We start from the raw sequence: 72,089 nt of genomic DNA, 5'->3' as shown, positions 1-72,089 counted from the left end.
GATTTTGGGATCCTCCCTAGCCTAGGGAGAGAACCAAGCAGATGCCTTGAAAACAAAAAGCACATCTTCTTGAACGATTCGGTGGTGGTCCCATCCTCTTAGGACCACCCCAAGCACAGTTATTGGCAAAAATACAATCCCAACCAAAAGCCCTGCAAAGCATTATGGGATGAGATTAGCAGTGGGCAGTGAATATTATAGTATCCAATATCAAAATAATTCTACAAAGAGCTGCAGTTCAACTAGTCGTTACTAGATGTCCCTCATGAGTCAAATGCAAAAGCATTGAAATTATTATTACATCAAGCTGCAGTTCCACTAGTCGTTACTAGATGTCCCTCACGAGTCAAATGCAAAAGCTTCATGAAAGGGTTTCAATGCTTTTGCATTTGACTCGCGAGGGACATCCAGTAACGACTAGTGGAACTGCAGCTTGATGTAATAATAATTTCAATGCTTTTGCATTTGACTCGTGAGGGACATCTAGTAACAACTAGTTGAACTGCAGCTCTCTGTAGAATTATTTTGATATTGGACAATATAATATTCACTGCCCACTGCTAATCTCGTCCCATAATGCTTTGCAGGGCCTTTGGTTAGGATTGTATTTTTGCCCATAACTGTGCTTGGGGTGGTCCTAGGAGGAAGGGACCACCACTGAATCATTCACCAGCATGATATGCTCTTTGTGTTCAAGGCATCTGCTTGGTCCTCCTCCTAGGTTAGGGGGACCCCAAAATCATCACCTCTCTCTTTGCCTAATATTTTATTCTCAAAGTTCACTTTTGTGAATTGGTTGTATGCTTTGTAGCATGTAAAATTGCTTTATCAAAGCATTTGTGGTTGTTGTTCATTTTGCTGATACGCTACCTCCTGTTTTAGCACAGTTTTTGCACTGTGCTACGTGCGTAGTAGCGCAAACTACGCATGCTCCGTGAGCGTAGCGGTTATGTATAACCTCACCTTAATAGTTCCAGACATCGACACTCTCTTCACTGACATAGCTAGACCTATTGCCATCTGGGAGGTCCACACTCTCTTCACTGACATAGCTAGACCTATTGCCACCCGGGCGGTCCCTGGGTTTGCCGCACGGTGCATGTAAGCGTGTGGTGACAGCGGTCGACAGACATCTTGTTTTCAAGTGGGTGGTAGCCAACAGATGACTTGCTCACCTCCGATGCCCCAAAAAGAGTGCCGCCCGAATCAGACCACCCCTCCCGCCTCAGCTATGCCACTGACTCTCTAACACTCTTTTTGCATTGATCAAGTCGTTTTCACCAAACCTGTTACCTTTGTTCTGATTTCAAACCATACATTTGCCTTTAATTAAACTGTTATCACATCATTTTCACGATCCTGAAAGCAAGCAGGGAAACCCCAGCATTAAGGGTGGGCGTAGTGGGCGTAGTGGGGCTATGTGAAGCAGCGCGTAGTGTGCCCAAATCTACGCACACTACGCGCTCCGCGTAGCCCCACTACGCGCCGCCCGCCTCCCGCCCACCATCCTTTTGAAAAATACCCTGCATGTTAAATAATTAAAAGTAAAGAGACTTACCTGAAGCGCGGCTTCTCCGGGGCTCCCTCTTCCTCGTTTCCAACTTCTTGTGACAAATGGGCATGTGCGGACGCCAGCGCATGCGCATTTCTCGCAAGAAATGCGAATACGCGGGCGTCCGCGCATGCGTATTTGTCACCAGAAGTTGAAAACGAGGAAGAGGGAGCCCCGGAGACGCCGCGCTTCAGGTAAGTCTCTTTACTTTTAATTATTTAACATGCAAGATATGATTTAAAAGGAGGGCGGGCGGGAGGCGGGTGGCGGGCGGCAGGCAACTACGCTTCGCCCTGGCGTGTGCGTAGCGCTTGCCTGCTTCGCCTACTTCAAAAACTGCGAAGCAGGCAGCGCTACGTACACTACGTGGGCGAAGCGTAGTGTAACGCCCAGGGTTACTCAGCATTCCACTGGTGGTTCTCCAATGCTTCCTTTCAGCCCTGGCTGCTGTGTTCTGCGAATCAAGCAGTAAGCTATGGCCCCCAATTGGCTCCTTGAGAGCCGTAGTGGTTGTGCAAACAAGCCTTCTACTCTAGAAGAGGCAGTCTGAGAGATGGTGCTAAACACAATGTTACCCAAATGTTGTCACCCAAATAGACATGATTTTCTAGTGAAAATATTGTCTATTTTAATACACTGCAACCTGTTGTAAGGTTAAAATGAGGTCGCTAGAAGATTTTCAACCATAACCATTCCAGAGTTATGACCCTAAACAGATTGGTACCATGACCATAGGAAACAATGGGTCCAATGTTATCCTATGACAGTCATTTTATAGTTGAATGATCTATGGTATACTGTGGCACTTCAATACTTTACGTGGACAACCGTGCCCATGTTTTTCTGCAGTGTAACCTCTCCTCCCCCTCCAATGTTGCTTTGTGAGAAAGGGTTTCTGAATTTGGCTAAGAAGTCCATCAGGGACTTTCTATATGTAGAACAAGACATCCATCCTTGAATGGGTCTGACCCAGTGCTGTTCTTTGGGATAAAACAAGCCTGCTCCATGAGGGGTCGAGCCCATGTATGACACATTCAGTCTCCATCTAACACACAAGTATATATACATCACACACACAAGCACACACACTCAAAGTGTGAACTAACTATTTTAATACCACAAGCACTAAACAATCAAACATACTACAGGGGCCAGGTTTACAAGCGGCATGGTTCTCACACCAGTTGGGTTTGTCAAGCTTAATCAGAGTTTACCAGTATTATGAGTGTTGATAAACACCCTCTCATGGGCTGTACATGTTCACAAAGACACATGAAGACACAACTGTGTGCACACACCTGCCTATTCACATGAAGCCACCATATGTCACAAGATCGACTCTCTTCACACGGTCACATGGTAAACAGCAAATATCACTTGGTGAACTGATAAAACCCCTACTGAGAGTGGGTTTACAGCTTGTATGTGGAGGTTCAGCTCTCATGAAATCCATTACGGGTTTCACCCCACTCCCTAAAAATACATGGGATGTGGCAAAGACACACACACACATAATTGCCACTCATCAGGTGACCTCCATACAAGACAAAGCTTCTAGGTGCACTTTGACAAGAAAGTGGTCATATGGGCACCCCCAGCCTGCAGAGGCCTTGGGATTCTGCGGCGCACATCATAAAACGTGAATAAATCAAGGAGGAAAGTGAAAGAATAACATGGGTACTGTAAACCAATCAGAGGTAGGACTTTTAGTCTTCTTCTGGTCAATTCACAAAAAGGTCTCCATCGTTCAACTCAGAACTACATAACGCATGCCTCAAGATGCCTATTTGAGTCTCTCACTTCAGAGCCTCCCATTGGGCAGTATTAAAAACAGCATTGAATTGCGTGGATCACCTCACCAGGCACATCGTAGTCCTATGGACAACGACTTTCCCACCAAGGGCCTGATTACGATGCAGGCTGAAATGGCTCCCACCGTCGGTCAAAGCCCATCAGTCCGCATCGTAATCGGCTGGTCAGATTCCTTTCCGACCGACCCATTTTGATTGAATTGGATTTCCGATTGTCCTCCAATGGGCTAGGAGAGCCCGTCCGCCATTCGGATAGCCTTCAGTAATCCCTCGGCCAGCTCTTTCAGGCCAAGGGATTACAATGGCAGATTCCCACAGCCTTTCTGTGCCGGTCTTTCTGACACAGAAAGGCGTTGGGAATATGTGTATAGGGGCCCCCAGCAGGTCCCCCATAGGTGCAAGGCCGCCAAATGGTGGCCTAGGCGGCACCTATGGTGCCCTCCTATTAATCCCTCCACTCGGTGTCTGGCACCTTGAGGTGCCTGCCACGGGGTGCAGCAGCGGCATAGCTAGGGGGGGGGCGGTGGGGGCGGTCCACCCCAGGCGGCACTATTCTGGGGGCGGCGGCCGCATGGCACTGTTGGCCCGTAGCGGCGGCCTTTATAATTTATTTGGGACACTCACTGACACTACTGTCAGTCATTACAGTAATGTCGGTGTCCCCACATAAATTAGAACGGCCGTCGCAAAGGGCCACCTCCTTGCAACTACTGCTTCCTGAATCCTGCGCGCACGCACCCAGAACCACGTAGCGTAGTGGTGGTGCGCGTGGTGCGCGACCTGAATGGCGGATAGATGGAAGGACTCCAATGAGCTCTGTCAGCTCAGGGTTGGATCCAGCCGTGGACGAGCCCTCCCCTTCGTAGGGTGCACCGACGGGGGATAAAAATGTTTTCTCTGGCCCATGCCAGAGTGCAGGTAGAATTATCTAGCTCATTTCTGCCAGAGTGTGACTGCCTGGGGGAGGGGGGGCGTTGAAGTGGATGAGGCTGCCTGCCTGCTTGTCTGACATACATTGCACTGCTACGCAGGACTGCCGCTCACTACTGGTAGGAGGCTGGTGATAAGAGACTACTGCCCCTGTTGTCCATTGTTGTTTCGTGTGTCATTGCCAAAGGAGTGTGAGAAGCAGTTCATGATGTGGTGTGCATCTTCATGTTGGTGTACGGAATGAAACTGAATGTATAATGTTTAGGTATTCCCTCATGTAATGCCGTAGAAGAGAATGATGAAGTATTTTTCTAATTATTTGTAATCTGCATTACTATAGTTCTTCCTTCTCATTCCATGGTTGCATTCATCTCGCCATGCAGGCAGTCGAACAGAGGCACCCCACGTAAAGGGTCTGTATTGGTAAAGCACCAGCAGGCTTTGAATTTATTACCTTTGCTTACATACATTGCAGGCCCTGCACTTATAAAATCCCAGCTTCATGACATCCACTTGGGCTTCTCCTTGGGCATGTCACTCCTAACCAGATAGGCTCGCACTGACTTAGCTTTACGGAAAGTGATGATTGGGTTCTTAGGTGCATCCTGTCTTATTACTGGGTCATTGTTAATGAGGTGCCAATATTTTCTCATTCTGTTACCAACACATAGATATTCATTATTGTATGTTGTTACTAACCTAGGTGTCTGACCTTTCTAACTGATTTCGACCCTTTTTCTTCCCAATAGAATGCACTCCCTCCTTCTGTTATCAGCTCTGTGAACTGCCCTATTGATCGTGCTCTTGCTATATCCTCTCGCTTTCAATCTGCCAATCATGTCTCTACTGACCTCCCGCTACAATTATTTTTGGCTCGTAAACGTTTCCCGTTACTCTGTGATTATAATTGCTGCCCAATGTACTGCGTTTATTGTAGTTGCTTGTGGGTCCGTTCCAGGGCCGTCAATCTTGTTGCGCGCCAGCGCTACCAATGACGGCCCTGGGCATCATTTTGGCCAGCCCTCGCGCTAAGAACATAGCAATGACGTGTCACGCGCTTCACTACTACACGCTCTCATGAGGAGTGGAGTCTGGGACAGTGGCAGTGCTGGGCGATTTGCTGCTGCAGCAGAAGGGAACCAACCCCTGCCATAGAGACCCTGGCTCTGGCTGCCACCACTGTGGAGTGTTGCTGGAGGCTGAGTGAGGTAAGAGCTAAACGGTTTTCAGAGGGAAGGAACATAGCTGCCAAGGTTTCAGATTGCTATGTGTGACATTTTCATAATTCTTTTTATTTATGAGAGATACTTCAACAACTATGAGTGACACTTTCACACAAAGAAAATGAACATGAGGTAAACATATAAATATCAGAATTTACCCTCATTTGAGCAATGAAAAACTGTAAGAGGATTTTGAAAGTGCTGTAAAGCATGAGAAACGGAAGTGCCTTAGTAACCTAATTGTATCGTAAAACAAATATCTAACCATGATTATGATATTAAAACTTAAACTCCGACCTTAGCAGGAACATTTATAATGTCAGTACTCAGCAGCCTTCATTTTGTACACTTACCAAGTCTGTGAGTCATAGTGCGGCAGCTAGGGTTATAAAGACAGAGACTGCTGGCCTTGGGTCCCTGTAGTCTCTTGGAGTGTCACCCTCCTTGGCTGTAGACAGCTGCTGGCAATTGGGATACATCACGTGGAGACTGACGATTTGGAGACAAGCTGTAAAGTGGCACCGCTGTCTTGAGAGCCGTGCCCTGTGTCTTTTAAATACACTCAGCACCTGCTCTCAGACTCACACCGACCGGAAAGAACCCGCCATGATAGAGCCTCAGCATGCAGCACGTGTCAAGGGTCTGGAGGCGACAGGCTGAACACGGGCCTCCTCCCTTAATTATTTAACTCCGCGCAGGAGGTGTAATTAACTCAAGGGCCTGACGAGCAGGAAATTAAAATTTAAAACATAAGTGTGTCATAGGAGCTAAATACCTTGACACTAATGTACAGGACAGAGCGAGCTGGAGCACCACCACTGTAAAGGCCAGAGCTGAGCCACATGGCTGCTCCCTGGTAAGGATTCGCGCCGCATTCTCAAGAGTTATAGCTGCAGGCACTCTCTCACGCGCGGCCGTTGTGCTGCGCGCCTGTCAGGCACTATAAGAAATTCTCACTTCCGTTAGCCTGAACTTCCTAGCTCTCAATCATGGTGATGGGGCACAAGGGCTGGGGGGCAGGAACTTTAAATATTAGGACACTAGCGATACCCTTTCCTAACCCCAATCCCTAACTATGCCACTACTTGCCCACCTTCAGTAGTAACTATCCACATTGCTCCAAACTAAATCGGCCAAGTACTTTCACTCTTCACTGTTGAGGAGTTGATTTTACCCTGTTCCCCCGGAGTGGCGGCATTAACAAGGAATTTGTACATATGACTGCCACATCGGAGCACAACAGAATGATGAAACGGTGCGAGCACTAGAGCGCCAACCCGGCCCGCCTTTCACTGTCCTCTCTAAGCGGCACAGCCATTAGGCAAATGATTCAGTCACTCTCCTGACGTGCCTCACATGATTCAGAATGCTGCGCACTGCGGCTGAATGTATGACACACCTAACAGCCAGCGTGGACCGGCGCAGACAGCTTTCCTCATGCAGTGCAAATTATTATACGGCGGTCCTCCAGCCTTGACAGCTGAGGACAGGGAGGGCTATTATGCGTGATAATTAATTTTAATGCGGTGATGCGGGGCCTTGCCTTCAAATGCGTTAGGGTTACGCCTGATGCGTGGCACTTGGCAGGACTAGAGGAAAGGATCTTTAGTGAGAGGCAGACAGTTCACAAGTCCTTTAAAAATAAGTGGGGTGACTAACCAAGTTAGGCAGTAAGTAAATTACATCATGACACATGCAATTCATAGCTGCCAAGGTTTCAGATTGCTATGTGTGACATGTTCATAATTTCAGTGTGGTTATGAGTGACATTTCATCCACTATGAGTGACACTTTCTTGCGAACAAAAATCAAGCAATGAAGATGAGGAAACATAAATATAAATTGAGCAACGAGAAACTCTCAGAAGATCTAACACTGCTGCAACGAGAAACTCTCAGAAGATCTAACACTGCTGCAAATGCCTGCTGCAGCTGACTATAATTAAAATTACAGCTATGGACATCTAGAAAGTAGGTCGCATGGCTCCGCTAAGAATTAACACCAAAAAGAACAAGGACCTGCAGTTAGGCTCTAGAACCACTGGAGCGAAGCTGTGCAATAAGAGCCACTGACAATACAAGACAACAGTTTAATAGACAACACAGATTTTTACTGGACCCCACCAATGTAGAAGGGGTATTGCTGGGTGCACGTGAGGCATTCAGATTTGTATTGCCATGAGCATAACCAGAGCCTGCCCTGATGTCCTGGCATAAATATCTCTAGTGTCACACAGCGAGTGACAAATTACACACCTAGTAGTGCTACTCATGCCTATGTAGGACGTCGTATCGTATTATAGGACGATGTGTTTCTTGTGTGAGTAAGAACGCGCACAATACCAGGCTGTTCTGGACCCGCAGATTTAGGTAGTGCGAGTATCACTGTGAAAGACCTATTTATTAATCTCCTGACATCTTCTTGAGTTGTTGCTTTTCAATAGCAGGCTCTTGTGGCCTCTTGTATGCTTGTTTGGTAATTTAATGCCTGCCAGTCAGCTATTATGATCTCACACATTTGTTTTTTATTAGGTATATCATGAGTGCATTTAAGCCCATTATGAGATTTAACAAATTAGATTTTGCTTTGGGTTGTGCTAAAAAAGTGGCGCAATCCTGATGCAAAATCTGGGCCTCGACTAATTTTACCTTTTTTTTTTTGAAACCCCGCCACAAAGAGATTGGCAACAAGGAGAAGCATGTTAGATCTTTTATGCTTAATTGGTTACAAAGTCTGCATTTTCAAATATTTTTATAGGGTTAAGACATCTGCTGCAGAGGTGCCCAGTAACTATCAGGGAATAATAATTGGTGAGATAACCCTGGAGGGGTTGGAGAAATTTCTGTTTTGTGTAGTCCCAGATCTGACTCAGTCGTATAGAAGGTTAATGTGCCTGCAAAGCACATCATGTAATATGCAGATGACAGATTTTTTTTACTGTAGCTAGGTAAGGTTACTACTTTGAATACAGATCCTTTTGTTACTTGCAGTTCATAAATAGTAAGCCTTTTAATATAGCACAGTGAGCTATGTAGGATATGTCACTGCCACATCTTTTAAACCTAACTGACACATGCAACACATCTTGTACACTGATTTACACGCTTGCATGATTTATTTTCAATCTGTATGTTATGTAAACCGCTCTGACACCCTGCATTGGGATGTGTAGCGTTATAAAAGATAGTAAAATAGTGCTATTTAAATTGTGTGTAAATACTGGGACAGACCATCTGAGATACTTACAGTTCATGCACTTACATAAAGGGACCTAACAAATTCAAAAGCATGCCTCTCTTACGTACCTGTGAAGAGATAACAAGCTGTGTGCTTTTGTTTCCCTTCGTTGTATTTACATTTAAGTGTGAGGTTCCAGGCCACTTGATCAAAAGGGGGTCTAATGGCCCCTTAACTTGGCCTTTATCTTTGGTCCAGCTGGAGATGAATATCAAAAATCTCCCCTCGCTGCCTGCACTTTGCTGCTGGGAATGAAAAGCAGACAATGTGCAGGTGCTTCTGAACGTGTCTAGGAGTCTGAAAATGACACCTGGACAAGTTCAGCATATTTCTGTGGGGCCCAACTTCTTGGCAGGGTGGACGGCGTTCACCCTGTGAAAATAGTGGGTGGATGCTGTGCACCCCGGAATTGTGCCCTGGTTGGTGTCTTTCACTGGCTGCCTGGTTGTTTCAGTCAGAGTCCTGGCGATTCACAAATAGAAACTTACCTTGACTTTTACTGGCACATCTACTAATGTAAGAGACAGGCTAAAACCCTGAGTAGGAACCGAATGGCTATCTGTACATCATCCTTAGTAGTAGTTAATGCAAAATTAATTCACACAACCTTTTGGACTTTGGAGTGTATTTTTATCCATGGCGAGGGGTTAGTCGACCGTTGGCTCTGATCATTTCTTTTGGTCAAAGAAGTCAAGGTGTATGAAAGAATGATGAGGTCTCAGATTTTTACTGCGACTCTTTCATGTAGAGATTTCCATTGAGTGCAATCCTGGAAATGGATGTATGCCACCTCTCGGCTATAGTCAATCAATCAATCAATCAGTACATTTGTAGAGCGCGCTACTCACCCGTGGGGGTCTCAAGGCGCTGAAGGGAGGGGGTGATCTGCTACTGCTCGAATAGCCAGGTCTTGAGGTGTTTCCTGAAGATGAGATGGTCCTGGGTCAGTCGTAGGTGTGCGGGAAGGGAGTTCCATGTCTTGGCGGCTAGGTAGGTGGTTCTGCGAATCCGTGGGACGGTGGCGAGGGCGAGGCTGGCGAGGGCGAGGCTGGCGGGTCGGAGTGTAGAACAAGAGGCGGCTCTTGAGGTATTCGGGGCCCATTTCGTGGAGTGCTTTGTGTGCGTGGGTGAGGAGTCTGAACGTGATCCTCTTGCTGACGGGGAGCCAGTGCAGGTTTCTTAGGTGGGGGGATATGTGGCTGTGGTGAGGGATGTCAAGGATGAGTCGTGCGGAGGCGTTCTGTATGCGCTGAAGTCGTTTCTGGAGTTTGGCTGTAGTTCCTGCGTATAGGGCGTTCCCGTAGTCCAGTCGGCTGGTGACGAGGGCCTGGGTGACCGTCTTTCTGGTTTCGGTCGGGATCCACCGGAAGATTTTCCGGAGCATGCGCAGGGTGTTGAAGCATGAGGATGAGATGGCGTTGACTTGTTTGGTCATTGTGAGGGAGGAGTCCAGAATGAATCCCAGGTTGCGTGCGTGGTCCATGGGAGTCGGTGCGGCGCCCAGTGCTGTGGGCCACCAGGTGTCGTCCCAGGCGGATGGGGATTGACCGAGGATGAGGACTTCCGTTTTGTCTGAGTTCAGTTTCAGATGACTGAGCTTCATCCATTCCGCGACGTCTTTCATTCCTTCCTGGAGGTTGATTTTGGTGGTTGCTGGGTCTTTGGTGAGGGAGAGTATCAGCTGGGTGTCGTCGGCGTAGGAGATGATGTTGAGGTTGTGTCTGCATGCGATGGCGGCGAGGGGGCTCATGTAGATATTGAAGAGGGTTGGGCTGAGCGAGGAGCCTTGGGGTACGCCGCAGATGATCTCGGTGGCCGCGGAGCGGAAGGGAGGGAGGCGAACTCTCTGGGTTCTGTCGGAGAGGAATGAGGTGATCCAGTCCAGGGCTTCTCCTTGGATCTCAGTGTTGTGGAGGCGGGTTATTAGGGTGCGGTGGCAAACGGTATCAAAGGCGGCTGAGAGGTCTAGGAGGATGAGAGCGGTTGTTTCCCCGTTGTCCAGCAGGGTCCTGATGTCGTCGGTGGCTGCGATTAGGGCAGTCTCGGTGCTGTGGTTGGCTCGAAATCCGGACTGGGATGGGTCGAGGGAGTTGTTTGCCTCGAGGAATGCAGTCAGCTGTTTATTGACGATCTTCCCGATGACTTTTGCCGGAAAGGGAAGAAGAGAGATGGGGCGGAAGTTCTTGAGGTCTTTTGGGTCCGCTGTGGGTTTCTTCAGAAGGGCGGTGATCTCTGCGTGCTTCCAGCTCTCTGGGAAGGTGGCTGACGTGAGGGAGTTGTTTATGACGTTCCGGAGGTGGGGTGCGATGATGGTGTCAGCTTTGTTGAAGATGTGGTGAGGGCATGGGTCAGAGGGGGAGCCAGAGTGGATGGTGTTCATGATGTGGGTGGTGTCTTCAGTGCTGACGGAGGTCCAGACGCTGAGGGTGGTGGATGGGGGCGCTGGTTTGGTGACTGGAGGCGGAGTCTGGGCACCGAAGCTGTCGTGTATATCGCCGATCTTGCGGTAGAAGAACGTGGCAAGGGAGTTGCAGAGGTCTTGCGACGGTGTAATGTCGTTGCTGCTGGCGCTGGGGTTGGAGAGCTCTTTTACGATGCTGAAGAGTTCCTTGCTGTTGTGGGTGTTGTTGTCCAGCCTCTCTTTGAACGATGTCCTTTTGGTGATGCGGATCAGCTGGTGGTGTTCGCGAGTGGCGTTCTTGAGAGCTGTCATGTTCTCTGTTGTCCGTTCGTGGCGCCAGGTTTTCTCGAGAGTTCGGCAGGATTTCTTTGATTCTTTGAGGGTGTCAGTGAACCATGTGGTTTTCCTGTTGCCGGCCTTGCCTGGGGGGTTCTTCAGTGGAGCAAGGGCATCGGCGCAGTTGGTGATCCACTGTGCGAGATTGTGGGCTGCGTTGTTGGTGTCAGAGGTGTCGTTGGTGGGTTCTGGCTCAGTGATGTAGTTAGCTGGTCTGTGGTGACTTTGCTCCAGCATCTGCGGGGGATCTGTTGCGGGCGGTGGTGGGATGTAGTTTTCTTGAAGGTGAAATGGATGCAGCTGTGGTCGGTCCAGTGTAGTCCGGTGGAGTGGCTGAAGGAGACGTGGTTGCTGGTGGAGAAGATGGGGTCGAGCGTGTGGCCGGCGTAGTGGGTGGGGGTGTTCACCAGTTGCTTGAGTCCGAGGTTGGCGAGGTTGTCTAGCAGGGTGGTGGTGTTGTTGTCGTTATTGTTCTCCAGGTGGAAGTTCAGGTCCCCTAGGAGGATGTATTCTGATGAGGCGAGGGCATGCGGGCTGATGAAGTCGGCTATGGTTTCACTGAATTGTGTGCGCGGGCCCGGGGGTCTGTAGATGAGAGTTCCTCTGAGGGTGGTCTTGGGGTCGGTGTAGAACTGGAAGTGTAGGTGTTTGGCGGTGGTGAAGGTGTCTTCGGTGTTGGTTGTGACGTTGATGGCGTTCCTGTAGATGATGGCGATTCCTCCACCGGTTTGGTTGACGCGGTCCTTGCGGGTGATCTTGTAGCCGTCCGGGATGGCTACGGCGATGTCGGGGGCTGAGGAGGTGTTCATCCAAGTTTCCGTGCGGAAGGCGACGTCCGGTGCTGTTGTATCGAGGAGGTCCCAGAGTTTGACGGCGTGCTTGTGGATGGAGCGGGTGTTGAGTAGGATGCACTTGAGGTGGTTGTTGTTGTTGCTTGGTCCGGGGGGTGGGGTGCAGGTTCGGAGGCAGGTGAATTTGCAGGCTTGGCAGGTGAAGGGTCCGTGGGTGCGCTTCGGGGTAGCTCGGTAGCAGGCAGGTGCTCGTCCGGTGTTGAGTGCATTGAGGGTGGCGGTGTCGTATCTCAGTCGGTTTTCCTGGATTTGGCGGGGGCCAGGGGTCCTGGTGCTGGGCGTGGTCCAGGCGCGGACGGGAGCAGACGGGCTTGCCCTTGGCGCGCCAGCAGCACGCCAGTGGCGCGCCCGCTGCGCGGCCTCCATATGAGGGGCTGTGGGAGGAAGGAGCAGCTGGGGGCAGGAGTGGGGCGGCGAATGGGAAATCAGGGGGGCGGGGCCGCAGGGATGCAGCGGCGGGAAGAAGTGGTGATACAGAAGGCAAACGGGGGCAGGGGGGTCACAAAAGGGCACAAGGGCACAAAAGTACACAGAAGTAATGGCAATGTGGGAAAATAAGAGTAAGGTCAGGACAAAGGCAAACAGGTTAGGAAAAACGACGGAGTCAGGCAGGCACAGAAAACAATCAAGAACAGTCAGACAAGCGCAACGGCAGCAGGACAGCGGCACAGGGAGGACCGTGTGGCGGTTGAGGGGGGCGACCTACCCGGAGACAGGGTCAAGGGTCGCTCCCTTCACCACCGCGCGGCCTCCATATGAGGGGCTGTGGGAGGGAGGAGCAGCTGGGAGGCGGGAGTGGGGTGGCGAATGGGAAATCAGGGGGGCGGGGCCGCAGGGACGCAGCGGCGGGAAGAAGCGGTGATACAGAAGGCAAACGGGGGCAGGGGGGTCACAAAAGGGCACAAGGGCACAAAAGTACACAGAAGTAATGGCAATGTGGGAAAATAAGAGTAAGGTCAGGACAAAGGCAAACAGGTTAGGAAAAACGACGGAGTCAGGCAGGCACAGAAAACAATCAAGAACAGTCAGACCAGCGCAATGGCAGCGGGACAGCGGCACAGGGAGGACCGTGCGGCGGCTGAGGAGGGCGACCTACCCGGAGACAGGGTCAGTCAGGGGTAGACCCTCCATTTCTCCCGCTAGGCAGGCCTCACCTCAATGATGTGTCATGGCGTAGACATAGGGGCACGTATCAGCACTCTGAAGCGGCACTACGTGGGGTCTCCAAAACTAATAGTACACTTTCCAGGGTGCCGCGCCCCAGACGTATCGGCCAGCAGGGGATAGTAAATATTCAACCCTTTTAAGGTGGAAAGAGGAATGAGAAGTTTCGGTATGCATTCATGTTTGTGGGCATTCACAGCTTCCAAGACTAGCCATGCCTTGGAAAGCGTGCTTCCCCACGCTTTGAGCGAGATTTATAGGTGCATATAGTTCCGCACTCATGGCAGAGATTTCCATATATATATAAAAAGGCATACGCCTAGCACAAACCCATTATGAATCCCTGAATGTTGAAGGCACAGGGATGCAAGCTAGCATTATTTGTAATCTGCGCCACAGAGCATGCCTTTAATCACATATCTTAAGGATCCTTCTGCCAATTCACTTGGCAGTGCTCAATTTGTAAAAAAAAAAGCTGGGGCAAGGTCTGGCATCAGCCAAGATGGTGGCGTAATCTTCTCGCTTTGTCCCAGCCATCGCCTTTGCCCGCAATATCCGACATTGATCCGGCTGCCGGAAGGAGGAGACGAACGGCGTTGTGTTCCTGTAGTTACCCTGAGAAGGGGGAGGCATCTCCGACCCCGGATGGTGCAGCGGGTCGTGAGTGGAGTCGCAAAGCTTTTCCGGCGGCTGTGGAGAGGCTCCAGACGGCGAGGGGGCGCAGTCGTGCTGGAGCGCTAACTGCCTGTGGAACGCTCAGCCTGGGATCCCTACCACGTGAGATCTGCTGCCTGGGGCCTGCAACCATTACACCGCTCAAATCCCTGCTAATCGGCCCCAGTTGCCGTGGCTGTCCCCAATCCGTGGGACTTCACAACTGCCGAGCAGCACACCACGGCGGAGCATCCCAGAGTCTGCGCTGCCTGTGGGCTACCGGCGTTGAGCTCCCCAGGGTCTTCCATCTGCCTGGGTGACCTCGCTGGTGGCTCCTACACTATCCTGGTGCAGCCTGCATTTGTGGACAGAGCGCTGGTGACCAGCGAGGGGGCCCACCCTGCGTGATTCACCGGGACGACGGTGGCGTCTGCGGGGCCCCCCCTACCCCCTGCTGTATTTCCCGACTACGTTGGGAGTGGAAGGATCGGCCTTCAGGGGGTGTAATCCGAGACTTCTACTACAGCGGCCTGCCAAGTGGGGCCATAGGTGGCCGATACGTCTGGGGCGCGGCACCCTGGAAAGTGTACTATTAGTTTTGAAGACCCCACGTAGTGCCGCTGCAGAGTGCTGATACGTGCTCCTATGTCTACGCCATGACACATCATTGAGGTGAGGCCTGCCTAGCGGGAGAAATGGAGGGTCTACCCTTGACTGTCCAAGAGTCCTTGCCGGCCTTGTACATCGCAGGTGACGACGAGGGTTCAGAGCTTGGGAGAGAAAGTGATTATACCTGGGCTACAGTGTGTATGGGACCTGAGAGGTTACGATCTATCAGGCGTGGGGTGCGGCCCTTCCACCTGAGTTTCCCCTCTGCTAACCCCAGCTTGAGCATACTGTGGAGCCCACCTGCGCCGCAGGCCCGTTGTGTGGAGTGTACCGAAGCCAGAGACACAGGAGTGATTGCGTCTGACAGACAGGCCTAAGACGTTCCGGGGGTGGCACGCAACTGACTGGTGTGGTGATGAAGGAGGTCCTTTTTTCCTGATAGCGCGCAGTTGATCATGAACAAGCCGAAGGGTGCCCCCGCTGCTGTGCAGATGAATAAGTTGGACAAGCATGCTGTTCCACACCAGCTAGCGCATGAGGAAGGTGCGACGGGGGTAAAAACGGCTGGGAAGAGCCATCCCTTGGCTTAATTATGTCGGCAATTCAGTCATTGGGGGCGACCCTAGAGACCAAAATTGATAAGGTCACCATTGAAATGAACTTAATGAGGGCGGGTAAGCGGAAAACCTCGGAGAGAGTCTCGGTGACGGAGAAAATGTAGGGGAGCTCCAATCTGCGACTCGTAAACTGGAGGAAGACATACAGAAACTGGCGCATCAACACAAGCTGATGGCACTGAGGCTGGATGACCAAGAAGGAAGGGCCCGCTAGAACAACATCATCTTAGTGGGAGTGCCAGAGGAGGCGGAGGGCCCATCCATGGATCATTTTATTGAAGATCTTATCCATTCCCAAACCACCTTAAGCCTAAGAGACTGTCTACCTTCTTCACTGTAGAGAGGGCGCACAGGGCCCCAATCCCAAAGCCAAAACCCAGGGCTCCTCCTCGGACGATCATTGTGCGCGTTCTCAATTTTAGAGACCAGGATGCCATTCTGCAGACGGCCAGAGTGTGTGGAGAACTACCCTTTGAGAACTCGACAGTGAGGTTTTTTCTGGACTTTACGCTGAGAGTACAGCAGGAGCAACGTACGTTCGATGGGGTGAAACGACCCCTTCGAGAGAAAGGGATAAAATATAGGATGTTTTTCCCGGCCAAGCTTAAAGTTATTGATAATGACAAATCGTGGTTCTTCACATCACCTGCCGAGGTTCAACAATAGCTGGATGGGGGCCCCCATCATTCGTCCAATCATCGCACTGTAGGGGACTGGTGCGGGAGTCACTTCCACACTCTTGAATCTCCACCTAGGCGCAGAGAAGGAGAAAGATCTGTATCCAGATCCAGGAGCTCCCTGTCTGGTAGCCCTGTGAACGATGCTTGATCTCTGGGGAAGTGAGAGTCTGGACTCACTGTTGATTACAGTTGTATACCTTAAGGACCCTGGGTGCTTGTCCTTCATGCCTGCTATTGGATTTTACGATCCTGGGGGGGCGGTAGACTGAGGCACGTCCGGATGGGACAATGTACTATATGTTCCGGCCATACGAGGTGTGGATGGGTGGGGCGGGAGGCCCGGGAGGGGGCATTGACTAGTGCTGGTGTCAGACAGCCCTACTTTAATTTCTGGTTACTGGGGCGACAGGCGCCCTGCTATTGGGGATGTGGGTAGTTTCAGACCTACAGGGCAGGGTTGCAGGGTGGGGGGACATTGTAAGGGGTGTTTCTATTTTGTGCATGGTTCACTGTTTGATTTCTGCTTCAGATGTAATGTTGCAATATCTGTGTCAGATGACAATCTTCTACGGGGTAGGTTCTGCTGCGCATAGGGGGCTCTCTCTTACCAGGGTGGAGGGGAGGGTGGATGTTACCTGACCACATGGCAACACGACCTAACAAGACACTGACTATCCTCTCCTGGAACGTTAATGGTCTGGGGGACAAAATTAAACGTACAATGGTTCTTCAGTATTTGCGCAGGCCCTCCCCAGATAGTCGCCCTTCGGGGGAATAAGTACTTGACTCTCAGTTAGGTATGGTTATACACTACAGGCCCACGCTGGCTTCACGTCAGGGTCCAGGAGCACGGCGATACTCATTAAAAATCTGATACCTCTTGTGATACTGCGCACATGGTGCGACCAATTGGGTCACTATGTGGCCCTGTCAGGATCTTGGGAGGGGCAGTTGGTGAATATATGTTCAGTGTAGATTGCTCCACGACTGCACGACATCACGTTCCCTGCTCTCAGCCAGCTTCTGCTGGATTTCCAGTCCGGATTATTGATCTTGGGGAGGGTGGCATGAATGATACCCTTGTACCTGAACTGGATAGGGAAAATCTCACCTCTGGGGTAAAGGGGCCCCGTCCACTGTCTTCCTTTGCACGGGCCATGGGACTGGTGGATCTCTGGAGATGTCACAACCCCAGATCCAGACACTATACTCATATTTCGACTGCCGGTGTCAGCGGGGCTCGACTGGATTATATTTTTACATACACTACCGCTGCGGGGCTCTTTCAGGGTGGGTGCCACAAGGCACAGTGTATCTCCGACCACTCACCGGTAGAGGTACAACTCCACGGGCCAGTTTGCGATTGGTCTCTTCCGCCAAGGTAGACCCTTTTATGTTTCGAGACCAGGATTTCTGGGAGCGTTTTGAGGAACGCACGGAGCTGTACTTTGCCAAAAATGTTGGTTCTGTTGGCCACGCCGGTGACCTTTGGGAAGCATGCAAGGTGGTGGCGAGGGATTTTGTGCAGGCGGCGCGCGGTGCTCAAAGCAAAGAAAACAATTGTCAGTGTGAGGAACTCAAATTGGAAATACTTGCCCTGGAGCTCACCATAACTGAGAAGTGTGGAGAGGTTGGGGGGCTCAAGCACTCCCTTAAACTTAAAGAATGATCCCTATGAGATCTCGCGGATGACACTGCCCAGGCGCATGCGATCGCCACACAGCGCAGAGTGTATGATCTGGTGACAAAGCCAAAAAACTGATTGCTTGGCTGGAACGAAGGGACAGGAGTCGTAATTGGGTGTCCGAGATTCAGTCTGAAGAGGGGACACAGGGTGGTACGGGGGGCTGCCTTAACAGAAATTTTTGCCAATTGTTATGAAAATGTTTACCAATCCCCATCCGCATGGGCGGAGCGGGAATGCACGGAATTTCTCCGCAATATTTCTCTTCCAACTCTAGGCTCGGAGGACTGGGAAGCGCTCGATTCTAATTTCCACTTGGAGGAAGTTGAGAATGCCGTGAGAAACTTGCAATCGGGGAAGGCGGCGGGCCCGAATAGGCTCACCATTGTAATGTTTAAATGTGTGGTGGGCAAGTTGGCTCCATACATGCTTGACATGTTTCAGGAAGCGTCCGAAGTGGGGCAACTTTCGGAGGACCTGGGAATGGCAACTATAGTTGTTCTGCCAAAAAAAGGAAAGCCGCACAACCTCTGTAGCTCCTACAGACCCATATCCCTCTTAAGTTTCAAAGCTAAGGTCTTAGCCAAAATTATCATGAACCAATTGGGCCCAGTGTTGCAATCCCTGATTCACCCGGATCAATCAGGCTTTATGCCTACTAGGACCACAAGGTTAAATCTGAGACGTTTATATGGAGTCATGTACATGACTCAAAGGCAGCCAGATGTCCCAGCCACCTTCCTCTCTCCGCGGATGGCGTTCAACAGCATTGAATGGACTTACCTTTTTGCTGTTTTGGGGAAGGTGGGCATCGGCCCGCGATTGCAACAGTGGATCCGATTGCTATATACTTCTCCAATGGCCAGAGTGCGGGTTAATGAGGTCATCTCTAGAGCCTTTGCGTTGCACAGAGGGACACGTCAGGGGTGCCCATTGTCCCCGATGCTCTTCGCGCTGGCACTCGAGCCTTTGGCAGCATGGATTAGACAGGACCCGGTGATGAAGGGGATTGATTTAGGGGGAGGTTGAAAAGAGCGTATTTCGCTTTATGTGGATGATATTCTTCTTTATGCACACCGACCCCGCCAAACATTCCATAGGCTCATTCATATCATCAGATCCTTTGGTTCCTACTCTGGCTATCGTATCAACTGGGACAAGTCCTTGGTCTTCTCTCTAGCTGGAGACCCTCCAGTCCTGATGTCCGCATGTGTGGGGATAGCGTTCCAGGAGACATTCAAATTCCTGGGCATTTGGATCACTAAGACTGACGTGGAATTTACACAGCTGAATCTCCAGGTGTAGCTTTCCAGGCTGCGAGAGGACGCAGCGCATTGGAGGGGGCTCCCTATTTCCCTTAAGGGACGGGCAGTCCTCTTCAAGATGATGGCTCTTCCGCGCTTATTGTATGTTGTCCAAAATACTCCCTATCACATCTCGGACTCCTTCTTTCAGGCGATCGACTCTGAGCTCTGCCTGTTACTGTGGGGAGGCGGAGGGGTAGTCCCAGGATCGCACTCAAGAAACTACAGAAGGGGGTGTACAAAGTGGGGCTTGCGGTCGTGGATCTTGGGATATACTACTAGGCTGTCCATCTTATTAATGTTAACGGTTGGGTCTTTTTCCCACTTGAGGAACCAGCCTACAGAGTGGACTTGTTGGCATTTGTCCCGGGCAGTCACTTGAGGAAACTATATAGCAGGGGTGGGGGCTCCGCACATCTGCCACCACATATTAAAACGGATGTTGATATTTGGCATAGAGCAACTAGAATGAAGGGGTGGCAGAGGAAGCTCACTGACAGACCCCACTATGGGAGGGGGACTTCCTGAAGGAAGTGCACAGACTGCGGGGAATCCGGAAGTGGAGCATCATAGGTATTGATGTGCTGGGGGACGTATGGAAAGGCGGGAAAATTGTAACTTTTGAGAGTTCGCTTGAGGATCTACAGATGGGTGAAGGGGAATTCCTCCGTTATCGCCAGTTGCGCTCGGCGCTTCGTCGCCACGTGAAAGAAGGGTTGGTGCTTCCAGAATATTCCCCATTGGAGGATAGGCTTCTTTTAGACCTCATGATTCAGAAGGCAGTGTCGCTAACGTATAAAAACACTTCTAAACAATACTCCGGACTGTCTGGGTCTTTTGCGGGAGGCCTGGGAAACAGATGTGGGCCTCCTGGAAGATGATGATTGGGCGGAGGCCTTCCAGTGCCCAAGGGAAATAGTCATCAGAGTGAGCTTTTGACTGGTCTAGCTTTGCATCCTCCACATATCATAAGACTCATGAATGGTGCAGCTCCATATTAGGGGTGGAGGCTCTGAGGAATGCGCCAGGGAATCTGGCGAGAAGGGGTAGTTCTTTCATATCCTGTGGGCCTGACCCAAGCTTCAGAAATACTGGAAGGGCATTGCCCGTGTGATGGAGGCGGTAGTGAGTGTGCAGGTCCCGCTAGATACCCGATGGCACATCGTTGGCGGCACTGGTGAGCTCACGTGGCCGAAGTGGTCCAAATTATGGCTAGCGTTGGCAGGGGGTGTTGCTAAGAGGAACACTGCGCATGCATGGGGAGCGGCTGAACCTCCGACAGTGGCTGCATGGCTATGCGACATGGACTGGTGTCATGGTGCAGAGTGGGTGGTATATAAAAGCAGGGCTGTCCTCGCAAGTGGGAGAAAATATGGGGGCAATGGACATTGCATAGGGGTCTGTGAGGGGATTCACTGGATACATTGATTGGCTTCCTGGCTGGGTTTAGTGACGTATATAAATGGGGGGTGGGGGGATCCACGTCCATATTCCCTGTTAGCTGATGTGATATACTGCCTGAATATTGTCAAGTCTGGGAAAGGCTTTCTATAAGTGTACTGTTAATTGCTTATATCTGAAGCTTGTTTCTTTGATTAAATAAAAAGAATTAAAAAAAATAATAATAATACTAAGGGCCCTCGTCAGGACGCCACCACAGATTGCACCACACATTGCCACTGTACTTACACAACTACTAACCATCACACTTCTACAAGTTGGCAATTCAGACTGTTTGAGGCCGCCAAAGCTCTAAGAATGGCTTGGTGGGAGGTATTATTTGTTTTTGATGTTTATTGAATTAACAAACAACTGCTTTTCTGCTCGTCTTTAAATTGCACAAGCAGTGTCCCCATGTGGCAGCTGTCGTAAGTGCAGTTTTTGGCAATTAAGTGCTGGTGCCGCGTAGCGGAAAACACCGGATCAAATTAAACACTCCTTGACAGTCCAATTGTATGTAAAAAGACCTCCTAATTGTGGCCTACTGTGGAGCTGAAACCCCGGGGCTGACTTCCCCTCTGAATCTTTACAGAAGTCGAAGTCTCACATCAATACGCAAGGCTTCGGGCAAATCACAAGATCACGGCCATCTTAACTTGGGACAGGGTATAAGTACCACACCCCAGACCCTAGTTTGGTTTCTTACCTGCAGGAGTGCGGTTCTCAGTATTCCTTCCCTGTTGATTTGTTGGGCCTTTGCGATGGCCCTTCACTCCTCTCCAAGGCTCGTGAGACCTCTGAAAGAAAGAGAAACAGTTAGAACCAAGAATAAGCTGTGGACTTTCCTGTGAGCGAATTTCTTGAATATTGGTACTGGCACTCACACAACCCCAGCGCACATGAAATCTTGGAACCCAATACTGAAACTGGAAAATGTAGGATTATGCTAATTCTACGGATGGAGAGTAAATTGGATATTTTGAAATTCTTTTGATGAACACATAAGTTGCATTTCCCTAAAACACTATGGTGAAATTTTTTTCCTGAGGTTGTGTGCCTTGTTAACCCTTGACTCTGGTCTGAAGGAAGTCCATTCAGAAAAAGACACTCCTAACCAAGAAACTTTAAAGCCAATCCTGAGTATTGCACAATAGAACCCTGATCCTGTGTACAAGAGAAGAAGAGGCTCTAAAAGGATAATATTTACACATGCCTGAGAAGCAATCAGAAAGAAGAGATGCTGAACTACCAAAATGTGTGTGTATGTATGGTTGTGTTTTGAAAAGAAATGCATAATGTGTATCTTTTATTTAAGGCAAGATTGAGACTAATCACCCTAATGTCATATTGTTTACATCTATCTGGTACACACTGAATCAGGCAGCCTGGCCCTCTCAGCAGGAAGCATAGACAGTGTAAAAGAAAACATGCCAGTGCATCTATTTTCTCGTGTCGAAGCACTCGCAAATTAACCAACAACGTTTCCTGTTACTGTCACAAAACTAAATACACATTGTAGTGGGCTTCTCTTCTTCCTTTATTTTCATTTGAATCTCCAAACTTCTTTTATTCATAACATTCTTCCACTCCCAACGCGTTTCGTCGATAGGGATTAACCCATGCGATTTCCTCAGGGCTGGAAGCAATAAATAATATACATTGGAGTATAGAAACTCACTTGTTTCATATCCCATAGCCCACATTGTTGCATGTGCAAAGGAAAAACATGCTGTGTGACAACACACTGTTAATATAATCACATAAATATATATAATTAATACATTAAGGAATTCGACCCATCATTTGAATATTCACTCTAAAAGATCATCCACCATTGTAACAGTGAAACACTATACACAATCGTGATGGCACCATTCTCCCAACAGTGAACCACACCAAATAATCATGCCTCCAAATAAAGCCAAATGGTACCTTAATCTTGTGTAACTGTCTCCTAAATTCCAAAAAAGTACAAAAACACCTAGTCAAACACACTGCGGTATACATGAGGCAAGGATGGCGAGGATAAACACCAAATATTCATTATTAATATCACATACCTTAAAGCACTTTGAAATCAATAATATCCGTATCTCCTTCCTAATGGTCGTTTTGTTATCCAACAACACCTACAATACAAATTTAACTGTAAATGACCCTGCACTAAAAATATTATGTCAGTCAGGCCACATGTCTTAAAAAGACTGAAATATAGTCTCACCTGATATCACTGAACACTGTACGTGACCATTAGCGCAATTGTTTAAGCAGTAATCCTCAAATATGTATTCCAAGTCTCTGAAGTACGGAGACCTATAAATAACAATGAACACCAGATTTTAATATGAATCCTAACATTACTACATGGCATCCCCCAATAATCTTTTGTAAATCTCCCATCTTACTTACTTTTAGCAATAACAACGTCCCCGGATAAGGAACCGTCTTCGTGTCTAATCGCGTCGCGTTTCCTAACCCTCTTTATCACTACAATCAACATAAACGAGGTGACTACTCCGTAGTTTAATGAGCGCCATTTTGGATAGGTTTAGGGAGACCAGAAACGCACTTCTCGGGCGCCATTTACGAAATGTTACGAACAAAACACTGCAAATCGAATCAGACCTATCTTTTAATTCAGAAAAATAAGGTGATCCACGAAACTGTTCGAGGCCATAATTATTTTTAGTTATACCCCGCCATACCTATGATTTGAGTTTACAAATTCCCCATAAACGCGTACCATAATAAGGTCTGGATAATAATGCCATTCTTAACAGGGCAACCTTAAAGCTTTCCCGCAGTAAATCGTTTCTGTTGTTATGGCAACAAATAGATTAAAAATGGTATCTCCAAGTACTAAGTTAAATCAATCCATTATACCAAACTATCACACATTAAGTGACAACTCCACCGTCATCACTAATTAATAGAACCTGAGCATCTTTCTTTATTTAATTCTTTGATAATATAGTATAACATGGAATAAGTACATATACAGAAAACACTAAGAACTGCATGAAACATACTGCTAGAAAATAGCTACCAACTAAAGGAAACATCGCAACTCCAACAAGCCAACACAAGATCTGCTTATCGATCACTCTTTTACTCAAACTGACCCCTCCATTAAGTTCTCATTCCCCTAGGAAATACTGTAACTCACGGTCATAATTAAGACCATCCTCCACGGCCCTCAAGCGCATGATCCATCTTGCCTCATGCCTCCGCAGTGCGAGTTCTCTGTTACCTCCACGCGCTTCCCTCTTAAAATGCTCAATGCCACAAAATTGAAATGATTTATGTAAACCTTGCGAAGTGCAATTTTGTATGTGTTCCGCAATTGGATATCTTTGATCGTTATTCTTTACAGCTCTCCAATGTTCAGCAATCCTATCTTTAAGAGCCCTTATTGTGCTTCCCACGTATATTTGCTCACACATACAATTAATTACATATACAACATATTTAGTACTGCAGTTAATATTAGTCACAATGTCATATACTTGTTTACCATTGTACTGAAATTGTTTAGTTTTGTCTTTCGCATGTTTACACATCCCACAGTGGCCACATTTAAAAAAACCCTTACTCATTTGGGTAAGCCATTGTTCCTTCTCAGCCTCTCTCGGGTAACTCGGACTCAATATTGTACCCAATGTTCTCCCTCTTCTGTATGTATTTTGTGGTTTGTCTGGCAGAAATTCCCGTAGCGTCCTATCCGCCTTCAGGATATGCCAGTGCTTGTGCATGCTCTTATAGAGAATTGAATTTATAGGATTGAAATCCGTTATCATCCTAATCAAATTAGACTTATCTTTAGTTTTTTTGGGGTTTAAGGTGGATGCGCGTTTTATCTTGAGAGCCCTCTGTGTCGCCACCATAAGATCTCTTCTATCATAGCCCCTTTGGGTGAACCTCCTTTCCATGTCCTTTATACATTCTCTGAATTGGTTGTCCTCACTACAGTTACGTCGCGCCCGTAACATTTCTCCATAGGGAATTGCCCTAATCTGATGTTTGGGATGCGCACTGCCCGCATGTAAAATAGCATTGCAGGACGTAGGCTTACGATACATCCTACTACAGATTTTATCATTGTCTATAAACAGTTCCACATCTAAAAAAACCAAATTAGTCGAACTAACACAAGAAGTAAATTTGATATTCATAGTATTGTTATTCAGGTAATCAATAAATCCACTTAATTTTTCTTCTGTTCCTGTCCATATTAAAAGACAGTCATCTATATATCGTCCCCAATATAAGATGTCATCATTCCAGTAAATACCCGCTGGGCCCCATATCACTGATTCTTCCATCCAGCCCATGAATAGATTCGCGAAAGCAGGCGAAAATCTTGAACCCATAGCCACTCCCTGGGTTTGCCTAAACCATTCCCCATTGAATAGAAAATAATTATTTGACAAAATAAGATCCGTCATTGTTAATAACATTTGAGTATGTCCCCATTGGCTAGCTGGTTTTTTCATCATGAAATATTCAATAGCTTTCAGACCTAGATCGTTGGGTATACTCGTATACAGTGATACAATATCCAACGACACTAGTTTCATTCCTGATTCCCAAGTAATATCACTCAATATATTTAAAATATGCTTCGTGTCCCTAATATATGATGGCAGATTCACTACCATCGGCTGTAGGAACACGTCGACATACTGTGAAATTCGTTCTGTAGGACCACCTATCCCTGCCACAATGGGCCTCCCTGGTGGAAAAGGGAGGTCCTTATGAATCTTTGGCAAAGTATATAGACAGGGATAACGTGGACGATTCACTTTTAAATACAGCAATTCATCTTCATCTAAAAGGCCTTGATAATGCCAGTCCTGTAACAATCCATTAATTTTAGTGATCAGAGAGAACATGGGATTATATGAGACTTTTTGATAGTTCTCCACTTTATTTAATTGGGAGTAAACCTCATGATCATAATCTGTTTTGTTCATTATAACAATGTTACCCCCTTTATCTGCCTTTCTAATGATTATCATAGGGTCTTCTGCTAGTATCTTAAGTGCCTGACGTTCACTTGTCGTCAAGTTCTCACCCCGATGTCTAAAAGAATGACCCAATTTATCTACACCATTCTCAAGATCAATAGAGACCAAGGTATCAAAAATTTCAACATTGTTCCCACTAGTAAGGTTTGGGGACCATCTAGACTTCTCTTTCAGACCACTCGTCAATGATAAATCTGGTCTTACATCCAAATCCTCCAAAACTTTCCCAATAGTAACCGGATCATCTTCCAATTCGGTTATAGAGAGTAGAGTCACTGTATCTTGTATATCTCTTATCGTTAATGTATTAGACACTGAATCACAAATCTGTGAAATACAATCTTTATTAGGCATAGGGTTCAAAGCAAAGTGTTTCTTCAGTTTTAGTTTCCGAATGAACCGAAATAGGTCTATCTTTGTGTCACAAATGTCTCCTTTATAAAAAGGACAATAACTCAAACCTTTTTTCAATAAAGTAATCATCTCATTTGTCAGTGTTCGATCCGATAAATTAATGACCTCTACCTCTCCAGTTCCTGAACTGCTCAATTCTTCTTGTTCCAAGAGCGCGTTTTCATTCCTACTTTGTCCCCCTCCCTTCCTCCTTCCTTTACCTCTCCTTGTTTTCTTGTATTGTCTATTCTTCTGACTTGCTCCCTGTTCCCTCTCTTGATACGATTCACCTCCTGTAGAAAGGAGGAATTTCCCAAAGGGCCATGTTGTCTCTCTATACCACTAGATCCACCCTCCACATCACTGCCACTCGTTGGTATTGTGCTTAGTGAAGTGTTACTTGAACTAGTGGAAGGCATCTCTGCTGATTTTTTATTCTTGTCTATTACAATCAAATGATCATATTTTTTGGAGAATGTAAATACCCTCCCATTCTTGTAATCAACTTCGTCCCTTTTAAGCTTTCGTGCTTTCCTTTGTTTCACATCATTTTGATGATTTACTAAAACCTCCTTTAGAATGTCATAATTTTTTGCTGCTACTACCGGTTTATTTAGAGATGCGATCTCCTCCTCTAATTGAGCAATTTCTAGCTGTAGACTCTTCACTTTCCTTTCAGAATTTTCAATTAGAATTTCCATTAATTTAACAGAGTTAGATGTTAGCTCTTTCTCCCATAAACCCAAAAGATCCTCGTCCAAATCATCATAGGTTGGGATGATTTGGGAACGGAGACCCCTTGGAATCCTATTCAGTTTCAAGTACTGTCTGAGTGTGGTGCCATCCCACCATTTTGACATCTCCGAACGTTTTAATCTTTCTAATCTCATGAATTTGCTTCTTAATCCTTCATTTTTAGGTTGGTTTGTTACTCTTATGGCTTCTATTACCGTGTTTCCTTTACACAAATTGTCAAACAGTTCTGCTGCCAGTCTATCTCTGTCAAGATTATCACTCATCATAACAATTTAAAGTGTTTGCGGTGCAGCTACCCTTAATTGGTACAAAAACAAAAGAATGGGTGTCAAGGGAAAGAACGCGCAACCAGCAACATTTCACACCATTAGTAGTATTGATCCACAATTATCCTAGTGCGGTGCTTTCAACTTGAGGATAGGCACCCTAATCCTCAAAACAACAATCAAATTGATTCATGTATTTTCTCGTGTCGAAGCACTCGCAAATTAACCAACAACGTTTCCTGTTACTGTCACAAAACTAAATACACATTGTAGTGGGCTTCTCTTCTTCCTTTATTTTCATTTGAATCTCCAAACTTCTTTTATTCATAACATTCTTCCACTCCCAACGCGTTTCGTCGATAGGGATTAACCCATGCGACTTCCTCAGGGCTGGAAGCAATAAATAATATACATTGGAGTATAGAAACTCACTTGTTTCATATCCCATAGCCCACATTGTTGCATGTGCAAAGGAAAAACATGCTGTGTGACAACACACTGTTAATATAATCACATAAATATATATAATTAATACATTAAGGAATTCGACCCATCATTTGAATATTCACTCTAAAAGATCATCCACCATTGTAACAGTGAAACACTATACACAATCGTGATGGCACCATTCTCCCAACAGTGAACCACACCAAATAATCATGCCTCCAAATAAAGCCAAATGGTACCTTAATCTTGTGTAACTGTCTCCTAAGTTCCAAAAAAGTACAAAAACACCTAGTCAAACACACTGCGGTATACATGAGGCAAGGATGGCGAGGATAAACACCAAATATTCATTATTAATATCACATACCTTAAAGCACTTTGAAATCAATAATATCCGTATCTCCTTCCTAATGGTCGTTTTGTTATCCAACAACACCTACAATACAAATTTAACTGTAAATGACCCTGCACTAAAAATATTATGTCAGTCAGGCCACATGTCTTAAAAAGACTGAAATATAGTCTCACCTGATATCACTGAACACAGTACGTGACCATTAGCGCAATTGTTTAAGCAGTAATCCTCAAATATGTATTCCAAGTCTCTGAAGTACGGAGACCTATAAATAACAATGAACACCAGATTTTAATATGAATTAAACAGGAGGTGAATCGTATCAAGAGAGGGAACAGGGAGCAAGTCAGAAGAATAGACAATACAAGAAAACAAGGAGAGGTAAAGGAAGGAGGAAGGGAGGGGGACAAAGTAGGAATGAAAACGCGCTCTTGGAACAAGAAGAATTGAGCAGTTCAGGAACTGGAGAGGTAGAGGTCATTAATTTATCGGATCGAACACTGACAAATGAGATGATTACTTTATTGAAAAAAGGTTTGAGTTATTGTCCTTTTTATAAAGGAGACATTTGTGACACAAAGATAGACCTATTTCGGTTCATTCGGAAACTAAAACTGAAGAAACACTTTGCTTTGAACCCTATGCCTAATAAAGATTGTATTTCACAGATTTGTGATTCAGTGTCTAATACATTAACGATAAGAGATATACAAGATACAGTGACTCTACTCTCTATAACCGAATTGGAAGATGATCCGGTTACTATTGGGAAAGTTTTGGAGGATTTGGATGTAAGACCAGATTTATCATTGACGAGTGGTCTGAAAGAGAAGTCTAGATGGTCCCCAAACCTTACTAGTGGGAACAATGTTGAAATTTTTGATACCTTGGTCTCTATTGATCTTGAGAATGGTGTAGATAAATTGGGTCATTCTTTTAGACATCGGGGTGAGAACTTGACGACAAGTGAACGTCAGGCACTTAAGATACTAGCAGAAGACCCTATGATAATCATTAGAAAGGCAGATAAAGGGGGTAACATTGTTATAATGAACAAAACAGATTATGATCATGAGGTTTACTCCCAATTAAATAAAGTGGAGAACTATCAAAAAGTCTCATATAATCCCATGTTCTCTCTGATCACTAAAATTAATGGATTGTTACAGGACTGGCATTATCAAGGCCTTTTAGATGAAGATGAATTGCTGTATTTAAAAGTGAATCGTCCACGTTATCCCTGTCTATATACTTTGCCAAAGATTCATAAGGACCTCCCTTTTCCACCAGGGAGGCCCATTGTGGCAGGGATAGGTGGTCCTACAGAACGAATTTCACAGTATGTCGACGTGTTCCTACAGCCGATGGTAGTGAATCTGCCATCATATATTAGGGACACGAAGCATATTTTAAATATATTGAGTGATATTACTTGGGAATCAGGAATGAAACTAGTGTCGTTGGATGTTGTATCACTGTATACGAGTATACCCAACGATCTAGGTCTGAAAGCTATTGAATATTTCATGATGAAAAAACCAGCTAGCCAATGGGGACATACTCAAATGTTATTAACAATGACGGATCTTATTTTGTCAAATAATTATTTTCTATTCAATGGGGAATGGTTTAGGCAAACCCAGGGAGTGGCTATGGGTTCAAGATTTTCGCCTGCTTTCGCGAATCTATTCATGGGCTGGATGGAAGAATCAGTGATATGGGGCCCAGCGGGTATTTACTGGAATGATGACATCTTATATTGGGGACGATATATAGATGACTGTCTTTTAATATGGACAGGAACAGAAGAAAAATTAAGTGGATTTATTGATTACCTGAATAACAATACTATGAATATCAAATTTACTTCTTGTGTTAGTTCGACTAATTTGGTTTTTTTAGATGTGGAACTGTTTATAGACAATGATAAAATCTGTAGTAGGATGTATCGTAAGCCTACGTCCTGCAATGCTATTTTACATGCGGGCAGTGCGCATCCCAAACATCAGATTAGGGCAATTCCCTATGGAGAAATGTTACGGGCGCGACGTAACTGTAGTGAGGACAACCAATTCAGAGAATGTATAAAGGACATGGAAAGGAGGTTCACCCAAAGGGGCTATGATAGAAGAGATCTTATGGTGGCGACACAGAGGGCTCTCAAGATAAAACGCGCATCCACCTTAAACCCCCAAAAAACTAAAGATAAGTCTAATTTGATTAGGATGATAACGGATTTCAATCCTATAAATTCAATTCTCTATAAGAGCATGCACAAGCACTGGCATATCCTGAAGGCGGATAGGACGCTACGGGAATTTCTGCCAGACAAACCACAAATTACATACAGAAGAGGGAGAACATTGGGTACAATATTGAGTCCGAGTTACCCGAGAGAGGCTGAGAAGGAACAATGGCTTACCCAAATGAGTAAGGGTTTTTTTAAATGTGGCCACTGTGGGATGTGTAAACATGCGAAAGACAAAACTAAACAATTTCAGTACAATGGTAAACAAGTATATGACATTGTGACTAATATTAACTGCAGTACTAAATATGTTGTATATGTAATTAATTGTATGTGTGAGCAAATATACGTGGGAAGCACAATAAGGGCTCTTAAAGATAGGATTGCTGAACATTGGAGAGCTGTAAAGAATAACGATCAAAGATATCCAATTGCGGAACACATACAAAATTGCACTTCGCAAGGTTTACATAAATCATTTCAATTTTGTGGCATTGAGCATGTTAAGAGGGAAGCGCGTGGAGGTAACAGAGAACTCGCACTGCGGAGGCATGAGGCAAGATGGATCATGCGCTTGAGGGCCGTGGAGGATGGTCTTAATTATGACCGTGAGTTACAGTATTTCCTAGGGGAATGAGAACTTAATGGAGGGGTCAGTTTGAGTAAAAGAGTGATCGATAAGCAGATCTTGTGTTGGCTTGTTGGAGTTGCGATGTTTCCTTTAGTTGGTAGCTATTTTCTAGCAGTATGTTTCATGCAGTTCTTAGTGTTTTCTGTATATGTACTTATTCCATGTTATACTATATTATCAAAGAATTAAATAAAGAAAGATGCTCAGGTTCTATTAATTAGTGATGACGGTGGAGTTGTCACTTAATGTGTGATAGTTTGGTATAATGGATTGATTTAACTTAGTACTTGGAGATACCATTTTTAATCTATTTGTTGCCATAACAACAGAAACGATTTACTGCGGGAAAGCTTTAAGGTTGCCCTGTTAAGAATGGCATTATTATCCAGACCTTATTATGGTACGCGTTTATGGGGAATTTGTAAACTCAAATCATAGGTATGGCGGGGTATAACTAAAAATAATTATGGCCTCGAACAGTTTCGTGGATCACCTTATTTTTCTGAATTAAAAGATAGGTCTGATTCGATTTGCAGTGTTTTGTTCGTAACATTTCGTAAATGGCGCCCGAGAAGTGCGTTTCTGGTCTCCCTAAACCTATCCAAAATGGCGCTCATTAAACTACGGAGTAGTCACCTCGTTTATGTTGATTGTAGTGATAAAGAGGGTTAGGAAACGCAACGCGATTAGACACGAAGACGGTTCCTTATCCGGGGACGTTGTTATTGCTAAAAGTAAGTAAGATGGGAGATTTACAAAAGATTATTGGTGGATGCCATGTAGTAATGTTAGGATTCATATTAAAATCTGGTGTTCATTGTTATTTATAGGTCTCCGTACTTCAGAGACTTGGAATACATATTTGAGGATTACTGCTTAAACAATTGCGCTAATGGTCACGTACAGTGTTCAGTGATATCAGGTGAGACTATATTTCAGTCTTTTTAAGACATGTGGCCTGACTGACATAATATTTTTAGTGCAGGGTCATTTACAGTTAAATTTGTATTGTAGGTGGTGTTGGATAACAAAACGACCATTAGGAAGGAGATACGGATATTATTGATTTCAAAGTGCTTTAAGGTATGTGATATTAATAATGAATATTTGGTGTTTATCCTCGCCATCCTTGCCTCATGTATACCGCAGTGTGTTTGACTAGGTGTTTTTGTACTTTTTTGGAACTTAGGAGACAGTTACACAAGATTAAGGTACCATTTGGCTTTATTTGGAGGCATGATTATTTGGTGTGGTTCACTGTTGGGAGAATGGTGCCATCACGATTGTGTATAGTGTTTCACTGTTACAATGGTGGATGATCTTTTAGAGTGAATATTCAAATGATGGGTCGAATTCCTTAATGTATTAATTATATATATTTATGTGATTATATTAACAGTGTGTTGTCACACAGCATGTTTTTCCTTTGCACATGCAACAATGTGGGCTATGGGATATGAAACAAGTGAGTTTCTATACTCCAATGTATATTATTTATTGCTACCAGCCCTGAGGAAGTCGCATGGGTTAATCCCTATCGACGAAACGCGTTGGGAGTGGAAGAATGTTATGAATAAAAGAAGTTTGGAGATTCAAATGAAAATAAAGGAAGAAGAGAAGCCCACTACAATGTGTATTTAGTTTTGTGACAGTAACAGGAAACGTTGTTGGTTAATTTGCGAGTGCTTCGACACGAGAAAATACATGAATCAATTTGATTGTTGTTTTGAGGATTAGGGTGCCTATCCTCAAGTTGAAAGCACCGCACTAGGATAATTGTGGATCAATACTACTAATGGTGTGAAATTTTGCTGGTTGCGCGTTCTTTCCCTTGACACCCATTCTTTTGTTTTTATGCCAGTGCATCTGACCAAGGGTGAGAAAGTGCCAATAGACAGAGGAGTCTGGTGATATCTCTCTTCACCCCAACCCCCATTCCTTTCAGGGGCGCCTGACAGTTCTTGGTGCTAAATCCGAGGATTGAGAGCTGTCCTATAAAGGAGTGAGTGGGCACTCATTACCCTGTGGAACACCTTGGATTCACAAAAGTGGCAAACCGCTTTACAACCAAATGAACCTTTGTGAATACAGCCCAAGCAATGGGAGTACAGTGTGCCCTGTGAGTGAAGTGTTCACGTCGGTTGAGGATGACAGAGATTGCTTAAATTGTGTCAAAGGGTATGGCACCTAATATGCATGGGTGTAAACAAAAAGTGTGAAAATAGACACAGTTCGGCATACAGCTAGCCAGGCGCAGCCCATGCAGGTAAGAGCGGTAGGACGGAGGGCCCGCCCCACCGCTCTTACCTGCACAGACCTGCAGCTACCTACATGTTTGGGGTGGTTTGCATCATACAGTTACACCACATTGAATATGGAGTACACAAGAGTGCCGATAAGTGAAGGGTACTCTATTGGGAGGTGTAATCTTCTAGAGCTATAATATATGAATAGATTCACACAATAGCGGGCCAGCCCACAGGAATGAGTATAATGCATCAAGCCATGGTAGAAACTCTGAGGAATTCACCAAGAGTCAGAGGGCGCAACACTGAGGAAAGTAAATATGCAACCAGCCACAGTGTATGCTCTGATTGGTCCATTGTGGAGCAACAGAGGAGCAACTATTAAACAATCAGCAATTACAGATGCCAGATGATTTCACCCTGGTGTGGCCAGGAGCAACCCACTGGAGAGAAAACTATCCAACCAGCCATAGTATATGCTCAATGGAAGTCTAGTCAGGAGTGACACTATGCAACCAATAAAAAAGTGCATTATGCAAACAGTGACAGCATTTGCTGGGAAGGGTCCACCTATGAGCAGGGGCGTAGCTTCGTCAGTGAGATTCATGGAGTGTGAATTTCAAATTTCCCAACTATACAAGTGGGAAAAACCAACACAGACTAGGCTGACCCTCGTCTGGGCCCTCAGACCCAACTTCCAAGACAGAAATGCATTTATTTGGGTATTGTTATACCCTAAACACTCCCTAAAGCTACAGGTGCAGGGGAGCAACTTAAAGGAATGAGCATTACACACCCGTCATGGTACATGCTTCTATGCGGTCTATCCAGGAGCAACAGCAAGGTTACATTTTACATCCAGCCTTAGTGTAAGTGTGAGGAATCTAACTAGGAGTGGCAGAGGAGAACCCAAAGAAAGGGACATTTTAGAAGCTGCACACAAGAATGGGCATTACTGAACAAGCTAAAGCATGTGCTTCAGTAGTTAGAGTAGGTATGGCCATTATACAACCCACCATAGTACATGCTCTCAGTAGTCCACTCAGGAGTGTCAGAGGAGGAGTCAATATGCAAACAGACATAGAGTAAGCCTGAGAAGTCCACCAGGGAGTAGAAGTTGAGCAAGGCATTGGCATCAACTTTATACAACTCACCATGTAATGTGGTCTGAAAAGCCAACCCAGCAGTTGTAGAGGAGGAACCATTATATAATCAGACATAGTTTAAGCCTGAGTAGTCCACCCAGGAGCTAATAATTTCAACCCACTGAAGCAGGTGAGAATGAGACCAGGGTACGGTGAGATGGCGGCTAATCTTGTGGAAAGCTATAGTTAGATTAGGAAGATGTAAGGGAGTGGCAAGAGGAGGTCATTGAGCAAGGGCTTCTGGAGGGTCACTGGCAGAAGATATGGTCCTATGCCCTGCCTGGCTTGACAGACTCAAACAGGAAGCTTCTCCAAAAAGCCTTTAACATCTCTATTGGTCGCCTGGATCTCCTAGGAGGACAAGGTAAGTAGCCGAGGGCTGGGAGGGAAGAGAGACAATGCAAATAACGGATGGGATTTTGGCCAATCACAGTTTCACAAAGATGTACCATAGAAATCAGGAGCACATCTGAGATGTTGGTTTCGATTCTAATGAACTAAAAAACATTTTTTGTGACCTGCAATTAGTCCACTGATGTATATTCTCTTGCTTGCGGGTTGAAGCCCAGCCGTAGCACTCCCACCTCTCCTACCGGCTCACCATCTCAGCCAAAAGAGAACTTAACCAGCTGCAAAAAGTGAATGGAGTGAACGGTGTCTCTGAAGATGGTTAGGAAAGAAAAAACTGTAATAAGAAAGAACAAGTTCCTGGCTCTGCTTAAATGCTAGTGTGCTAGTGCCTTCTTTTCTTTTAATGTCCAGGCCAATACCTTTTTAGCATATTACTTAATCTTGTATTTTTCATGCTTGCTTTCTGATAAAAATGAATTTTAAAAAATTATAAAATTCCAAGAACACCACAAACCAAGGCCATTAAGCTGTGTTGTAAGAAGTAAGGATAATTCTTGCCCTCATTTTGTATCGAAACTTTAAATTCCGATCACAGTCTGCTCCTTTAGTCTGATAGATTTCACTAGGTTAACCCAGCAAAACATGTTGTAAGAAAACCCCACCCCCTATTCTGACGCTAATTGGAATGAGAGCCTAGAGTTCAAGGCCACCTGTTTTGAAGGTGAAGTTGCTTACACCCATAAGGTTTGACTGTCCTTCGAGTTCATCCGTTATGGGGATGTATTGCACACAATGTCCCGGGGGTGTCCTCGTGGCATTTTGGTAATACAGAAGGGAACGCAGACACTTGTGCAACCCCTTCTGTAAAACTGAAAGCGCTGGCGCACATGTGGCACCAGAGCTGTCTTCAGACGGCATTGCCTCATTTGGATGGGGGTGTGGTCCTGTGTAAATGACGGAATCACTTTGCCTCTGCGCCTAGGATGTCTTTTTATTTTTTTATTTATTTTTTATTAAGAATAGTTTTCCAACCTCATCTGGGCTGTGCTTTAGATATGAGGTGGATAAGGCTGACTGGCTCCCTATGATCTTTATCTGCCAAGAACTATTTATATTTCGGAGCAAAGTGTTTCAATGGATGGGGCGAAAGTCCAAACTCTAACGCCACCAGAACCATTGGGGGCCCTCTTGGAATATCCAACCTAGTAAACCTCACGGTGCATCAGAAACAGCTATATTTTACCTCAACCTTAGTGACCAAATCATTGATCCTACAGAAACGGAAATCATGAGAAGTCCCCTCTTATGTGCAGTGGGTATTAAAGATGCAGTAGGCTCAAACATGGGAAGAGCTTTATGCTTGTCAGGTGGGGCCGACTTCCAAATGTTGTGAAATATGAGAAAGGGCAGCATTTGCGGCTAATTGTGACCACCTTTAGGGCCAATCATGAATTAAGGGTTCAGGCAAGGACGCAGCACAGCATTTGGGGGTTTAGTTAACAATCCATCTATTCAAATCATGTAATATCAATTAAGATTTTTTTAAATCATGTAATACGAATGAAGACGTTTTTTGAAGTAATTATGAGTTCCCATACCAAATTGAGTTGTTTTATCTCTCCAAATGCAGATTAATTGAAGATTTATTTGATCAATGTCTAAGAAAGTGGTTGGGTCCATACTAGCTAGTTAATCATCGAATATTCAACAATTCATTGTTTGGCAGTAGGAACTAAGATCAAAAGTATTTTATCTATGTATGACTATATAACTTTCATATTTTTGTAGGCTTCTTACCTTTTTATTAATCATTTAGATATCCACTACCTAGTCATGTGGGATCAGATGAATTGGACCCTACTTATTTTCAGTTTTTTATATATTCTTGTATTCTACCTGCCCTTGATGAAATGCATATAAAACATTTATTCTTAAAGAATTGTGTTTAATTGATTTTTAACACAACAAGCATTGCTCTCACCACATCAACATAGTAGTAAAATGTATTCCCAGCAGATCTGCCGGCCCGGCCCCCAGTTGCCATGTCTGGCAAGGCCACTAGTACTTTACTCAGCCATTTTCTCCCAGCCTGTAATAGGCCCGACATTTGCCCCAAAGTCTGTCATATTTGTGGAGACTTCTACATGCCGCATAAATCGTCTCCTTCAGCTTTGCATGCCAGTCCATATCTTTCCTCCAGGCTGTTGGAGGGGGTGCAATAGGGGACTTTCAGGTTTTGTCTATATCCCTCTTGGCCAGCATCGTCCCTAAACCCACCAGTGACCTATCCCTGGGGTCCCCCATATCATCAAGGATACCCAGTAAAGCAAGCCTAGGAATAGACTTGATTTGTTGCCCACCACCCTAGACAGAATGGAGAGGACATGTGACCACAAGTTCTGTAAGACTGGGCAGGCCCATATCATGTGTCAGAATCCCCCCTGGGCTCCGACCAGCATGGACAAATGGGCGATGAGCACACCCGGGTCTTCCAGAGACGATAAGGTGTGAGGCGTGCCTGATGTGCGCCTCGGTGTTTTATGGATGCTGGCGCAGAAGAAAAGAAGCGGTCATGAAGTGCATTGACTGTGCGCCCCAATGTGGTGGCATGTAGTCAGTCATTGCACCCACTGAGGGATGCCCTCTGGAGAGATAAAAGAGGTCCCGCGGACTTCCCAGAATTCCCCTGCAGGCAGTGGCGGCTCCTCCGCTAGGCGGAGGAGCGTCACCCCACTGCTTTGCAGCAGTGAGAGAAAGGAAAAAGAAAATGATAATAACTTGAGGTTGTTATCATTTTATTTTTTCCTGCTGGCAGCAGCTTTGCGGGCGGGGCTGTTCCAAGGACAGAGGAGCAGGGAACGAGTGGTTTGCCCATTCCAAGTGTGAAGACGACTTGGGCGGCACTCTTGGGCCGCCCAAACCATCATGCGCACTTTGCATGTTCTACACCCTGTCTGCATTACAGCCTGCGTGGAGAGCATGCCCAGGCACCCAGCCCTTGTCTGAGCACTGAACTAAGGCACTCATACCAATCACAAGGACGCATTGCATCCTTGTGATTGGCTTAGGGGAACCAATCACATAGCTGCATTGCAGCATTGTGATTGGCTCAGGGGTCCTCAGCCTGGGCACTTCCTGTTTGGAACACCAGCCAGGAGAGAAGAATGCAGGACGAGGCACAGCAAGGGGGTACGTATTTTTTTTCCACATCAACATGACCCCCACCCCTGTCCCGCCACCCCAATCAGTGCCAGCCGCTCCTGCCTGCAGATGGGTGCAGTCACTCACTGCACTTACCTGAAGGCAGCCGCGGCCCGTGGAGGGAGTTCCGTAGGGCGGTAAGGCGGGGCAGGGGAGGGGCAGGGTGGGGGGTTCTAAAAACTGGAACACGGATAATTGCAGGTAACCTGTTTGCGCCTGGCACCATGGCACAAACAGGGAGAATTCACCCTGTCTATACTATGGGCCCTGACCAAAGTGACATGCAGCGTAACGACTAGAGTTGCCGGTTTTGGAACCGGGGAACCAGGTTTGAGTCTCGGCGTTGGCTCAAAAACCTGTGATTCTGGGCAAATCACATAATCTTCCTGTGCCTACGAATATGAAAGTGTCCTTAATGCAACTTGTGCTCATGCATGTAAACGCTCCAGTACTTTTGGGACGATTTCGCACTATAAACTGCACACAAAAAAATCGTTTGTTTTGCAAGATGCCCACTCTCGCTTCTGTACATTTGTCACGTTTTCCAAGAGCCGGGAGTGTTGTTCTCTAAGACGTACACAGCGCTCAGTCAGCGAGCCTGATTCCGCGATAAGGCCGAGGCTATGCGAGGACTGAGCCACCATCTTGCTTCGGCCGTGCAATTGCTCCGTTGAAGGGTGGCCGAATACGATGGGAACAAAAACAATAGGCCCAAAGATTCCCTCTGCTAAAACTGCCCTTTCCAGAAAAAGGGTTTACTTTCTATCTGGCAAAAGCACAAACGGAGCCATTGTGGTGAAAGTGAGACAAGATCTTTTAAGCAGAGGATTCGAGGGCCCCAGTGACTCAATTTCCCCTTTGTATGCACAGGATTTTTGCCCTTTTGCTTGTTTTTAAAGGGTAAAGTTGATAAAGATCAATTTCTCCGGCAGTGGAAAATTGATGTTTTTGTTATGGGATTTTGGTACAAGGCTTGTGTGTGTGCATGCGTAGACGGCAATGTGCAACAAGGGCCAGGGAGTATATATAGGCAGCAAAATCAAAACACATAGTACAGCAGGTTACTCATTACATCTGTTTGGGTCATTCATGTCAGGTGTGCTGCTAAAAGAAGGACAACTTCCTCTGTCCTGCAGGAACAAAGGCAAACCACTAATTGTGTCTACTTGGGAGGGGTATGGGTGGGGCTGAACCTAAGTCTTTGCACATCTTGTGTTCCTTTGCCCTGGGATTTTCACTAGAAACTTCCCCAAAAGTGAAAAATCTACTCATGATATTTCACGCTGAGCTCTCCTACCACCCCCAACTCAGCACCGCGGTGAAAGGGGTTCACATGCAGCCCCCAAGCCTGTAAGGAATTCTCCTCCTCATCCAAACAGATCACTCGCCAGCTCATGAGATCTGGTCATGCACACCTTGACTGCTGAAATGTTTTCCAATCAGGGCTCCAAATTAAACGTATTGCTAGCTTATGCATGATGCACCACCAAACAGTTGGTGCCTGAGCCCCTGCAAACAAGCCCACATCACACTAGCACTGGAACTACACTTTACTGCACAGGGCCAGATCACGATATTGTTAGGAAACTGTCCTGAACGAATCGGTTTCAGAATAGTTTCCAAACAAATCAGGTCCTGTGAGTCCGGACGACCGATTACGATGCTTCTCAACATCATTCGGTCAGATTCGCATTGACTTCAATGGGACCCTGTGTTCCGAACAAGAACACAGGCTCCCATAGAAACAAGCATTGGCATAGCCAATAGGACTCGCCTTTGGGACCTTATAAACGTTTAGCCATGCAACAGTTGCGTAACTAAACACTTATAAGGTCCCAAAAGCGAGACCTATTGGCATGCCCTGCGGCCGCGAAAGTGAAAGTGATCGCAAACGCGAACAAACATCAAAGCGGCCGTTCGGCCGAGAAAGTGAAAGTAATCGCGGTAAAAGCAGCGCGCGCGCCCGCGCACATGCACTGTAGCTCTAGGCTGGCCTGGTAGCACTTTTTGGAGCCCTCTCAATAAGTCTCGCCAGACCAGCGCATGCGCTGGGTCAGACGAGACCTAAAAAGGGATAGTTGGGGAAAACCTTGCACCCTGTGGCGGGCACCCCATGGTGCCTGCCACATTGGGCATGGTTGGGATGAGGGGTCCCTTAGGTACCCCCACAGGCTACAGTTGTAAGTCTCAATATAAAGGGGAGCCTGCAACAGGCCCCCAGGATAGATCCTAGCAGCCGTTTTGTCTCAGCCAGACCAAAATGGTACGGCTGTCCGAATCGGTCATCGTAATCGCTCCTCTGGAAACCGTGTTCCTAGAGCTGTGTGAATCTGCTCTGAAAGACTCACGCTGTCCGGATGCCTTTTGGAACCATTTTGGTCTGCTCGAGTGGTTTGCGGGCATTTTAATTGGTCGTTGGGAAATCTGTACGATTCGGTAGGAAACAAGGGTTCCGGATTGTAATCTGCAATACTGATTCACATTCGGAGCCTTTCCTAACAACATCGTAATCGGCCCCTTAGATGGCAAAGAAAATTACAATTCTTTTCACATATAGGAATTAAAAATCAGCAAACCATGAACAAAGATCTTGGAATGGCAAAACAGTGAAAGTATGGACAATACAACTCCATGACTGTGGCCCAATCTAGAGGGCCACAGTCTGCCTTAGGGGATGCAAAGCACTGTTGATGAAATGATCAGCAAGCCACCTGTTTGCACTGTTTGGGGAGCTGTAGTATGCTCTAAAATTCTTAAAAAGCAAGAAGGAAAGCCATGAGAGGAAAAAGTGGATCCTAAAGGACTAGCCCACCAGTCCTGACTTTAAGGTGAGCTCATTTTCAAGAGGGCGGGCATGTGATCACAATAATGCTGTCATTTATAGGGCAATAGAGACAATGCCTGAAGCGACTGACCCATCTCCTCACGCTGAAAGGTATCATGGATGCAAATGGAGTGGTTCATCCATTGGCTCTATTGCCCTATGAGTGACAACATTTTTTAAATCGGATTTCTTTCCTTCTCCATTATATATATGTACAGAAAAAAACAAAGGTTAAAGGACATTATTGTTAGATGAAATCTTCAGTAAAAATGTAAGAATTCAAACTAAAAAATACAGTGAAATTCACAAGTTTTAGCTAGGTGAGGTAAATTTAAGTCGTGCCCCTGCCATGCACAGTGTTGTCATCAGTGATGTATGTATTTTGTGACGTCATAAACAGTGCATGACGACTTTAAAAGTTAATAGTTGCTTCAATTATTGATTTACATTTTGCTTCAGTGAGTAATAACCATGTTTCTATTGAGCCATCACAATAGAAACATTGTTATTATGTACTGAAGCAAAATATATTGAGAAACTTAACACTTTTATTGATGGGGTAAATTAACATGAAGAGATACAGTCATTGATAAGAAGCGAAACAGTGGTGTACAACTGTAACATTGTTTCCTGTTTGCATTTTCTGATGGTATGCAGGGGGGAGAGTCTTCCCTTGAATTATACAAGCACGGTTATGAAAAGTATAGAATCATTGTCACCGTCTAAATATGACTACAGACTCAAGTGTACTTTGGAGGTCATCTGCAAATGGTGGAGGCTTCTATTTTATCCTACTTTTTTAAATCACACAGACACCCGGCCAGGCTGGAGATGCAACGCTACATTCAGTGTGGTTCTGACACAAATGCGATGTCCATGCACCTCCTGCACAGTATCAGGCACAGAGAGGGAGTAAAGTCTTGCCTCAGAGCCAGCAAAGGTAATGCCCGATTGTGACTTTTAGCAGTGGGGGGTGGGTGGCCCGCCACTGCTGAGACCCCGCACCACCAAAAGTCGCTGCCGCCTGCCAGATTACAATTAATTTTGTGGTCTTGGCGGGCAGGCAATGTGGCAGTTCCCACGGCAGTGCCTCTTTCGAAGGCGGCAGTGCCTTGAAAAGGCACTTCAATGGGAACGCCACACAGGTTCCTGCATGGTATGAACTGTAAAGTCCATGCCATGCAGGAACTGGGATGCATGCACACAGGTGGCATATGCTGTGCCCCCCTGTATGCATCCCCAGGCTCAGGGGGTACAGGGGGCCCTTTGTTTCAGCATTGCCAGCCTTTCATGGAGGAAAGACCTCCATGAAAACACTGGCTGTCCTGAAACTTGTAATATGCATGGCAGTGCTGCAGCGGCACCACCTGTATCTTACAATGGTCCTGACCGCCGTGCCACCACCATGGAATGGCGCTTCCCTTGCGGAGCCAGTGGTCCACTACAGTCTGACCAATCACCTCATAATAGGGTGGTCGGACCACCAGTGCAGCGGTGGCTGGACTACCATGACTCCTCAACCATGAGTCTGCCGGTCCTCAGACCTCCAGACTTGTGATGAGGTCCTAAGTGTCCTTTCATTCTTCTGCAACTTCTTGTTTCCTGTGATATAACAGAAAGTTAGAAATGTTCTGTCTAACCATGTGGCAGTGCTATTTTACAGACATATGCATCTGATTGATTATCATAACAGCGGGCAACCTAGAGCCATCTTGAGCCACATGGCTGTTGTCATTTGACATATGGCTGTATCTCTACATGATGGATTGGATATTCTTGTCCAGTCTGCCTGCCATACTCTATTAAAGGTTCCATAATTGGTGTTATATTCACCGGGGTACATTGATCAAGAGTCTTGTGTGTCAGTCTAGTTCCCAAATAAATAGCGGTGGTTGTAAAACAGTGGGTGCCCTGAATCTTTTTACAACATGGTCCAAGATTGAGCCTAAAACCATTTAGGCAAATGAATAGTTACACTTACTGGGCTCATGTCACATTTGCTTCCATGAATTGCTCTGCTGCTAACACTAGAATAAGCACTGTCTAAGAGGTACACAGAATAGCACTAGCAGTGATATGACAGACCAGAATCACGCCATAACACATTATATTGTATTGTATTGTATTTGCATTTATATAGCACTTACTACCCCTGACGAGGCGTCAAAGCGCTTTTTTGGGGAGTAGCACGCTACTCCGGAACCCAATAAGGATTAGTGTTGAATTAGTATAGTGAAATATAAAAGTAATTTGAGTGGTGGATAGGTTAGTCGGTTATTTGGATTGAGAAGGGTAGCAGAGGGATAGAAGAGGGACAGAGGTTTGCATATATATATATATAGTGCGTGCGATTGAACTATGTCTCACTATAGCTGAGTAAATATTGAGATCTGTAAATATGTTTTATTCATAGTTAAGTGTTCACACACTACCTTGTTGAGTCCTGAGGAAGTTGGAAATTAATGGGCCGAAACGCGTCAACCCTATGTATTGTGGAGACAACCATGGAAGTGTAAAGAAGGAAGTCATTAAAGGTCATTATTTACTGTCTGAAGGATTCATAGAACACAGACTGGCAACCACACCTTGGACTATCCACAGGCAGTCCAATGTTCAAACTAGGATTCAATGTCTTATTTATCCAATTATGATATTAACATTGATATTGAGTAATTTGTGGATGATTTTAATGCATGAATTATACAGAATGCAAAATATGTTACTAATGAGTTGGTATTCAGTAAGATTTCTTTTGCCTTCAACATTTGCTCGATGACTATAGGGATTAGGAGGAGGATATGTTTTGATCTTGATTTAAAGGTACAAGTTAAATATACAAAATAAGTGTATGTCCAATAATAATTAGATGTATTATTGTAGACAAAGTACGGCAGGTGAATTCTTACAACAAGAGTACCCAATTTTTGGTATAATTTTGAAGCCCATGTTTTAGAAAATTATTTGGGACTTTCCCAAGTGCTGTGTATACCCCTGATGATGGGGAGCAGAAGTGGCACACCACAATGGAGGGGGGAAAGAGAAAAGGTGCCTGCCTCTCCTCTTCAGATTGGATTTCCGGGACCCCACAAACAAAGCATTGGCGACTATGGAGATGGGAGCCCCCAGGGGCTCTTTAGCAATGCAAGGGGTACATAATGATACCCTCCTTCCTGTTCACTTGGGGTTCTGGGGATTGGGTCCAAGGACTCTACTAAACATACCTCCATCCCTAGGAAAAGAGGGTTATGAGGGCTAATATATTGGGAGGGGGCCCTATAAAAGCCCCTCCCTCCCCAGATATTAACATTAAAAGTTTCTAAGTTTCTCTGAACTCCAAGGCACTGGCCCACCCGGGATTGATAAAATAAAAGTGTGGACTCATCCTGTTTTTTTATCCCTTTTAACACAGTTACATGGTACTACTACTGCACCTGACTAAAAAACTTGTTTTTGGCCCCAGGGGGCTCCATCTTGGACAACCAATCAGGGCCTAGAGATTAGGACACAGGGACTCATTCTCCGAGTCGCAAGATGGCTGCCAAGCATCTTTGTTTATGTGAGGCAGCCAATCAGATCTTATCTTTTGATCTGCCAAGCCTTCTGTCTTACCTCTCCTCTGGATATCTACACATTTTGATCCTTAATTTCTCAAAAAACGATTTACACAAAATCACAGAAAAGCACTTTCTGGGTAAAGAGCTAGCTTTCTACCAACTCATCACAATAAACAGATCAAACTTATGACATCTGATATAATGTTTCCCAATGAACCAATAAGAGAGGTAGACTTTACCATGGGTTTAACATCTAAACCTGCACAGACTTACTGAATGAATGTTAGCAACCATCATGCATACAGTTAAAAGATTACAAATATGTATATATGTATAGGTGGCAAAACAATATACAACACCTCTCAAAAGGGCATAACAATAATCATTGCAATTCAAATGTTCTACCCAAAGGGGTTCTCACAGGGGAAGGCAAACACCAGAACCCTTGCCTACTACAGTCACTTGTAAAATTTCATGTATAAAATACCAGTCTACAGCCTGAAACACAGCATGATGACAACCCACTATTAAAGGCCTATTGGTATTAATGGTGTTTGGACAAAATATTCTTTGAAAAATTTCAGGTGACAGAAATGTCGGAAATTAAATATTGCGAGACACAAATATCTTGATGCACAAATATGGTTGACATGAATATCGATTTCTGAGGTAAGTATTATCGTTTATGTTTTTAATATAATTTTTACTAATATAGTTGTTGAAAAAAAGCTTTTTATTTACTTTAATCTGGTAGATGCTATATTAATGTGATGTTACTATTTTTTATATAAATATTATTAATAATTCTCAAAATATAGCTTGTAATTTTAAGTGATTTAGAATTTTTTATTAATTGTTATTAGCAATGTATATTGTGTTGTAGCGGGTTGTTTTGTATGTAGGGGGTTCGGATGGGAAGTCAATTAGGTAATAACTAATTAAGAATCATTTATTACATTTTATTTAATTACATGATTGATATTTATTTTGTATTTTATATGTAATACTGATTTATTTTGTTATATGTGTCAAGACGCCATTATATTGTTCTAATATTATTTCTTATGGAGCAAGATCACTCCCTGTAAGACTGTGTCCCGTAAAATATCCGCGTTGGTTGAGATTGGCTCCTACCTGGAAGACCTCTCTTAAATCCATTCTTTATGGATTAAGAGTCTCTTCCATCCTTTGCTAGATCCGAGCTCTTACTTCCTGGAAGGGTTCTCAGTCTAGTTGTTTTAGACGCGAGACACTTCTCTGTTCACAATGCGCCTGCGCGAGTTCCGCGCGGCGCACTTCAACTGAAGGAATCTTCGTAACGGTCGCTTTGTTTATTCCTGTGCGACCGCTTTTCTGTAGAGAGTTCTGAAGAGAGTTTATCTGAGGCACAAGTTATCTTGTTTTAAGGGAAGTATTCAGAAGGGATTCTAGTTTAGCTCGGAGCTATTCTGACGTGCCTAATAGGTATTTATTTTCAGTGCATGTTTCTGCCAGCTGGCTTCCAGTCGGCGTCAAATGCTTCAGAAGGGAGAAAACGGAGACCGCTGAACTCAGGGAAGTGTTTCTGTGAAGAGAAACCTTCTCCCCTACGAAGTAAGCGTGTTCATTTTTCAATTATCATGATTGCTAGCAGAAAGAAAAGTTGGGAAACTGCAGAGTCAATAATCCTTGGCTGAACTTCACAGTTGTTCTCAAGCTATATATACTTGCAGCAAGAATTTCAGTTTAAAATCTGCAAATGACCTCTAGAACTATATGGTGAACTGAGTATTGCTGCCTACAAGTAACAAACTACATTATATAAGGAGAGAAGTTACTAGTCCGACTACCATCTCTGTTAGAAATGTAAAAATGGCAGTTCTACCATTAACCTTCGGATGAAGAAATCAAACTCTAAGTGGCAATAACATATGAGTGAGAATAATACTGAATTTCAGAAGACTGATCAAATAATCAATAGACAGAACATAAATAGAGAGAGGCTAGATCTCTGGTATAAAAAAGGTAAAAATATCAGTTGGTGAATAAAATAAAAATTACGAATTATAGTGGCAGGGAAAATTAAATATGATGTGTTTATTATTTCAGGTATCTTCATAAGAAAATCTCATTGAAGCACCAGTGACCAGAGGCAGTCTCTCTTTTGTTTGTCTTCCACTCCCCCTTTCCCCCTTGGCTGAATTCAGAGGCAGTTGTTATCCATCTGTCACTGGCTTTGGTGAGAGGGATTTGAGGGATTAGTCATCTGTTCCTGGGGAGATCGCAACACTGATTTGACAATATGTTATTTGTGCACTGTTAGGTCTGTAATTTTCAATTATGTAATTTGTGAAATACTTATTTATTTTACTTATATTTTAGTTATGGGCTGCTAGGTTTGTAGTTGTGTAGGGAGGGGAGATAATTACGTAATAATTAGTTAAAAATGTATTATTAATTAATTATTTAACTGATTTTTAAATTATGTAAAACACAGAAAACAGATTTACGTTTGGATGTTAGGTTTGTAGGGGCACAGAGGGTGGGAAGTGAAGTAAGTAATTATTCATGAACTATTAATAATCATTTGTAAATGAAACATGTAATTGAATTTTAAACATATAAATTGTGGAATACTTATTTAATCTCATTCTATTTTAGTTGTGGGATGCTAGGTTTGTAGGGGTCTAGGGTGAAAAGTTAATTAAGCAATAATTAATTTTCAATCAATTAGTTATTGTTAATTATTTAATTTATTTTAAATAGATAAGTTATGGAATATTTACTTTTCAGTTATGTTTAAAGTATGGATGGCTAGGTTATAAGGGGTAATGGGTAGGAATTTAAATAATTAATTATTGAATAACAATTATTTATTAATTGATTAAAATAATAGTGAATAGTAACTATGGAGCCTATTAGGATGGCGGGCGGACTTACGTCCACCCGCCACTCTAGCAGTGCTGGGACCGGCTGCCAGTGGTGCGGCGGTCCCGCACCAGCAATTAGGTGGCGGTGGCATCCCCCATCCACATCATTGTGGCGGGCAGTGCACAGAGCACCGCCCGCCATAATGCTGTGGCTGCACATTGTGCATGCCATGTGCACACCACACCTCCAACATCCTGGGGGCCCACAACAGGCCCCCAACTGCGAACACCGCATGCCTCAACCGTTTTCCGCCCGGTCGACTCGTCGACCGTTCGGAAAAGCGTCGGACGATCTTCCCGTCCGTCGCGGTAACCCCCGCCATCATAATATGGCGCGGGGGAAATGGGAGGCGGGCGGGATATAATGTCGGGTAGATCACCACCGCCATGCGGGCGGTGGCGATCTGCCCGATATTATAATAGACCCCCAAGTATTGATCAATTATTTTCAGTGTTTTTATACATATTTCTTTTAATTTGTATTTTTTTATTAAGACTTTGAAATTTATCTACATTCATGGTGTTACTTATATATGTAATGTGCTTGTAGTGAAGTTTTATTCCTACTCTTGCTTAGACTGCAGTAGGAATGATAAAATTAACCTCTTCGCAGTTCAACACTTTCCCTACTGTTGCGCTCTTTGGAATGGGACTTCTAAATTTTCCCCCTCTAATGTCCAACACTTTCCCTACTGTTGCACTGACTGGCCCAGGAATAGTAAATTTCACCCCTCAAAAAGTCAACGTTTGCCCTATTGTTGCACAGACTGGAGTAGGAATAGTAAATTTTACATCTCCAAAGGCTAACACTTTCCCTAGTGTTGCATTAATTGGAGTGGAAATAGTACATTTTACCCCTCTGAATTCCAATGCTTTCCCTACCTTTGCCCTGTTTGGAGTGACAATAGTACATTTTCTCCCTATGAAGTCCAGTGTTTTCCCTAATGTTGCAGATTGGAAGGGGAAATTGTAAATTTTACCCCTCCGAAATCCAACACTTTCACTACTGTTGTGTTGTGTGGAGTGGGTATAGTTAATTTAACACCTCCAAAGATCAACGCTTTCCCTACTGTTGCTTATACTGGAGTAGGGATAGTAAATGTAACTCCTCCGATGTCCGACATTTTCTGTATTATTGCGGTTACTGGGGTAGGAATAATAAAAAGGGCCCATCCAAAGTCTAACACTTTCCCTAATGTTGCATAAACGAAAGTAGGAATAGTATATCTAATATTCTTAGACTCCCATCGTTTTCATAATATTTTTTAGTAGATATTATAGCATTTACTGTTTTCTATTTTCTATTTTTGTTTTCATTTTTACATTTAGTTTAATGTTTATAGTTTTTTTTGTAAATGTATTTTTGGGGATTTTTCAATTTGTTACATTTTATTTAATGTCTACATCTATTAATATATTTTTTCTTATTCATTTTTTCAGTTATTTATATTTGTATGGTATATATATATATATATATATATATCTATGTGTGTATATATATATATATATATATATATATATATATATATATATATATATATATATATATATATATATATATATATATTTTTCCCTTCGGGTTTTATGTCAAGAAACCAATGCGAGTGATGTTTTATTACTACATACAGCGAAAACACCCAAAGCGTTTCAGAGCAGCCGCTCCTTTGTCATGGGTATATATATTTATTAAAAAAATCAACAGGAGAGGAAGGGATCTACACGGCTAGTCCCCTCAGTAGATTATCCAAAATCAACAAAGCCAGTGTACAGTAAATCAAAACAAAGGGCACTGTTAGTCAAAAGAGCACTGGTCCACAAGTTCCATACAAACCGGTATGTTCAGCAAAAGAAAGTAGACCTCTATGAAACAATACCCAGTTGGTATTAAAAGCCCTCACTCGCCAACCTGGTTGGTGACATGCTTCATCATCGGGCTTCCACTGGGACGACCGAATGTCATCCCAGTGTGCTGCAACGCCAGGTTACTGCGGAGCGGGGTTCTTGTGTGGGGATAGTGAATTTAAAATCTCCAATTGAGTCAAAAAATAAAACTTTAATAATTTTGCTAATTGGAAAAGAATAAAAGGGAGTGAGGGTCAAAAAAATAAAAGACCTGGTTCACTCCGCGGCGGTCAACATGTTTCTGCCTCTATGAGTGTTAATCGGGCATTCTTCAGGACCAGAGTGGAGGTGCGGAGCCCCGGTGGTGTGAACACTCTAAGGTTCACCCTACCGTGGGCTACTTGTGTGAAAATCAAAAACTTTATAATGAAAACTCCGCCAGAAAATATTAGTTATTAAGGGGAGAGGAACGAGTTTACTCTGACATTACAAAGGACAAACAAACAGAAAGACAAAACATAAGAAGAATTATCAATGTTTGTCGCAAAATCGTGCTCTACAACTCAGAAGTTAAGAACAGTCGTGCTCAGAGGACAAATGAGTGCCACTAGATCTACCTCAGGTGCAAAAAGGTGAAGAAATGTGCACCTAGGTATATTCAAGTATCGCTGTTAGATAACGGCTCGTTATCATATCGATTGTGACTACTAGTCAAATCTCGGAACGCACGTGAAATGTATTGGCGTGCCACTCAAAATACGGAGAAAAGGGAGGGCTAGGGACTGATTCAACTGCCCACGATGCTCAGTATGCACGTATTAGGGTAAAATCTTACAGAGAGGCCAATCCGTTAAATGCCTCATGGATCCCGGGAGGGGGGTGGGAGCAAATTGGCACACCCTGCATCAGGGAAAAATAAAGAGAAAGGGGAGTCCGGGTCATTAACTCGAACGGAGGAGAAAGAAAGAACCCGCTTACCTTCTCGGGCGGGGAGCGGTATGAGTTACTTACGCCCTTGCTGCTCAGCACCCGTGGTAAACCTACACAGCCTCTTGCTGCCGGGTCCGGATGGTAGAGATCCGGGCCCCGAGGTGCGTATAAAAGACAGTCGGAGCGTCCCCGGTTGGGCTCACTGAGAGAGCTTCTACCTGATTGGGTAGAATGATCCAGCTCCGTTACTGATTGGATATGGGGTATCCAATAGGATTGAAGAACAGAAAAAAGAGTCGTTCTTCGTGCTGAACGACATGTAGAAAAAAGAAAGAAGGGAGGCACAAAACTTTAATGGCAGGTTCCTAAGGGGACACAAACCAACACAAACCACACGTGAAGTGTGCAAAGGGGCCTGATGTTAGGACCAGACACCAAATAGCTGAAGGTAAAGTATTATGCATACGCTGAGATTCGTTCTGCTCGAAGTGACCAATCGGCAGACTCGCGTATACACTTCATGCTTAGATATGCATAGGGGGTATGGGGCAGGTGATTAATCCCCAACTGCCTCAGATCAAACATATATAAAAAAATATGTATCGTAATGGCTGGGAAAATAGATAACTCCAAATGACATAATTAAGTCATAGCTGCTGAGGTTTCTTAGTCACAGGAGTTCCTAATGTATAAAAAGTCAAAAAATACCCATCCTGTGGACTGAGAGTATATTACAGAATATTAGTCCAAGGTACATTATCATTTAACCCATGGAGGTTAGTCCCCAGGCGATAGACCCATCTCTGCTCCCTTTCAAAGAGTACTTTAGGGATGTTTCTGCCTTTTGAAATCTCTTCGATCACAGTCCACTTTAAGTCATTGGCGGTATGGTTGACGGATAGAAAGTGTTCACTCATTTTTGTAGTAGCACGTTTACACCTGACGTTGCTCCGGTGTTCGCATATCCGGAGTTTGACCTTCCTCGTCGTCATCCCCACGTATCGTAGACCGCAGGGGCATGTAATGAGGTAGACCACATTTGAAGTGTTACAGTTCGTATGAGTCTGCCGATTGGTCACTTCGAGCAGAACGAATCTCAGCGTATGCATAATACTTTACCTTCACCTATTTGGTGTCTGGTCCTAACATCAGGCCCCTTTGCACACTTCACGTGTGGTTTGTGTTGGTTTGTGTCCCCTTAGGAACCTGCCATTAAAGTTTTGTGCCTCCCTTCTTTCTTTTTTCTACACGTCGTTCAGCACGAAGAACGACTCTTTTTTCTGTTCTTCAATCCTATTGGATACCCCATATCCAATCAGTAACGGAGCTGGATCATTCTACCCAATCAGGTAGAAGCTCTCTCAGTGAGCCCAACCGGGGACGCTCCGACTGTCTTTTATACGCACCTCGGGGCCCGGATCTCTACCATCCGGACCCGGCAGCAAGAGGCTGTGTAGGTTTACCACGGGTGCTGAGCAGCAAGGGCGTAAGTAACTCATACCGCTCCCCGCCCGAGAAGGTAAGCGGGTTCTTTCTTTCTCCTCCGTTCGAGTTAATGACCCGGACTCCCCTTTCTCTTTATTTTTCCCTGATGCAGGGTGTGCCAATTTGCTCCCAACCCCCTCCCGGGATCCATGAGGCATTTAACGGATTGGCCTCTCTGTAAGATTTTACCCTAATACGTGCATACTGAGCATCGTGGGCAGTTGAATCAGTCCCTAGCCCTCCCTTTTCTCCGTATTTTGAGTGGCACGCCAATACATTTCACGTGCGTTCCGAGATTTGACTAGTAGTCACAATCGATATGATAACGAGCCGTTATCTAACACCGATACTTGAATATACCTAGGTGCACATTTCTTCACCTTTTTGCACCTGAGGTAGATCTAGTGGCACTCATTTGTCCTCTGAGCACGACTGTTCTTAACTTCTGAGTTGTAGAGCACGATTTTGCGACAAACATTGATAATTCTTCTTATGTTTTGTCTTTCTGTTTGTTTGTCCTTTGTAATGTCAGAGTAAACTCGTTCCTCTCCCCTTAATAACTAATATTTTCTGGCGGAGTTTTCATTATAAAGTTTTTGATTTTCACACAAGTAGCCCACGGTAGGGTGAACCTTAGAGTGTTCACACCACCGGGGCTCCGCACCTCCACTCTGGTCCTGAAGAATGCCCGATTAACACTCATAGAGGCAGAAACATGTTGACCGCCGCGGAGTGAACCAGGTCTTTTATTTTTTTGACCCTCACTCCCTTTTATTCTTTTCCAATTAGCAAAATTATTAAAGTTTTATTTTTGACTCAATTGGAGATTTTAAATTCACTATCCCCACACAAGAACCCCGCTCCGCAGTAACCTGGCGTTGCAGCACACTGGGATGACATTCGGTCGTCCCAGTGGAAGCCCGATGATGAAGCATGTCACCAACCAGGTTGGCGAGTGAGGGCTTTTAATACCAACTGGGTATTGTTTCATAGAGGTCTACTTTCTTTTGCTGAACATACCGGTTTGTATGGAACTTGTGGACCAGTGCTCTTTTGACTAACAGTGCCCTTTGTTTTGATTTACTGTACACTGGCTTTGTTGATTTTGTATATATATTTATAGACATCCAGACACATAATTATATGCATTTGTGTGTTTATATAGGTATATAATTATATATAGGGCCTTATTACGAGCTATATATACATGTATTCATATATATATATATATTCACTGAAAAAACCATAGGTTTCAGGGACGATATAGTTAGTTGGACATTTCACTCATATAAAACCAGAGAAATTCGGCTGTTATAGATAGTAGAGCTAACTATAACTCGTGCCCCCGCAATGCACTGCTGATGACGTCACATATTACGTTACAACAAACAAATGATGGACGGAATGCTGACAATGCAGACATTCTCCCCCAGTCAAGAGATCTGGGTTAAATCCATCGTTCTTTTGCCCACTACGCCACCCCAGTTTAGACATGGCCATATGCAAATCAGTCTTGACCCTGTGCCTCATGGGGACAGTCCAGCCCGAACTGCCAAGCCATGTCTTCCCTGGACCGGAATCAAGCATCCTAGGACCGGTTTCTGGCTATCAGCCGTCATCAGCCAGGATAGCTTGACTCCAGTGGCGTAGTGAGCACGGGTCCCACGTCTGGGAATACCCATCCCACTTAGGGCAAAAAGCGTTACAACAAACAAATGATGGACGGAATGCTGACAATGCAGACATTCTCCCCCAGTCAAGAGATCTGGGTTAAATCCATCGTTCTTTTGCCCACTACGCCACCCCAGTTTAGACATGGCCATATGCAAATCAGTCTTGACCCTGTTCCTCATGGGAACAGTCCAGCCCGAACTGCCAAGCCATGTCTTCCCTGGACCGGAATCAAGCATCCTAGGATCGGTTTCTGGCTATCAGCCGTCATCAGCCAGGATAGCTTGACTCCAGTGGCGTAGTGAGCACGGGTCCCACGTCTGGGAATACCCATCCCACTTAGGGCAAAAAGCGTTACAACAAACAAACGTCACATATTACATCACTCATGACATGCTCAGTGACATCACTGATGACATCACTGATGACACCTCAAATGACATCACTGATGACATCATCCAGTGACTGAGTTTTTCTAAAAATTTCAAGAATGTTATTTCTATATATGCCAAGGTATATTGAAGAATGATTGGTTGCCTGAGAACCTGTATGGGTGCCTGAGTGTCTGTGTGGGTGGGCGGGTGAGACTCCTTGCATGGATGTGTAAGTAGGTGATCACTGGGTGTATGCGTTTATTAGTGCGTGTGTTAGGTAGTGTATCGGTGAGTGAGTGTAGGTATAGCTGTGTTGGTGAGTGAATGGATGTGTTAGTGGTATATGTGTAAGTAACTACATATGTGAAAGGCAGTATTGGAGTATATAAGTGAGTATATGTAACAGTGAGTGATTGTGACAGTGGCGGCGTAGATAAGTGTGTGCTTATGTCAGTACTTTTTAAATACAGTACGTATCTGTATGATTAAGTGACGTTGTGTGTGTATAACTGTGTAGGTGAGTAAATGGCAGTGTAATTAATTCTTTGGGTGACTGACTAGGTTTTTGAGTAACTCTTTGGGTGAGTGGCAGTGTGTGAGTGTCTTTATGGGTGTATGAGTGGATTTATCAGTGCCTGTATTGATGAATGACCGCATGTATGAGTGACTGTATGGGTTAGTGGGTGGATGTGTATGTAGACGTATGAATCACTGAGCAGGTACGTACTAACTGCTATTGGTGTGTCTATTGTTTCGATATTGGTAGTCTGTATTTTAGAGTGGGTGTATGAAAAGAGTTATTAGGGGGTGAGGATGTGCATCAGATGATCTCGTGGATGATGTCATCAGTGATGTCATTTGAGATGTCATCAGTGATGTCACTGAGCATGTCATGAGTGATGTAATATGGGACGTCATCTGCAGTGCATTGCGGGGACGCGAGTTATAATTTGCTCGACTAACTATAACAGGCGAATTTCTCTGGTTTTATACAAATGAAATGTCCAACTAACTATAACGTCCCTGAAACCTATGTTTTTTTCAGTGAATTTCTAAGGTTTTTTAAATGCTAATTTCCAACTATAACGTCCCTAAAACCAATAGTTTTTTCAGTGAATTTCAAAGGTTTTTTAAATGCTGATTTCTAACTATAACTTAGCAGTCGCATTTGCAGAGTGGTGGAGAAAGGTGAGCGTGGCCTCCGAACACCTCTTAGCAATCCCACTGTGTGGGATTTACTGGAGGTAACAGGAGGGGTAGTTAGCCCCCAACATCAACCTTGGAAGCCAACTACCCCTCCTATTACCTCCAGTAAGTCCCACACAGCAGGGTTGCTGACTTCTCATACCAGTCCTTGTCCCCTTTCTCTACCACTCTACAAACACGCCACCTGGCACCTTGTAAGTTGATGAATTAATTTCCCTTGAATACTTAGGGTCCCTGGGGGCCAACTAGCCCACCCGGTACCTCCAGTAAGCGCCACAGAGATGGATTGCAGAGAGGCGGTCCGAAGCCACCCCCCTTTTTACACCACTCTGCGAACGCGGCTCCTGACGCACTGGTGCTCGGAGGATGAAGTCCACTTGTGTCCTGAGGTCCTCAGGACACAAGAGGACCTCATCGCCCCACCAGCAGTACGCCAAAAGGCGCGTTTACAGAGCTGCCCTGGGGGGTGGTGGTCCCCAGGGCCATCAAAAAATCCAGGAGGGGCCCTTCCCTTACTGTTTAAAGCCCCGGGGAGGTGGTGGTCCCCAAGGCCCGGGGGTCTGCAACAGACCCCTGCATTTAGTTTAAGGCAGGAGCCTCCCCACACTTCATTTTTTTAATGCCCCGGGGAGGTGGCGAGGCCCCCCGCACATTAATAAGGATTGCCCCCCAATGCATTTTAAATATACGCCCCGGGGAGGTGGTGGTCCCAGGGGCTGCGGGGGGCCGCATGTCCCTGCTTATAAACAATTAAGTCCCGGGGGTGGTGGTCCCTGGGGCTGTGGGGGCCCGCTACATAAGTAAGCATTGCCCTCGGGACCTGACCCACCCGGGGACTTTAAAAAACGAAGCGCGGGAGACCGCGCTCAGTTTTCTTTTTCATATTTGACCTGGTTCGCGTACCCGGCACGACTGCGGCTGAAAATGAAATGCTTTTATTGGGCATGGGGGTCCCTGTGGGACCACTTGAGCAGGCTTAGGGGGTCAGGCTTTTTTTACCCTGCCCCCTTTTATTCTTTTTAATGTTTTACTCACCTCTTTCCTTCTCAATGAACCGAGGCACAAGATGGCTGCCAACACTTCCTGGTTGTTTTGTCAGCCAATCAGAGGCAAGCTTCTGCTCGGGAGGGCTCAGCCAATCAGATCTCACAATTTTCAAATATCAATATCTGTAAATCTTTAAATATCTCACAAACTACTGAACGGAGTTACACAATTAAAAAAAAAAAAGAGCTTTCTGGACCAAGAGCCATACATTTGGTGTAATTCCGTTCAGCAGTTTAGGCTGTAGCTGTGTCTAAAGTTTCCTATGGAAATTAGCAAGGAGAAAACATGTTTCATGACTCTTTTTTCTCGACCTCCCCTTGATGAAGCACCCCGAACCTCTCAAGACAGGAGTTGACCTGAGTGAACAATTCGTTTTGAAAATTTCGTGAGGATTTGTCAAACATCGCCAAAGTTTTTGGCAAATCAAAAACCGCTTTTCCTATGGAAACTAGGTTCTAACTATAACTACCTACTGGCAACCTCCAGTTGGTAATATATATATATAAGACTGCCAAGCCTGAATACAACTTGAATACAAAGGTGGATGGCGGTGCGGCGGTGGTGTCATGGCATCGGTCTGTTAGGCTCATAGGAGAGTCTAACAAGCAGACTGTCCCTGTGAGAGTGCCTACTGCACGTTCCTGCACAGTGTGGCATGCACCATGTCGTGTATGCCACACCGTGCAGGAAAAAGGATGCAATTTAAGGGGGGCTCAACATATGCCTCCCAAACGCACCCACAGGCCCAGATTTGACTGGGGGCCCTGTTAGGACCCCCTTATCTGCATGTCCTTCACACTTTTCATAGGTTCTGCCATGAAAAGGGCGTGGATATTCAGGTTATAATAAGCTCAGCAGTGCCTTTTGCAGACCACCACCGCAGCAGGATCCTTGATCCTGGCGGAGGCAGCATTCTCGCAGCGGTCCCGCGTCCACACTCATAATACTGTGGGCAGACCTGCCATGGTGTTCATGGTCAGACCGCCACCGCGAGTTTTGGGGTCCCAGTACCGCCGCATTCGTAATAAGGCCCATAGTGTCAAAAGTTAGTGGAACATGTTTAATTTACATTATATTAAATGTATATATTATATTATTTAAGATTTACGTCTTTAAACTTTATTTATATTAAAAATCATTATTTTTGTCTATTTCTGTATGGTATTAATGTAAACAATTCTTTTTTCCTGATATTTTTGTACTTGCCATTATAAGTATGGGAGCATGATATTGTGGGAAATGATATTTTTGACACAATATATTTGCTAACGATATTGTTTACCATGATATTGTGTCAGTTATCCAATAGATAACAAATGCTGTTCACAAAAAATAAATCAATCCTACTGCCTTTTTCATACTATTTTAGAATAAAGTGCTCATAGCTATGGCTTTGGGCATAGGTTTTGCCAGTGAACCAATGAGACCTGTACCCTTCAATATTGGCTTGTCACCATAATCAAATCAGGCCTACTCTATAAGCATAACCTCCCCACATTATAGTTGGCAAAGCAAACTATGAGATCTCACCGACTTTATCGTAACTTGAGCAACCAACATAATTATATAATAATCTATGAGAAGTTGTATTGTGATGTATTGCAGCATTTGTATAGCTCTTACTACTCCTATATGGGGTGCTGAAGCACTTACCTACACAGATAACAAGCTACACCATGTATGGTGTGTGGTTGGGAGGGTGTTGTTTTTTAAAAACCTATGTGTTGTCGTCAGGTCATGCACAATTACCACTGGTATTGCATAGACATGTTACACAACAATAAACACATATACCTGAAACAAACCAGACCTATTGACCTAACCCGTGATTCTTTGCCTTATCCTCTAAATGAATTAAAACAATGATTTGTTGTGGATAATTACCCTTAGCGAATATGCGTCCGTGCTTGCGCACTGGAGAGGGGATTATTAAGTTTAAGAAGTCTTCACACCGCTGTGACCCACTGAGAGGCAGTGTGAGAGCTGCCTCTTGCTTCACCCACAGGGATTGTATCATGATGGGCTTTTTCTGGCACAGTGCAGAGTTGAGCACCTGTTTTATGCGCCTGCAGTGCATAAACTGAAAGTGTTTAACCTGATATTACTCTGACTTAGTGCTTTACTTTCAGGCAGCTGAAAAACAGAAAGAGGCCAACCTCGCAATGGCGTAGCTAGCGCGTTTGCCGCCCATGGCGGTTCCCCAGTTTGGCACCCAGTGACGGTCGGTGTGTGCAGTTAAGAATGGGGGTGCAAGTGAAGTGAAGGAGTGAAGTGAAAGGGTGAATTGCTGCAGCGCGTCACCCTCAAAACAGTGCTGCCGGGACCGGACCTCCCCCCAATACGCCACTGAAACCCCGCCCACTGGGAGTGGGATGGATGAGGGTATGTGAGAGCTAGACACGTACGTTATATATTAGCATCACAGTGACATTTGTGTGGCAATTGTGGACAAGGTCTATCCATCACAGTGGCATGTGTGTGTCTGTAAAGGTTATAGACATTTGCTTTGCCTGATAAAGAGCCTGGCTCAAGCCACTGGATAAACAAATAATCATATTTGATCCCTGGATGTGGACTCCTTCTCTGGGAGCACACAGCTTTGACAAATCTAAAGCTTTACTCAGATGAACCAACTTTTGAGCAGAGTCACAGACCCTCTCTGTAGAACCCCTGAATGTTCTTCTTTTGATCACAGAAGGTCTGCCAACAGCTTCGTTCTCAAGCCAGACCTACACCTAAAATGTCCTCAAAATGGCCACAGTTGCCCTAGTGAAGCTAGAAGAGTGCAATTCCACGCAGTCACTAAGTGCCAAACAGACATACCTTTTGGACGAGTTACATTCAGCATTTAGCAAACTGAAGATGCTCACCAACCCTAGATGCACAAACCAGAAGCACGCTCCTGGAGTCTAATGGGAATGAAGGGTTCAATTTGTACTATGTGTTCAATGGACACCCTCATGGATAACTGTTTTCAAGTTCAAGAACTTTACCAAGCTATTAGCAAACTGCATGTTCGGGCTATTAAAACAGTGTTCAGTGAGGGAGAGGTGTGGTGCAGCGGCCAGAGCATCTGACTAGAAAGTGGAGCTCGCAGTTCGATCCTTTGCGTCAGCTCATCTCAGTATCATGTGACTCTAGGCAATAGCTCACTTAATCTCCCCCACGGCCCCCAGCGCCTGGATACCCTTAGGGGTGATAAGTTGACCTTTACAAATCTGGAATTAATGACTGATGCATGTAAAATGATTTCCTTTCTTTGGAGGCGTTTCTGCCGTAGCACAAAATCTGCACCAGGTTTTCAAACCTACACCGGCAAAGCTTGCATCACTATTGATTTCCATGATTTTACCAGAAATATTGCTTGCAATTAACACAAACGCATGCAGTCTCCTAGACCTTGCAAAATACCCATACAGCGTGACTCCACAAGTTCAAAACAGGCCTGATTTGCAAATGTGGGGCACTTTTTTAGATATCTGGTTCTCTAATGGGGCCAATTTTGTTTTAATCCGCTGGTCAATTTTTTGCCTGTGTCGAACCCTGCTTCACTGGCTGCTGGTGGACGCATGGCTCAGGTTCGAGGGCAGATACACTGCTCACAAATCATACTGGAGAAAGGTCTGAAGTATCTGCATACACTAGGTCCCTCTGTGCACCAATCAGAAATTTCTGCTCAGCTGTGGCTCGCCCTGTCTCACAGGGTTCCTAAAATCGAATACAATACAGAGATCGAACCAGAGCCGGACAGGGACGGCAAAGCAGCCCTAGCAATTTTGTCAGCCCAGACCCCACCTCTAATCCCCCCCTCCTGTGGGCAGGTGAGGAGGGTGCACAGATGCTTTTGTTACTGGGAGCTGATATTGCAGCACCGCTGCAAAACCGGCCCCCAGTAACAAAACCGGCCTGCACGGTTGCAAAACCGGCACCCACCCTTCCAGCCTCCCCGGGAAACGCCTGATGCCCGCTACAGCCAGTCCGGCCCTGGATCCATCCCTGAAAGGCCCTAGGTTTTGGTCCTCTTTGAACCCTAACACGACAACCAAACCAAACTGCTCATTGTTCAGGAGAATTCTGAAAATAGAACACTTCAAAGTTGATTTTAACTCAAATAACTCATCTTTTATACATCGAATGTTCAATAAAGAACATTCAACAAGGTTCTTCTCCAGTAATGGAACTGCACAGCTGATTGTTATTTCCAAGAATTTGAGTTCTCTGAAATAACCAACATGACACATGCAGCATTTCATGAAGCTCAAATTATACTAATGAATAACTACATTAATTCATTTATTAATGTTTATGATGACGGAAGTGGAAGTGAAATTGTGGAACTGTGCCTTTCTGAGGAGTTTTCATGCATATGCTGATAAGCCAGTGTTCCTGCCTTGTTCACATGCTCACTGCGAAAGCAGGAAAGTAATTAGACAGCAAATTTCAGACTTGTGGTTTTGCGCTGATGTAGGAGTCACAGCCAGAAATACCGGATAGGCCAAGCAAAACAGAAAGATAGCTAATTACATTGTGACATGTACTGTAGCTTGGATGTGTTTTTTAAAGATTTGTTACTGGATCATGGGGCAACCAATTTGTTTGCATTCATTCATCCCCAGTGCAGACCACTGTATTGACTACGTCTTACCATCTGAGGAAGGAAGGCTCCCACAGACTTTTGTGAAACCTGAGGTAACAATATTTGGTGGGGCCCCCACTGCCAATTTTGTGCAGGATATAGGGTAAGTTCTCTAATTGCTTAATTTTTTATCTTTCCGGCACTCCCCATTTTCCATGCCCTATTTATTTCTCAATGTCAGCTACATTTCTCGATCCAGCACCTCTAGCACTCTGCCTCTCCCTTCTCTACTTCACTTTCTTTCTATTTACTTCCTGTTTTTCCACTTTCCGCTCCCACCTTTACCTCTTGGCTCTCTACTACACTGCTGATATATGCCCTGGCTATCTCCTAAACACTTGTTCCCTAACACCCAAATGACTGTCTCATGTCCAGCTGAACACAACTTAGAGGACCCAAAACCAAACGTTTTTATCAGAAAGCCAAGCAAAATGATTCTTTGTTTTTTGGGTGCTCCCTTTCTCCTAACAAAAAGACCATTTTAAGCCATTTGTTGCAATCTGTTGATCTCTTGTAGCAATGTGTGGTGGCCAATTCCAATGGTCCGATTGACCTAGCACTACAAATGGACTAATAGAAAAACGACGCAAAGAGAAAAAGGGAATGACTCGTAGCATACCTCTAGTTCCAACATGAGAATCTAAGTCTACAGAAATCTCAGAAGACCCTATCCAGGTTGGGCAATTACAGAAACACCTTACGCCCTAAGCAAGAAATAAAAGAAGAAAAAAAGCCTGTGTCCGTATCATGGAAAAATCCAGGCATTGCCTTAAGAACTATCTCAGTCTGCCGGAACACACCAGTGCTTGATCTTGAAGGGCAAACCAAGATCGAGCAGACTTCCAACCAAAAAGTTAGTCAGTGCTAAGGGATATTACTTTTTGCGGTCGAATTGTCCACTCCTTCATGCCAGCACTCAATTTTGGCTCTCATTGACTTGGAAGCTTCAGGATGTTTTATGGGCTAGACCTTTCAAGAAAGAATACAGATTTCAAAATCTTGCAACAAAATGAATTTATTAGAGGTATTGATAGTACAGAATTAACTTCTGGAGATATTGTTTGAGAAACAGAAAACTTAATCATGGCTATATTACATAGACACGAAGACTCTTTAGTTTTTTATTTGACTGATGCCCCTGCTTTCACCATTGTATTAGGAACTTTGTGGCTACACAAACCTAATCTTTAAACAGATTGGCAACAAGAGGCCCTTCAATTTATACATCCTTAGCACAAACAGCTTGGCCCATGCTTATTTTGTGATACAATTCGACTTGATATGCCTTATGCCACAACCTGTGAAAGGCACAATACAGATTCCTACTACTTATCGAGAGCAAAAAAGGGGCCAATATATTACTCCCACATCAATCCTATGACTGCGCCATCGATCTGCTCCCAGATGGCAAGATACTGCTTGGGAGAATTTATTTTGAATGTCGTAAAGAGGCTCTGCTGTTCTGAAAATACTTAGATGACAATCTAAAGAGTGAGTTCTTTAGACATTCCGCGCCCCTTGCAAGAGCACCTTTCATCTTTGTTTTAAAAGGAAGGAGGGAATTACGCCCTGTGTAGATTACTGTAAATTGAACCAAATGACCACCAGAAATCGGTATTCACTACCCACATTTCAGTAATGTTTATTCAACTAAAGGATGCCATGATCTATATAAAGTGAGATCTATGTGCATATAATCTAGTGCACATCTGGAAAGGTGAGGAATGGCATAAGGCTTTCAACACCCATTATATCCAGTAAAGTCATTCAGCATTTCAGTAACAATATCTTCGGGATGTGCAAGACTCTTTGGTTGTACTAAAGCCAGAGGATATTCTAATCTTCGACAGGACCAGAGAGGAACATTGACAGCATGTTAATGAAGTCTAGCAGAGACTGAAAGACACTTCTTTGTACACAAATGTAAAGAAGTGCCTGCGTACTACCATTTTGGAATTCCTGCTCCTCCTTCAAACACTCCAAGTCATCCTGGCTCCCAGCATCTCTACTATTAGAGATGATCCTTCGTATTTAGCTCCTGTACTGTATCCTGGTCATCTGGTGGCTGGTCCCAGCCTCTCCCTTCCATATCCTGGTACACCATACTACTGATACTCACAAGACATTGTATTTAGCTATACACAATTATACTTAGATTAATGGCAAGTTGTCTTATAGGGTTTCAAGGGACGCTTGTCAGTCATTTGCAGACCAAGGATCTGTGCTGCATGCATTCCAACAGCCTGCTCCCAAGGTTCAGCAGGCTGAGACACTTACAGAGTGTTTCTTTTCTCTCTATCTCCATTCCCCATTTTCTCCCTGTACGGTCACTTCAGATCCTGGAGTTCATTGCAGAACTTATTTTACTGAAAGAAGGAGTGGGGTTAGTATTGAAGTCCCTGGCCAGAATTCCAGTGAAATCCTGACATTTTAAGGCAGCTGTCTGCAGGGGCCTTTTTGCATTATTTTTGCTGGCAATCCTGCCCCAGTCACAAGTAACTGACAATTGGGCCTACAAAGTCACTGTACCACAGCCCTTACTGATAGCACAATCAAAATTCCAGGCCTTGGACCAAAGACAACTGGGCTGATGCCCTACAATTTTCACCTATATCATTCCTGACAATCACCTTTCTGTACATTCAGCATTAAATACAACAAATCCTGGCCTGCCTGCAGTAATGCAGCAAAGGAGCCAATTACGATACGGCCCGTAAAGACTCTGACCGATGGTCGGATCCTTTAGGGCCACCTCGTAATGGGCCGGTCAGTTTACTTTCTGGCCTCCTCATTATGTTGGAGGCGATCGGAGAGTAAACCTACCGGTCATTCCGGCTGGCTTCCATGTACTCGGAGCCTGTGAGCCAGTCGGAAGGTGGCAAGTAATCTCCAGGGCGGGTCTTTCCACCCTTGAGATTGCGATCACGCTTTCCGACATGGTTTCCATGTAGGCTTGTACGACATGGAAACCATGTCGAAAAGTGTGTTTGGGGGTCCCTAGCAGGGCTCCCTTTGGAGCACGGCCTCCGGTTGGAGGCCAAGGGGGCACCTATGGTGCCTGCCAGGGAGTGCAGGGATAAACCGCACTTTCCATTTCACTATGGGAGCATGCATTACGACTGTAATACTGCTGCAATACATGCCCCAATAGTGAGATATAGGAATGCCACCAAACAGTGTTCTGTCGCATCTTGATGTGGCAGTCGGGATCGCCAACTGGGTGTCGGTCGGTCTCATGACTGAGTTTGTGTCGGGTGGAAGGATTTCTACCTGACATCAAAATAACCCCCTATGTGTGCACTTGGAACTCCACACTAATTGCACCCCTACCTTGATATACATCATCCCTTGCTATTCCAGTATTAAATCACACACACATGTCTGCCAGTGTGTCTAGGTCATTATAGGTAGCATATTTGCATTTCTACATCAGAGACCCACACAAAACGCTGGCATTGCACTTCAACACTAACACGAATTACCCCATACTGATCCATCATAGATATATGATATGGCATACAATGCAGGTGAATTTAGAGCTTATCCTCGGAATTTAAATATATACAAATCTCAGCCTACAATAAATACCTATTTGTGCAGCACAGGATAATATATATGTGTTTATTATATATTTTTTAAACAATAGAAGTGGTAGTGACGCAGTGCACTGTAAATGCCAACTTGCACGTCTTGCAGGATACTTTCTCTTTGGAAAAGCCCTCCCTCAAACTTGCCTCAACAGTACATGTAAAACTTCTCTTTTTGATGTCCGAAATTAGGATAGTACTTCCAAGCCTTACTTTCCTCATTTTATTGCGAGCCATACATCTTTTGTTTATATTTTGCTCTGAGCTGAAGTGAGGGTCCTGTTTAGAGAGGGCCTAAGCCCTTGGGCAATTAGTCCTGGCAGCCCCCCTCCCCCTTGTGACAGTAGTGAGGAGAAGATAAGTATTGGTCTCTCCAGCCAATATTTCATTGGACTCTACATCCAAGGAAGAAGTGTGCTCCAGCCCCGGATGAGCAGAACACAGCTTAGCCAGAAGAACGAGTGCTGCTGCTTCACTACTTTTGTTCCAAACTGGTTCTAAGTTTCGGAAGCATTTGTGGAGCCAGACTTGCTGTAGCTGTAGAGAAGGAAAACTCTCTTCCTGCTGAAGATTTATTGTCCTTGACAAAAGGAGGTAACTTCCCTCACAGATCACCAAAGTTCAGCTCCTGGAAGAACATTTATGGACAACCATTGTTGGGCTGAGATGGCCCTAAAAGCAAGAAAGCAAATAAGCATGATAACATACTGCCTTCACCCAAAAAAAAGAATGAAGCTGCTCTATCCCCAGCTCGCGCCTTTCCATATGGTGCCTGTACTTATCTCTCTTATCAACCTTTGGAAGTAACTTCAACCCATGGTGTGTGGCCCCATCACACAGTCTGGAAGAGTCTCCCTGATTCCAGAACAATGAGAAACCTCTTCCTAGTCTGGATGACTCTGGACATATGGCCGGTGGAAGTCACAGTCAGTAGTTCTTTATACAGTTTAGCAGTCCAGTAACTCTTGGACTCCCCTTTGCCCACTGTGAGTGAGCCCCAATCTGTAGGTATCTAAACCAATGGAAAAGCTCTACCGCAATTAGTCACTTTCAAGATACATCCCCACACCTTTATTACCTATTTTAGAAACACCTAGGAGAATGTGGCACCCTTAGCAAGTTACTCCAGCAGCAGTGCCCACTAACTCCTGGAAACTGGTGACTAGATCCCAGGCCACCTCTTCCCCCAGACATAATGAAGACTCCAAAAAAGATAATTTCTTTTATATGAAGGGTGGGCTCTTCATTACCTTCAAAGGCCAGTCTTTGGGCACCTTTGAACATCATTTCCTGAAATGCAATTTGTGGATATTGAATCTAACTTTACCTTTAATTTTGATCTTTGCCCTGCACTTTGAAAAGACTTTGAAGTGTATCAAATATGAGAAATTTTTAATAAACCCAAGCACAGCTGGTCCTTCTCTAATAGGACCGCAATGGCCTGAGGGCTAGTTGGCAAATAAATGTATTCTCCATATGAAGTTTAAAACTGGATGGGTATGGTCCTCTGGCTCGGAAAGTTCTAGGCACTTCTGGTTTCCAATTCCTATCTGAGTTTTACGTTTTGGACAATGTACTTATCTGTAGATAAAATTCCTCTTTTAGAAAGATTAGCACTGTCTGTACAGTAGTTGTTTAAACATTTAAGTTATTAAAGATTAGTGCCAATTGTCATACTGTTTTTAATGGTCTAACCTCACATCACCTCCTGGAGTAAGCACTGACCACTCGATGATATCACGAGAAAAAGAAGCATTCAGTCATTCAGTTTAAGTACAATAGTATTGTTGTAGAATTTTCTTTGTTTATTTTATTCCTCAGTGCCATTTATTGTGCACTATATGATTATTCATATTTGGGAAGCATGTGGGTGCAAATTACATGCCATTGTTGTGTGACGCTACTCTGTTTGATGATCAACTTTGTGCTCATTTGTAAGAACTGCGTCTCTATGTTACTTTATGCTTTGCTTTTGCACCCCACCCTTTCCTGGTCTGCCTGGACTTGCACAACCAGCCTCGTGAGCTTCCATCCAGTCTATGTAATCCTCAATCAGGATATCTGTCTACTTCTGGCATTCCCTACTTAACCTCTCATCTCAGGGTGTCCGGCATGGATGCACAGGTTAAAGATACAAAGTTTAAAAGGGTCTTCTTAAGGTGACTTCCCTAGTTGAGCCTGTTTGAGGCTAGAACAGCCTAGCTACAACCCTTAAACCTTTGCCCCATATCCCTTCTCTCTTTCAGTGATCTACCTGCATCCCTTCCAGATGTTGACAGTCTAATATCCTCTACCTCTCTGATGCTTAATATATACACATAAACACACACACACACACACCCCTGTGGGTTGCATAGTTATGCCTGGATTCCCTTGGGTTGTGCCCTCACAATTTCTGAATGGATCACACTGAGACCTTTGTCTGAGGTATGTTTGTATTTTCATGCATGTACCTTCACCAATTGTGGGTAGACCACATAGGTAAATGAATTGTTGTGTTAATTTATTCCATCAGGAGGCACCACCATCCTAACAAGCCCACCATTCTGCTGTTCCTTGATACAATACGTAAAGTAAATGCTGCATGAAGAGTGCCCGATTCCTCTCAGAAATGTTTATGGACATTGGCAACCACATAAGCAGTTCAAGCTTCGCTGCAACATGACCAGAGCTCAGGTACGTCCTACAACTCTTCCTTCATAGGTCATACTCCAACCACTCACCCAACTATACAGGTAACCCAGTAATCCCTCTGATTGTTTAAGGGTTGTGGTGCAAGCCTCATTGGTCACAGTTGTACGCTGTACAAATACTAGATAATATAAAGTAGTAGAGAAGCAAACACTAGATGGACACTCACCACTAAATTTGAAATTAACATAACCCAGCTTTCTGGTGCGAAGTTTGAGAGTTTCAACAGCCGCGGACTGTGAAGGTAAGAGTGGTGGGGTGGTGGGGTGGGGGATTTCGACAGATGATGGTGAGAGAAAATGAATTATTTAATTTTCCCTAGGCGTCGTCTGTCGGAATCCCCCTCCCCCCACCCCAACTGGCCCCACCGCTCTTACCTGCACCGGTCGCAGCTGAGTTTCAATTGTTGCTCCCAGTGCCTAAGTTGAGCTGGTGGTTGTGAGTGGGGCAGTGGTGTAATGCTAAATGATGGGGCCCCCTGCAAAATGTCAAGAGGGGTCCCTGAGTTTCGCATATCTCACAGATTTTCATTGACCTTGAGAGGAATTGGGCCCCTCTGAAGGGTTTGGGGACCACAGAAAAGTTGGTGGCACCTTGCACCACAGGGGCTGCAGGGGCCTCCGTTAGGCCCCTGAGGTGGGACCCTTTGATGTCATTTTTCGTATATGACACTTATTTTTTCACAGCAGACTTTGCCGCACACCAAGAGAGAGAGGAAACCTCAAAAGGGTGAAAGAAGAAGAAATAGAAAGAGGTACACACAGTGACGAAGGAGAAATCAGGGATAAAAAAGAACCTGCACGAATGAGAAAAAAGGGGTAGCGAGTGTCTGCTGGTGGATGAAAGAGGAATGAGGTGATATCAAGACTAAGCAATCTTGGCACTCGGCACCCGGACAATCGCTGTCCACGGGCTTCTGAGCACAACGATTGGCCCCAGCACACATTCATTTACAATTTAAGTACTGGCTGGTCCTAGCTTAGGTAATTATCTTCATTCTCAACACATTTGTGGTGCAAACTCCAAATACTGAGTTGGTAAATGTGTATCTGTTATAGCGCCCACTTTTCACATTCGGAATAGTTCTTTTTTTTCAGTACTGTCTCCTAATCCAAGAGTTTGAAGTCCTGCCTTGCACACAAATCACCTTCGTGGTGCCTCCAACAGGTGTAAGGGAGTACAGTTTTTAACCCTGAATCGAGTGACAGGTGAGTGACTATTGGCGCGAATGTGATGAGTGAATCGCCTGAGATCACGCGGAACATCAGTGGTAGGTTCAACTCAAAGCCAGGATTTTTCCATTGCAAACCGAGAGAAGGACTCGCCTCTCTCCAGACTGCACCCTGCAGCCCAGGTGCGCCCCACCTTCAACATACACACAAACAGAGCACGCCCCCACATTCCAGGTGAGAGGCGCCAATGTACTAACACATTCCCACTCTCCCTAGAAAAAAAAAGAAAACTCTTTGCAGACACTTAGGTCAATATTGGAAGAGACGGAGCTATTGTGTTATTTAATGATAGCAAAGGCTGGCTATGCGGCTTGGGGAAAGGGTCCCAGCCTGGAGCTGTGGAAGTGGAGAGTGTAAACGTGTGCATTTATTTTAGCACGTGTTGGAGAATCTGAGGGCCATATTATCAAGCCAAGCGATAAAATTATCGCCGCTTTAGCGGCAGAAAACTGCCGCTAAAACGGCGATAATGGGCTTGATAATATGCTCTATGGAATTCCAATTGAAGCCCATGTTAGATGTGTAGGGCATCTAATATGGGCTTCAATTGGAATTCCATAGAGCATATTATCAAACCCATTATCGCCGTTTTAGCGGCAGTCTTCTGCCGCTAAAGCGGCGATAATTTTATCGCCTGGCTTGATAATATGCCCCAGAGTTCGTGTTCGAGAGCATCATTGGGCAGGGGCGGGGCATGCGAGCTAAAGGTGTTGGAAATGTTTATCCCTCATACATAAAGATTAATTTGTGGAGAGAAAAACATAAGCACAGGGGCTTGAAGTGTTTCTTCTAAGCAAGCTGCTGGCGCTGCTGAATGTTGGGGTTCCGAATACCACAGCTGCCTCCTCTGGATTCCACCTCATGTCTCTTTCTCCACCACCCTGCACTTGCTGGCTCCGTGCGTCACTCTGGAGGGTTATTTTTCGTCCATACTATCTAGTTTTTTTTACAGTTCCCTTTCATTCTCTGTCCTATTATCCGTTCTGTCCTTCTCTCAGTTGCTTTGTGCACCTCCTAAGGACTTGTTCGCCTCTGTTCCCACATCCATAGTGGATGGAATGACACCTTCATGCAAATGAGGAAACGCCTTCTCGAGATAACACAAGTGCTAGTTGTGCACCAGGGCTATTAGCGTTCCAGAAGGGGCACTACAAGCATCTGGTGTCCCCCAAGAGCACACAAAGCAGGCACTCACACATGTTGCATCCATGTGGGCACTATGTATAATATGGCTCCTGATACACATTGCACACAATTCGAGCATGCGCATTGCACCATATACACCAATATTTATAGTTCCAATGCTACGCCCAGGAGTTGGACTTCATCACATATGTAATAAGCAAAAGGGCATCCACTCGCTGAGATTAGAAGATTGAGAGAGAAGATGGAAACAGTAAGTATATGAGTTACCAATGCCTTTCAGAGGCAGGAAGAGGAGAAACCTTTTTTATGTATAACCCTCACCCTCTCTAGTAGTGGCATGCTTCATCATCGGGTTCACCCTGGCTCCTACAAGTCAGGGTGTGCTCGACCGTATTCCAGGGAGCACTTAGGAAACACATTGTCTTACTGCTTAGGGGGTTTTAACAGTAAGATAAAAATACTTAGGGCCCGATTCACAGAACAAACTTAAGACAAAATCCTAAACTTAGTACCATTTTAGTATTCACAGAATGCACTTACTACTTCTGGTATTCACAGAATGAACTTACTACTTTTGCGATTCACAGAATAAACTTACTACTTTTGCTATTCACAGAATGGATTTAAGACTACTAACTTTACGTCCGCACTCGGGCCGGAAATTCCGGGCCGGAGGTGGAGCTTCCGGGCCGGAGGCGGGGCTTCCCGGCCGGAGGCGGAGCTTCCGGGCCGGAGGTGGGGATTCCGGCCAGTGGTGGAGATTTAAAATCTCCACCTCTGGGCCGGAAGCCCCACCTCCGGCCCGGAAGCCCCGCCTCCGGGCCGGAAGCTCCGCCTCCGGCCCGGAATTTCCGGCCTGAGTGCGGACGTAAAGTTAGTAGTCTTAAATCCATTCTGTGAATAGCAAAAGTAGTAAGTTTATTCTGTGAATCGCAAAAGTAGTAAGTTCATTCTGTGAATACCAGAAGTAGTAAGTGCATTCTGTGAATACTAAAATGGTACTAAGTTTAGGATTTTGTCTTAAGTTTGTTCTGTGAATCGTGCCAGTATCCCTTTATTGGTGGGGTGAACGGGGATATTAAAAATGAAAAAACTTCATCACATATGACCAGAGCAAATTCAGAATAACAAAAGTTTTCCTCATTTCTGTCCCCAACAGCAGGGGCATTTGATGATGTAGAGAAGTAAAAGGAATGAAAAATAGAAAACGCAAAAAGACACTGGGACATAACGAGCAAAAAAGTATTTTCCCTTTTCCATATTAAATATTTTATTGCCTAGTTTACAAGATCTTACAATATTCCACAGATTCATATATTTATGTTCATTATAGTTCATTCATTCCATACATTACCAAGAAAAGTACAATATAACATTGCTATATTATATTAATTAAATTAAAACAATACAAATAAAAATGAATACATCTGTGGCTCCTGCAAATAAAACGGTCACCATATCGTCATCTGAGTACTTGCTCGAATATATCTAATATTAACTTAAAAATTTGGAACAGAAAAAGGTTCACTTTGGACATTAAAGGGCAACATGGGATTTTAAAGTCCCTCAAACTTTTCTATCAAAATAGCAAAGATTTTTTCAGTGGATTCCTCGGGATAGCTTCCTAACATATGGACCATACCTTGGCCAAACAGTCTTAATTAATCTCTCCTTACCCAAAGAGTATGTCGTTTCTAAAAGAAAAACAAATGTTCGGGGGCGTAGCTCCGCGGGGTGTAAATAGTTGGTTGCAAGTGCTTTCATTCGGGTATGGTGAAGTACCTGTCAGATTTCACCTTAGATGTTTACATGGCTACACTGACAATAACACACACACTCTCTCTTTTCTCTATTTGAAAGGCCTTCAAAAATGTTGATTAGTTTGCGAAATTTGTGTTTTACGTGTCACTAACAATCCTCCCCCTCTCTCTTTCCACTGCCGCTTAAGTCCCCTCATGCTGTGCTTCTTATATAATATAAAGTGGGGGCCACTCGGCCCCCACGCCAACAATGCGGTGCGGCGCCCCCCTCCCCCGGCCTTCGGTGTTGGGGGTGTGTCGCGGGGCGATGACGCGCGCGGCGCGCCCCCAGCACCGATAGGTTGATGCCTCTCCCGTGACCCGGAAGCAGACATTCGGCTTCCAGGGCAGGGGGGCGGGACGATCCGGGTGCGGGCCCCCAGTACGTCGGCAGCCCCATTTATAAGGCGCGGGGAGCGGGGGGGGCGCCCTCTTGCTCCTGGCTCGCTCCCCGCGTCTTCCGTGTGCCCCACGCTCGGGGCGGATTAATTATTTATTTATTTTTCAGATCGGAGGTTGCCGAGTGCCATCTGCGTCCCGGAGGTTGCCGAGTGCCATCTGCGTCGCGTTCGAACGGAGGAAGCAGGGAGGTCGAGGCGATTGAGATCGGATGCTGGCCGGTGGCAGATTAGCAGGAATCAGGCTGCGGGCGTTTTGAGACTGATGGGAAGCACGCTGTGAGATCGAGCCTGATAAGAGTCACGGAGCGGAGCGCTGCAGGTGCCAATTAGGACTGGGCAAGCGTGGAGTGCTGAAAAACCCGGTAAGGTGTGGGAGCTGGGGCTGGTCCAGCGTCGAGATGAGCTGCAGGCAATTGAGCTACACGGAGAGTAATTGAACCGGTGTCTGCTTGATTTGTGCGAAGCAGGATACACCAGGGCAGCCACTGGAGGGGAGACTAAATAATAAAAGCTTGATTTCTCATTTGTTTGAAGTGGTGTTTTCTCCCGACCAGTGCTCATAGCATATTGGTGTCTGCTTGGTTTGTGCTGGTTGCGCAGCAGGTTACAGCAGGGCAGCCACCGGAGGGGAGACTAAATATTAAATGCTGGATTTATAATTGGTTTGAAGTGCTTTTTAGGTGTTGTCTCCTGACCAGTGCTCATAGGCTGCTGGTATTTGAACAGTTAACCCAGTTTTGGAGTAATTAATAATTATTGCTGTGAATTGTGGATCTGGAGAAGGGGTTTGTTGATCGCTACGAGTTGGTTTCAGTTACAGGGATTGATTGTGCAAAGTGTTTGTCAAGGCTAGTAATATTTGTTTTTTCGTAGGAAGCTTGACTCTGGTGCTGCTTTCCGGTTGCGGACAACAGAACACGGCAGAGCGCAGCAACGGGCTGAGGACACGTGGGTCTTCGGTGGTAAGGGGAGTGAGGCGGGCCTGCATTTCATTGCTTCTGGTGGGCCGCGGGGCTTGAGACCTTCCTACAAGGGGTTGGCGCTCGCCCACACGCTAAGACTAGCTTGGTGTGTTTTGCGGTCACTGTTGCTTGGTGCTTACGGCCCTCTTCACATCCTACATCTGAAAAAGGTACAATCGCCGGTGTTTGGCTAGGTCTAGTTTGCATTACGATTGTCGAAATATGCCGGGGGCA

The sequence above is a fragment of the Triturus cristatus genome, chromosome 1_2 (genome assembly GCF_964204655.1).
Source record: "Triturus cristatus chromosome 1_2, aTriCri1.1, whole genome shotgun sequence".
Lineage (NCBI taxonomy): Eukaryota > Metazoa > Chordata > Amphibia > Caudata > Salamandridae > Triturus > Triturus cristatus.
This window is presented reverse-complemented; position numbering follows the sequence as displayed.